Genomic DNA, 72,089 nt, shown 5'->3' with positions numbered 1-72,089 from the left:
GTGCCATCTGCAGAACATGAAACATTTTGAAATATTGTTCTTTTTTAATGGGTGTCAGGACATCTACAAATTGCATACAATTGAGTTTTCCTGTTGACATTGGTACCCGTTTAAAATTATGTGTTTAAATTTTGAGCAAGAAGTGGTCTTTTATTTTGCTGATGTAACTGACCCCCTGTTTTGTTAGGAATATAAATCCATTTTATTATATTATAATCATTGTACTCCTATCAATACATTAGTACAATGGATTGGACTGGATCACCTCCTCAGATTTCTACTTGTGCTATTACATAGATAAAAATAAATATACGTGTAGCTTGCAAATTATCTCCCAGGTGTGCAAATGTGATTTGGCTAGAGCATACGCAACTATCTTTAAAAGTCCCACTGTCTCTGACCTTTACTTAATGATATAACCTGGTCCTACATGGTCTGTCAAGCTCAAGATGGAGTATTTTGCATACCCTTTGCACATCTTTGATTGCTTCATGCTAGTGAGGTCCATCTGTTGCTGTCATTTCACAGCTATCAATTTCCATGTTACTCTGCTTCAAATCATGACTCAATACAATCAGGCTCAGCTTGTGCACAGAGCAGATAATGTGGTATAATGACATAATTTAAGCATTCCTGCTTTTAAAACTCCAAGTCCATTCTTAGATGCAAGACTTTTTCTGCAGCCTATATTCTTTGTAGCATCCAGAGGATTTAGTTTAGTTTCTGCCCTTCCTGTCATCTGCCACCTCCTACCCCATCCTTTGATTTCACTTGTCCAAATAACTTTCTCTCCTTGTAAACAAGCACATAGGTTGTTTATGTCTTCAGAATTTTCCAGATATTCAGTATATCAAAATGAATATCACCCAAAATGACAGCAAGTCTGCATGAAAAGATTTCAGACCTCTCATAGTCTCGGTGCTTGGTGAAAAGTGACTGAGTCTGCCTGACATGCTAGTTGAAAGTTGGTAGTATTTCTGTCCTTAAATTCTATTTTTAAAGGGAAGCTCTTCACTAAATCTCTACTCCACATTCACCCTCCATTAAGGCAGTTAATAATCACGTTTGCCTCAAGTTTCAATTCTACTTTTTAAAGATGATTACTTTTGTGTGTGTGTGTGTGTGTGTGTGTGTGTGTGTGTGTGTGTGTGTTTCTAGTGCTGGGGATCCTGGCCTATTTCATGCTAGGCAAGCTGAACTACATCCCCAGCTCTCATCTTCATATAATTACTAACTGCAACAAATGTGGGGCTCACTGGAAGGACAACTATTTACTAAAATCCTTCTGGGTCCTGATCCCTTTTTGTCCTTCCATGTGCACCCCAGAATATAACATGTTGATATGGGTATCCTGTGACAGAGTTATCCAGACTCTTTACATTGCATTAGTAATCTGACAAGAATTGTGAAGAAAACTCTTCTAAAATGCTTGGCAACCAAAACAGCAATGTCAAAGGAGGCAAAAGTATAAAAGTTTAATATTCTTAATATTTTCCAAAATTGTCAAATACTATGAATTTTACAGTTCTGTTTTGATACTTTATTAGGACTTACAAAATTTAATTAATCAAATCCGTTTCCTCTAGAAAATGCAATACTGTAGTGCTGATATCCCTCCTGTTTGTCCTTGCTAATTAAATATTTGACACTGAAGTTGCAAGAGGGTCCTTTAAATATTGATGGGTAAAATTTTGAAAAAAAGATCACCTTTATCTTAAAATCTCTTTCCAAAAATAGAACAGTTAATGCTTAAAATTTTTTATGTTCTGACTGATTTTGCACGCTTAGATCTGGTAATCTGAGCAACTGATGTGAAGAAACAATAAGCAATGGAACAACCATTGGTGAATTCCTACCATCTTGTCTAGTGAAACTCTGTATTATCTCTAATGTTTTATCTAATAATTATTTTTTATTCTATTTAATGGCTTGAACACCCTTCCATTCTTGCATCTGGTAATCTGAGCAACACAGGTGAAGATAAGAATATGTAATATACCAACCACTTCTAATTCCTATCATTTTTGTCTTAAAACCCTGTATCACTTTTAATGTTCTTGGTTTGATTTGTTTATGTTCGCGATGTTGGTATGCTGCTATTGTTCTTTTTGTTTTCCTTTTACACTTACCACTCTCTTTAAAATAAAAAAAAATCTCTTTCACAAAATAAAAGTAACCACACAAGTCATGTTTCATGAGCCTGTGTCTTTATAGTGCCATTGTAACAAAACAATATGACAGAAAAAGAAAAAATTAATTTTAGCTCCCTTCTGAACACAGATGAAAAAATATTCAATAAGATCTTAGCCAAATAAATTCAAAACATATGAATAATAATACATGAGTAGGTAGGGATTATCCCAGGAATGCTAGAATGATTTACCGATCAACATACAATCAATCTACCTCTTTATAACAATAGGCTAAAGGAGAAAAATAAATTATTTCAACAGAGATAGATAAAGCATTTAACAAAATTTTCTACTTATTTAATGACAAAACAAAAGAAAAACTTGGAATAAATGTGAGATCTTAACTTGTTTTGTGATCTGTTTTTATCAACAGAACACTTCTGATTCAAAATATGTAGTTTTTTTTTTTTTTTTCCTCACACCAAACCATTTTCTGATTCTCCGGACACCAACATGTTCAAATTTCAATTCTATTCAGACACTGATCCAAGGGCTCGTTCCCACCAGACTGCTTCCTACTCCAAACGCTGATTGCAAGTCCCAGGCCTCCTTTACTTTCCACAGATCTAAATAGGGATCTCCTATGTCCCCTTATAATAATCAGTATTGGCTTGTAGGACTTGTAGAATCAACAAGACAGTGGAGTTATACTTCTTGATTTATAACAAAAGACACAACTCCAGAAAAACTAACTGCCTACATAGAGCAAGGCAGGGAGAGAGAAGTCAGACATAGGCTTCATGTCCCCTGTAAGAATTAACCTCTCAACTCTTAAATGTATTCAGCCCCCAAGAAGTTCATGAAATCTTTAGAGATTCTTTTTATTGCCTCAATGTCCAGTCTGCTTTTCCCTTGCTGGAGGTCTATGGGTAGCATTAAAAGTACTAATCCCCTAGTTACTTGAACTTTTTGGTGAACAGGGCCATCTTGAGGCTATTCAGGGTCTCATGAAAGTTACCTCAGTAGCATACTCTCAAGATTTAAAGGATTTCATTACGAGTAATGCAAGACATTTTATCAATCAGGAAACTCCAAGGGCTTCAGAGGGTCCAGGAATCAGGAAGGAAGATGAAATGTGATTTTGTGCTATTGCAGTACACAAAAAGTACTTATTTGAAGAGATTCAGCTTGACAGTGCATAGTAAAGAAATTCTGAACTCCACAAAACATTTATCTTTGATCACCACTACTGTTCAATATATTACTGAAGATTCCGTCCAGCACAATAAAACAAGGAAAATAAATACCAACAAAAAGAACTGAAAAAGCAAATATTTATTATTTATAGATAACAAAATCCACACAGAAAATTCAAAATAATGTATTTAATAAAAATATAAAATTAAGTTGCTAGATATTGTAGCAGAAAATGCATCCCCCCAGCCAGTATACTTCAGTTTGTTAGTTGCCTGCATAACAGTTCCCGTTCCAGTTCCAGTTGTTCCTGTCTCTCAGAAACTGCTGGTCGCTCTGCTTCATAGCTGGTCACTATGATGCACATTGTGTAAACCAGTCCCCAGTTAAAAAGCTATTCTGCTTCTGTACTTCCTGCTTGCTTATCCCATATAAGCCCTAGACTACCAGAAATCAGGGCCTGATACTCTAGTAAAGATCCCAATCAGTGCCTGTCAAAGTAAACAAATCTGCCTTCAAATTCTGGGTGCAATTTCATTGTTTCTACTTGCTGTTTCAATATAGAGGTAAGCTATAAAATACTGCAATCTTTTCCTACAATACTAATATCAAATATGTGTCTCTAAAAGCTAATAATAAATTCTAAATATATAATCCTTATCTGTAAGGAGCAAGATAAATCACTTTATAAGGGTATTATAACCCCAACATTTATTTATTTATTTATTTATAAACTACAATTGTATACTTGCATGCAACTTAGCAAGAGGCTAAAAGCAGGTTTGCCTGGTCTCAAGCCTTTGTTGCATCACTATCTCTGCAAATGTAGACACTTATGTAATCACTCTCTGCTTTAATTTTCTTGTCTGTAAACTGAGAACAACAGTGCTTAACACTTAGGATGTTGTGAGGATAAATGGAATCTATATTTAAAACACAGAAAATCAGTGCCTCATAAATATTAGCTATTATTGTATGTGTAAACTGTGCATTTCTGCAGGATAATACTGAAAAGAGCAATATAGAAAGAAGAAACGTTTGTTTTTGCTCACAATTTTAGAGATTTCAGTCCATAGAGAGGTGGACCTTGGCTTTGGGGCCTGTGATAAAGCAGAATATCATGGGAGGGAGCTAGTGGTGAGGCAGGCTGCTTACATGATGGCAGCTGGGAAGCAAAAAGAGAGAGGAAAAGGGAGACCTTGTCCTAGCAGCTTCTTCAAGGGAACGTTCTCAGTGACTTAAGACCTCACTCCGAGGGGGCTGAGGATATAGCTCGACAGCACAAGCATTTGCCTGGCAAGCACAAGGTCCTGAGTTCCATTCCCAGTACAAAAAAAAAAAAAAAAAAATCCCCGCTCTTAAAGTCTTTACCATCTCTCAATAAGGGCACTAAGCCTTCAAAACATGTGACTTTAGGACACATGTCAAACCTAAGCTCTAGCAATATAAGTTTAGAATTGTAATGAAATTTATATTTATAATGGATCTATATGTTACTATACATACTATATATGTATAGTATAGCAATATATTATACTAATATATTGTGTATACATTACTATATTATATTATTATACATATGATATATGTATAGTATAGTAATATATATATATTTCTGTACTATATAAGAAAGCATTTCCTTAAAATTAAAATAAAATTTAAACTATGAACTTACAAAAGTGCTAATATTTTCCTTTCTTGCTCAATTTTGTGTACATATTTTATATTGTAGCTCAGTGCCTTCCACAGTACAAACTAAAAATACAATAGAAATAATGTGTCACTGAAGTAACGATCCACATTATCAAATAAGTAGGAATTCAGCCAATACTTCAAGCACACTATCTTCACAGAGAAACCTACAAATTTTGTAAAGTTAATCAAGTGGGACCTTAATAAAAGAACACATTAATATTGTAAAGTTATTAATTTTTCCCAAATTTACCTAAAAGTTAAGCATAGTTATAATTAAAATCTCAGCAGAATTTCAGGAGGAACTTGAAATACTGATTCTAAATATGACTTGAAAGTTTAAACACCCATAAAACTAATATAATTTCAAGAAAGATGACTAAAAATGGGGACAGGTGCACATCTTATAGATAGTGAGGCATACTATAGTACCACAGTAATAAAAATAGCATCAAATTGGGACAGGAGCATAAAGACCAGTGAAACAGAAAGAGAACAAACCGACTTGTGTGTAAATGTCAACTTTACATATAGCAATAGTTATGCTGTCTGACAAACCACTTGAAAGTCTAACAATAACCATAGTGTTTCTCACAAATTTACAGTAAGATAAAGAATTCTCATGCATTTCACTAGAGGTAATCAAATGGCTGTGCTGTCAACGGTAAAGTCTACCCTTCTAGGAAGGCATGGCAAAAGTGGGATTAACAAGGCCAGAGTAGGAAGCAAGTGTAAATGGGAACAGTAGTCAACATAATAAACTATGACTTTCATAGACATTCAGAGATCTTTTTTAGAACACTGGGATGACTTTGGATTTAGGAGGAAAGTACAAATCATCACATAAAATATTGATAAATTTGAATAAATCAGAAGAAAAATTATTCAGAATTGAAAATGTGAGCCAATATCTGATGGATTAGAAGAGGAAGTGAGCATTACACAAGGGATTATTTTTCTAGAGTATGACAAGAACTAAAAAAAATGCGTACAATTCGCTAGAGTATAAAACTTAGGATTTTTCTCCTGTCTTGGTCACTATCTTCGCTCCAGTGTGCCGATATGACCCGGAAGTACTTTACTCCTCACTGGGAAGCCTCCGGTATTGTGGATCCCATCTCAAGATTTGTCTCCTGCCCATCCATCCTCTAAAATAATACGGATAAGTTTATTATCGCTGCTGTAGCAAACCAGCACAGATCCTAAGGTCTAAGCAACACAATTTTTTTTTTCTCTATTTTGGAGATCAAATGCCCAAAATCAGACTCATGGGAGTGAAGTCAAAGTGTGAGCAGGGCTGGTTCAGCCCAGAGGTTCTAATCTGTTGCCTTGTCCTACTTGCTAGAGGACAGGAACATTTCTTCCATCATAGCTCCTTCGACCATCGTCAAAGGCATCAGCACAGTGTCTCAGTCACATTCGCTGTCTCTGCTCCTCTCATTACACTACCTTTTTTACTATTGATCCTCCTGATTCCCTTTTGAAATGATGTTTGTCTTCTGGACCCGTCCATATAATACAGGATAATCTCCTCTTCTCAAAATTTTTAATTTAATTATACTTATGGAGTCCTTTTGCATGTAAGGTAATATATTTAGAGGATTCAGGGATTAGGACATAAATACTTGGGGTGGGGAGACAGGGGAATGCTATTTAGCTTACCACACCGCATTTTTGGCTAGATAATCTTTGCTATTGTGGCTTGCCCTGTGCCTCGTGGGATACTTAGCCGCATATGCCTTCTGACCATCAGATGCAAGTAACACATCCCTTTCCCTGAGTTCCCACCAAATGTCACAGGAGGGGTGAAACTGCTCCAAGCTGAGAACTTCCGTCCTATTCTGGTGATCTTTTTAGGAAGCAAATCTAATCATGTTACTTCTGCATAGATTTCTTTATTTTCAAAATGATATCTATATCTCTTAGCATATTAAATTTTTCATTATTTGACTTTGCTTATTTCTTTCAATAATTTCTCTGAATTGCTTATTTCCCTCTTTGTATCTTCTTTTCCTCCAGATATTCTTATGGTTTTTGAGAATGTTAGATTCTCTCATATATCCTGGCTTTGCAAATAGATTTTCTCAATCCACCTAAAAGTTTCTTCTATTCTTCATCTGATGGGCTCTTATTTACTCTTCCTCAAAATCTACCTTAGATGTGTGGGATTATAGGTCCCCTTCCTATACATTTTTTGTTTTTGTTTTTTTGTTTTTCTCCCGTACCGGGAACCAAACTCACGACCTTGCACTTGCCAGGCAGGCGCTTTGCCGCTGAGCTAAATCCCCAGCCCCCTTCCTATACATATTTACAGCACTTTAAGAGCTAGGGCCATTCAAAAGTTAGTGTTTATTTCATCTTTTCTTTGCATCAGTCTATGACCTATTTACTTATTTATTATTATTTATTATTATATTATAACACTGTTATTTATTATTTACTTATCTACATCTATGTGTCTAGTACTCTTCCTGGAACATATCAGCTGTCTATATTTATATCTGCATGACTGAGTAAATGGTAGGATTCATGCATCAACTTGAATATATTCTCTAGTGGTTGAGGCTAACCATCTGGCTCCAAGATATTAACAGAAGGCAACTTGTTTGTCTATTTAAAAATAGAAAAGAAATCAATCCTCCCATCATTTATTATGTAGAGAGATACCCAGAAAGAAATTATTTATGTTGTTTTTTATTTAATAATCATTTAGTGTTATTTGTCCAAAAATGGACTTTCATGCTCAGAAGATACTTTAATTTACTTAACGTTCAAATTTAAATAAGAAAAAATTACTCTCACAAGAATTTTTTTTTAAGAGCTAGAATCAAAACAAACATTGCAATCATAGGTTTGTAACACTCTGAAAGGCTAGAGACGTCAGTGCAGTTTCCTGAATCAGGAAGACACCATTAATTCTGCACTTTGGATTTTGACTTTGCTCGTAGGAAACTGTTATCTGGGGGAATTCCAGGCTTTACGATGTAACAAAACCAACTGATTTGCAAAGCTTCAACATTTGGTATATGTTTCAAGACTAAAAGTGTCACAAATTTTTTCTGTTGCTATGCATTTTATTATTCTTCTGGTAGTCTAACGTTGTAAGTTTCTCTTAATGTTTAGAAGCTGGAGACTCTTTAATAAATACCACTGAAAACACCTGCCCATAACGCTCACTGAGGATGGCTTCCTTTATTTTAAAGCTCAAATTAGGAGGGTTTGAGAGAGAATAATGTTATCTCTGTTCTTGTCAAACACATTCAGGTAATATATGTAAAGCACAAAAGTTAAAGCAATTCCTCCATGATATATTTTTATCATTTCAGCTAAAAATCTGCCCACAGACCTTTTTGAGGACAAAGATATCAACAGTTTCACAATCCAAAATATGTCAAAACATAATATGCTGAAGAAAGAATTTTAGATTGTCTTTAATCCCCGTATAAGGCTGACTGAAAGTTTTGTTTTCCTTTAAACCACAATTTCTTAAATTGTTGTTGAAAATATTTGGGGGAGAGCCAGTAGAACATAATTGATGTTACTGAAAATATTTGGCTCAAACTACAGCTTGTCTCGCTGAATCTCAAGTCTGTAACCTTGAGCAAGTTATTCAGCCTGTTGGGCACACTCCTTTCTTGGTGAAATGAAGGTAACAATAATAGTTCCAACCTCAGAAGATTACTGTGGGCATGAAAAGAGTTCATAATTGCAAAACATTTTGAGTACTGCCAGGCACATGGAAGTATCTGAGATAATTATTAAAGAAAACAAAAAAAAAAATCTGGACTAAGGACTCTTCAAAGCATTGTGAACTCATCCTTGAGCAGGAAACCCTACCCATCTACTATCAGCAACTATCTTTAATGAAGAATAAACAAATAGGAGTCAACATGTCAGCTTGGGTTCTTCTCCAAATGCTGGAGTTCTATATTTTTAGTTTAGTGAATTTAGGAACTATTTATTGAATCTGGTGGGATTTCAGATTTCAGAGTTACTGGTTTGCTGACATAAATTTACTGAGTCTAGATTTCAGATTCATTAAATAAATTCTGTGATTTATGAGTTTGGGATCTCTATATTTACCCCAAATCTTCACTAGCCACCAGTTATCCTAGGGCAATGAATTCTACTTTTCCTTATCCTAGATTTTCTAGTCATTCTGGGGATCTTTCCACTGTTATCTGCCATTATTTCCATGCGTGACAGAACTGAATTAATCATTTTCTCAGGTACAGCACCTAATTTCCTATTTTGGTCTGCTAAGATGTTTCTTAATTGACCTCTTCTACTCCTCTACAGTCCTGACTGCTTAAAGCAGCCTCTTAATTGCCATCTTGTTTCAGAGCATGTTCTAGACTACTCATTCCTTCATTAAATTCCCTTAGTATCTATATTCTTTTTTTGTGTATGAGCTCTCTTTTCCTTTTACTGCTTGAACCTCTAATGGATTATATTTTCTTTGTGTGCAAATGTTCTTCTGTACCATTTTGTATCCCAGAACCTAGCTGTGTGCCTCACAGAGAACGAGCAATTTTTATTAATTAAAATCTGTGGAAGTAAAATTATATTTACTTTTAGTCTTCATCTATCTTCTTTTGGCAAATTCTTACCCACTTTCAATACTGTTTCTAGAGTATTATATACGTATATGTTGTATGTTGGCTACTTGGGCTCCTAAATAAAGCTATTTTTTCCTATACTTTAAACATTTTTATTTCACCAATGCTTACCAGCACTGTTCATAAAAATAATACTGGTCAAGGAGTCAGAAAAACTGGGTTCTCCTTCTATATCTGTGTTGTTCCTGCATCTAATCATAGAAAATGATAACTGGCACATGGTTTATTTGTCTGTGAAACACTCACAAAAATATGTACTCTGAATACCATGCAAGGTTATTGTGAAGACAAATGCATATAACATAATTTGCACAAATGACAAATGCAAAGCTGGTTGGTCCAATTTCCTCAGGAAAGAATCATGGTACCTGGTTTGAATATCTCACAAATTATTCCACGGGGTAATTTATTGACCATTTCTCTCTTTTACAAGAAGATTCTGAAAACATTAAATTTCAGTTCAACTGAATAACATGAATACACACACATGCACACACATATGTAGGTATTTGAGAACAGAAAAATCTAATTATTTTCAAATTTAAATTAATATTTGTTGAATTTTATTATATGTAAAAGAATATGCAGGGGATTGTGGAAAACATAAGAATGAGCAGAACACTCACACTCTCCAATCATTGAGGAACAAGAATCTAGACCAGCAGAAGACCAGTATTTATATAAATAACTCTAATTTATAAAGTTGGTTTCAAAAGTCCTCTGAAGGATCAAGAATGTAACATAAGAGATGAATTCTGACTGCATCTGGATATGGAAAGTTCTGGATACTCATATGACTTCACCTTAAAATATGGGAACTTCCAGTAAGAATGGGATGAAGAGGAGTGTGTTGGTTGGGGGTTTTTGCAAGGGAAAACAATATAATACAGGACACACATTTTATAAGATTATTTATAATGGTCACCCAAAGAATGATATACAAAAGAGTGCATGAAATCTGTCCACATACTAAAGACCAAAGAATCCAGCTGAGGGTCTGGATCCCACACCAGTGTCCTGCATGAGTCCACCTGAAACATAACAATGCCTCCCATGAGTCCAACTGGACATCTAGAGTCCATGACGATGTCTCATGCAGGCCTGTTTCATGGATCTGTGCTGGGAAGGCCCAAAGGTCAGTGGTGGAAACTAGAAAGTTTGTGCCAGTGGGATGAAAGGTCTGTGCCAGCAGGCTGAGGGATCTGCACTGGAGCCAGGAAGCAATACTCAAAGAACCAGGGTTCCCCTGAAAAGTACCACAGCCATCCTCAGCAACAGTGAGGTTCTGAGTTCCTCTGATGATGAGGAAAGCCAAGTTCCATCAGGAAAGCCAATACAACAAGCCTCTCCAGAAGACTGAGCAGTGCACCATCTTCCCCTCCAGAGCCAGGGAATGATGCTCAAAATGAGGACCAGAGCTCCCTAAAGTGAACGGAAGCCACTCTCAGTGACAATAAGGTCCCGAGATCCTTAAATGATGAGAACAGCAGAGTTCACCAGGGAAGCCAGCATGACATGGTCCACCAAGAGAGCCAATAGCTCCTTACAGTTACCAACAGGCTCCCAACAGCTTCTACCAGCTCCCAAAAGCGTCACTTCTTTTCAAGTTCTGCCTCTTATGATGCTGGCAGCAATCCTCAAGGGGGCCTTCCACACTCAGCATCATGCTTACTCAGTTCAGCTGTGTGTTACAAGTTGCTCACCAGGTGTCAATCCACTAGAAGGAGCTTTTGAAAATAGCTAGAATAACACCATAAAGGAAGATACAAAAGGTGCAGATTATAATGTGGGAATAAGAAGTTGAATTTTTCCTGGCTCCTTGAATTTGTAATGTTTTATAGCTTTCAAAGTACTTTCACATATGCTACATTATCTGGGAACAACTCAATTATAAGGAAGTTTGTAGGATAATGTCTTCATCTGTTTTATGTTGCTATAATAAAAAACCCAATGCTGGGAACTTGGTAAAGAAAAAGAACTCTATTTTGGCTAATATTCTGGAGGCTGGATCAAATGACCACATCTTGTGAGAGCCCCGTGCCTAACACAGTGGGTGTCATCACATGGCAGGAACACACACAAAAGTAGTGACTGGTGTGTACTGAGGAGAGATTTGGGGGAGATGCCTGGCTCACTTATTAACAACCAGAGCTCAAGAAATCTAATCTAGTCCCATGAGAGCTAGAACTCCTGCAAGTTGACATGAACCCATTGCATAGAGCTAATGCCCTCTGGTAAAGCCCTCACCACCTCAATGCCATTGTGCCATGCACTAAGCTTCAACCTGAGTGTTGATGGGAACAAACCATGGTCAAATCATCATGTGAAGACATTTTTGGTGTTTTACATAGAAAGAAAATGAGTGTTTTGTTTGCTTGGTTTGAGGTTTTGAGACAGGGTCTTGTTATACAACTCAAGCTGGCCTTGAACTCACTATGTGACCCAGGATGGCCTTGAGTTAGTGGCGATTCACCTGCCTCAGCCTCCTGAATGTTGAAATTACAGGCATGCACAGTCACACCTGGTGAAAATGAGTATCAGAGAATAAAAAAGACTTGTAAAATGTTATGAGTTAGTAAATTGTGCTTAAGAATGACAACCTAGTAATAGTGTGAAAGAGAAAGGGCAAAAGGGAAGACTGTAGATTACTGCCATGGAAATTGTACAAGTCTGCACCAGAGCAGATTTGCTTGCAATGAGGAAGAGATAGTGTTTTTTAAATGGACACTTCATGTGCATAGTGCACATGATTTGCTCTTCATTGCATGTAAGATGGAAGAAACATGCATCAAAAGACTCCAAGATGGGTCACATACAAACAGACTAGTTTGGCCCTGTGGGTCACATCAGTGGAATCTCTTAATGTTTTCCATGTGAGTCCCCAAGTCATAGCTCTCAGGGGAGCCTAATTCTAATTAAATATCACATTTGATCCAAATGTGCACCAGTATAAAATATCTAAGGGACAAACTAGAAATTGTGATGAATCAGATAACAAAGCTTTTAATGGTGTGAAAATATGTCCACAAATTCTTTGATGCTTCTCCTTTATGAAATTAGTTTAATTGCCTTCATTTATATGCTGTACAGAATGACATTCTAATAAATGGAATGAGTAACTATGTTAGATTATATGATGTGGTTTGAATGTTTTTGCATCCTCTAGAATTCATGTGGAAACTGAATCTCCATGCAATAATACTGAGAAGTATTATTGGAATATTGGCTTTTTGAGTGCACGTGGGATTAGGTACCCTTTTGAAAGGGTTTGCCTTTCCACTCTCTGTCATTTGAGAACACAGTATTCCTCTCTTCTGGAGGACATGCAGTGTTCAAGTCTTCATCCTAGAAGCAGAGATTGCACCCTCAGCAGACACAACCTGCTGGCACTGTGTTCTTGGACTTCTCAGCCTCCACAGTGTTGAGAAATAAATTTTTGTTCATTATAAACCCAGTCTCAGGTCTGCTAAGCAGCACCAAAGGGGCTGAGGCTTAGGTAGTAAAAGGCATTGCTGTTGTCATTTTGCCTTCTCTTTAAATCACACACTCTACAATTAGTTAGCTCCCACATCATGAGCACAGCCAGACAGTTGTATGGAAAGAATGTTAAGATGAGAAATTAAGCCTCCTGTTGCCAGCCATGCAAGGGAGCCATCCTGAGATAGTGAGGGACTACCATGGTGGGATGGAAGACTGAAATGACAAAATAAACTCCTGGGTTCCCTTTGTGGCGTGATATGTTTTAATAGACCAGTCACGAGTCCCTGATAAAACCACAAATACAAAATGTTTGCATGAAATGAGAAATTGTTACTAAGGAAAAAAGAAGAAGAAGAAGAAGAAAAACCCTCTATCTTCACATGCTCTTAGTCTTCATAAAGTCTCCAGTTCTGGAGGTGACACAGTTAGGCCGTGCTTTATTTGCTCCTCACCGTCTTTGCCAAACACAGCATCTCTGATGTTCGTGCTATGGTAACAGCTACTCGGGTTGCTTCCAATGGACCTGAAGGCTGCATTTCCTGAGAAAACTGGCTCTTTAGTCTTTTGATGTCTTCATGATGTATGTAGACATATTCATCATTACAGAAATATTTTGCCCAGAACTACAATAAAGGGTTAATTTGGCTTAATCATGGTTGGAGTTTGTGTGTGTATTTTCTACCCAACTTTTGTGCTGTATCAGTAGTTCAAGCATTAAAATTATTTTAGCCCTATCATAAAGCAAGACAATGAAATCAGCTGTTAGAGTAACTCGACAGATCCTCAGCACAGTGGGCCATCTGTTAGTCCACCATGTAGGAGGCCAAGATGTGTCTGCATGGGTTTAGGACACCAGATACACAGAAATTCAGCAGCTTCTAGGACACATTGATCAAGACTACCCAGTGCTCCAAGTCTGTCACAAGAAAAAACATCATTTGAAGCATATCACTGGCAAATGAAAATGACTGGATTTTAGCCAACCCCAACACATCTGCTTTCCTAAGGGTAGCAGCTTTCTTTGTTCTATGAGAAGCAGTTTGGTCACTCAGCCAGTTGCTTCTCTCCTGTCAACCAAAGATCCAGTTTTGCTGAAGCCCTTGTCACTACCACCCACACCACTCCACCCTCCAAAAGCTTTTACTGTACCGGACTGTGTGTGCTTGAAATATTTGGCTGTGTCATTTCTACCACCTCTGGGTCAAAAACATCCCATTCTCTGGTATCAGTCTCAGAAATGGACTTTCCCCTTTCAGTCAGACTTTTCAATGATGACAGCCCTGGCAGGTGTCTCAGCTGTAACCTGAGAAACCCTGAACCAGAACCACTCAACTAGATCACTGCCAAGTTCTGACCAACAGAAACTTTGAAAAACAAACAAGATAATTTGCTAGATAGAAATAAATAATACAAAGGTGAAAGCAAAAAAACTACACTGTATAGGACTTCTAGGTAGAGACTGTAACTGAATTTAAATTGGAGAGAACGGGGCTGGGGATTTAGCTCAGTGGCAAAGAGCCTGCCTGGCAAGCGCAAGGTCATGAGTTCGGTTCCCGGTGCTGGAGAAAAATCAAAAGATAAATAAATAAATAAGTAAATAAATAAATAAATTGGAGAGAACAAGATTCTTTTGTGACTTCTTAATGATGTAAATGAGTAAGTAAAAACTGAACAGAAGAGTAAAATACAAATAATTCTAAATCTGATCTACCTAACTTTGACCACTAATCACTCCCCACTAAGATCCAAGTCACTAACATATTCTCTATAAATTATATAAATACATATAAATAATAATATTAAACATTTTACTCATTTAAGTAGATTGAGTTAACATATTAAAATTCCTATATTTAAGACATTAATATATTTATACCCCATATGCATATTTTTCTGGTTTAAACACAGTACAATGGTATGCTTATAATATCACTTCATAACTTCACATTCTGTTTTAATTTGCTGTATTTCAATTAAAAAAGAGACAAATTCTAATTTTAAAAACTGTAGGGAATCTCTAGCATCATATATGTATGTGTGTATTCCTCTTTGCTTAGGTTTCTGGATAAATTTGAAAAGCTATTCAGGCGTGGTGGTGCACACCTGTAATCCCAGCACGCAAGAGGCTGAGGCAGGAGGATTGCCATGAGTTCCAGGTCAGCCTGGGCTTCAAAGTGAGTGCAAGGCCAGCCTGAACTACATAGGGAAACCCTGTCTCAAAAGGTCACACACGTCTGCGGCCATACCACCCTGAACGCGCCGGATCTCATCAAAGAGACACACACACAGAAGAAAGAAAAGCAAAAAAAAAAGAAAGAAAGAGAAAAGCTTCATGCATTGCCCTCCATTATATAGAGACAGCCCAAGGTACTTTCAGAGATCATCCCCTTCAGTGTATGCTACGGCAAAACAGGCAGTCAGACGCCTAGATTTGCTGCATAGAGCTCACTTAGCTGTTTAAGAATGAAGAGATTTTCAACAGACCCTATTACATAGTTGACCTATAAAGGGGCTTTTGCTAAGGCGTGCTAAACTTAGAAAACAATAATCAAAGCTGTTCGTTCTATGAAACCTCCTCTCTGCAGTTCTCCCCCTCAAGTTCAATTAGGGTACACAAAGAAAGCGCGCCGGGTGAGGACAGTTTTGGACTTGGAGACAGATTGCAAGGGTCAAAACAAAAACTGTGCGTGGACTGACGAGCTGAAACACACAGGCAAAACCCTAAAGCAGAAAAGCTAACTAAGCTTGGAGGTTCTCAAGACTGAATATTCTCTGCTCTAAGAGCTCAGCCATGTTTGGTGGCGCCCAGCCAGGGAGGCTTCTCAGTGGGTCAGTGCGCATGCGCCCCGCGCGGGCGTGGCGGCTTACTGGCCTGAGCGCTGATACAGCGGGACCAGGGCGTGGGCGGGGCGTGGGCGGGGCGCGGGCGGGGCATAGGCAATGGAGGACGCGCGGGAGGTTTGAATTTCCTCTCCTCGGCCTCAGTTCCCGCGCGGAGCTGAGAGAACAAAACAGTTTTCTCGTCCGGCCTTTCAACTAGTGGGCCCCAGTGCCGGCTGGAGAGATGGTGGAAGGACCAGGCTGTACTCTGAACGGAGAGAAAATTCGGGCGCGAGTGCTCCCGGGACAGACGGTGACTGACGTGCGGGGAAGGGCTCTGCACAGCCTGGGGGGCCCGGTGTCGCCGCGCGCAGCCTCGGTGGCTGAGGTCGCTTTCCAGGTGAGCTACTGCTCTAACTGGCCAGGGAGCTCTGCAGGGAAAGGGAGTAAAACCTTATCAGATTCGCAGGATCCATGATGTCATTTATTTGCTCAGGCCCAGTTTACCTGGGACTTTCCCCAGTGTTTTTCTGAACTTGGAGGGAAAATTTGGACCTAACTAGAACACTGAGTTGATGGGATGGAATCCATCGAGGGTTTTTATTCCAAGTCACCTTGCTTAAATTCTCAGTAACTCGGCATAAGAAGGCTTTCTTAGGTCTACAGCTGCATTCTGCACTAATATTAGATATGTGCGACCTCTGGTGCTTCTTTACATTTTTCAGACTGGAAGCTTTTGACATAGAATTCTTGATTGCCAAATATTCTGCCACTGGTAAGTATGTTTCAGGTGATATATACTTATAAAACTACACACAGAACATTTAGCACTGCTCGCTCAATATTGCCATCTAATGAAGGGTCCGTAAAACCCAGTCTGGTTTCCTTCAGAGAATTTATTTCTAAGATAAGTAAACTGTAGCACAGCTTCTTCCCACGCTAGCATTCATTGCAGGTGGTGTGATAGCCACTTGGTAAGACCTTAGAACTTGTACTAAAAATATTCTGATTAAGCCATCATGCTTTTAAAGCCTTTTAGATGTGTGAATGATGTTATTTCGTAGGTACATGCAATATTGTGCCAATTTCTCCTGCAGAGTTTCCTCATAGCCTTTGGTCCTGGAAAGAAAAAGTCGCTTGCTACGAAATTATGCTTTCAAGTGGAAAGAAATAAGTTTCTAAGTTGGGAAACACATTTTCAAACTCTGAAATGGAATTAGCTTTGTAGCTTCCTCCAACTACCCTTTTATTTGACTTGATACATCAGTAATTACTCCGTAATTGTAAAAAAATTGTTTCTCAAAATCATTTCAGGGTACCATAGAGGTGAATTTTAATGCTTCTTTAAGAATATTTATGTTGATGAAAATCACTCCAACAAAAGTTTGAATGACTTCAAAGCACCTGAGGAAAAAGCATGTCCCATTATGGAGCCACTATCTTAATTAGGAAGATGCACAGATATTCATTAAAGAATAGTATAAAGAAATATGAATTGATATTTTCTCTGAAGGAGAGGTGCATGGTTCTGTAAGGACTTACAGAAAGGTCAGAGAAGGCTTCCCTGGGGAAGTAACAAAGCTGATGTATAAAGGGCAAGTTGGAGACTCACAGCACCTAGGCCAAAGCTTGGGCAAAGAACACTTCAGACCAAACAAAAGCAAAGAAATAAAACTCCAAGCATATGACAAACTGAAAGAGAGCTGATGTGGATGGAAAAGAGAATTGATTAGTGGGCAGACAACAGAGAACTTTGTAGACCAGATTAGGGACTTTGTATTTATTGTTAGAGGCTTAAGAGTATTAAAGTGTCCTAGGATTTACTTACGCTTTGAAAAGATCCCTCTACCTTGAAAAGTAAACAGAGACTGGAGGAAAACCAAAGCAGGCACTGTGCCCTCAATGAGGAGACCGCAGCAGGGACCCAGGTGCAGTGAGGGACTCCTGAGTTTGGGTTCAGGCCCTGGTGGTGGGTGGAGATGAAGAGAGGGAAGGCTGTAGGGCCTAGCAATGGGTCTGAGAGCAATATCCTTATAGATATCATAACTTACGTCATTCAGCAATAATATAGTTTGTATTAGGCTTTATGCTATTTCCTGGCGATATCAAGATGAAAACGTCTCTTGCTGCAGGAATCCAATCTGATGTTTTAAATAATTACCTCATGGGTATTTAGACAAAACACTGTGAACATTTCCTTTTAAGTTTGTTGTCATTATCCCTGTGGCAAAGCTGAAGTGCTTTTACATTTCAGTTATGATAAAGAATAACTCTGTAATAAAGGATTAACCTAATTATGCAGATAAGGAATATGAGGTCAGCATAGTAAGGGTTTGAGCCAGGGCTTGAGCTCCCTTCTTTCAGACTCCAAAGCTTACTCTCTTCACTGTGTCCTGTCTCTTCTCAATAATGAAAGAGTCCATAGGAAATTGGCTAAGACAATGGTAGGAACACTAGGATGCTCTGTATGTGGTAGTGATGGTTTATAACTGCAGAAGTGTGACCTTGTTTTTCCACTGTTCTACCTCCAGTTTTACTTTTGTTCAATTTAGTTAATTCTCTAATTAACTCTGATAATTTTTTTCTAATGGCTTCCATTCTCGTTTTCAGATGGCACAAACAAAGTGCATCTTTCAGCCTAACTTTATTAATGGTTGGCATTGATTAATATCACTTAGCAATGATACTCAGTAAACTATATTTCACAAATAAATAAGCCTGTGTTTAAAACTGCTATGTTTGATACATTAGTGGAGGGATTAAAAATTGAAATAGACTTTGTGATTAGGATGAGGAATCTGACGCTGGATTTGCAACTCAATATGGAATTAGTAATTTCCTTGTACCTGTTGGCAAAATGATTCACTTTCTGAGCCTTTGATCTGAATAACAACAATAGTAATAACTTTTGTAAATATGAATAGTCTCAATTTGAGAAGAATGTTATATCTACAGTAAATTTCACTAAAACATAATAGGTTGTTGCAAACTTCTTGGAAGATCATTATTATAATAGATGATCCTGTTTCCTAAGCATATATGCCAGAGAATTAAATGAACTTAAGTGTTTCTGCCACTAGCTTGAAATGATTGATTTTCTTGATACAGCATTTAAAAATAGCTTTATTACTGGATACTATAGCATTACAGCACAGTAAACATGAGAAATTACAAAAGAGAGCTAAAAAATTAATTGGAATGTAAAAGATTTACATTTCAGATAGTCGTTATTCCAAAAACTAAGCCAAAAAAGAAAAGAAGAAGAAAAAACCCCTTATCTCTGTAACTATTGCTATAGAAAACCAGTTACTGTGTCATACAGTGTTCCTCTTTGCTCCAGTTTGAAGTTCACAGAGAACACATTTTAATGCATCTTTTCCTGTGACAATTGATCCTCATTTTGAGGCAGAAAGGCTAGCCATAGAAGAATCCCAGCACCTGCCAGTCATCTCTGCACTGTGTTATTTCTCTGAGTTTTGATCCACTGTCTTGTCAGCATAAAATTATGCAACTGTGTAAGCACATTGTTTAAAACTCTGCTGGAGCTCTGGAATCTCATGGTAAGACACAATATTGGAATGTAAATTCACATATCTGGCTAATGAGCTTTGAAGAGTCAATTCTATGATTTTAAGTGGTAAATGGATATAATATTTTAGTGAAATCAGTGTGTAATCTGCATGTGTTTTCAATCTGTCACAGAACAAGATATGAAACAGTCTAAGATTCAGTTCATTTTAAATGTGATCCTCCACTATAACTAAAAATTTCATACATGTATTTGTGAGTGTCATAGACAGATTAGGCATTTAATAAAAGGTAAATGGAGAAAAGCAAAATTTGTGATTATGGACTTAAAAGTAAGTTCCACTTGAAATTGTTTATTATGAATACATATATATTTTGTTAGTCATGTTATTTGGAAATGCCTGCTTCATAAAAGTCCTATAGTAAGGTTTCCTCCTACCTTCCTACGCTTCAAAATGGGAAACAAAAATCACAGTTCATTGCCATTATTTAAACAAAGGAGCTAATCTACAGAAATTCATTTTCCAGCTAAATGAAGTTCATTCCTGTAAGTATCCAAAGGGGTTCTAAATTTTTGCAGAATATGCTTTATGTACTTCTTGCCTTTTAAGTGCATACTGATAATGATTTCTCCGTAGTGATTTGGGATCTTTATTATCAGCGTCCAGCACTGTGCGGAATCACGGGACAGGGATAGCAGACAGCAGATAGCACGTTATTCTTGCAGACAAGCAAATGAGGAACGATGATTTTTTCATGACCGTTGTAGCTTTTTATCCAACACTGCTCAGTATGCTGTAGAGAAAAGCACTTCTGATCATCTTGATTTTGAATTTCCACTCCTTTGTTACTCCTCATCTGGAGTTGCTTATACTCACAGCTTAGTTTAGTTGGTCAGGGTTCAAGTAGAGGACAAATAAAACCCTTCACATAGTGGGAAACAAAATAAGCAACCTGCTCATTGTCCCTTTTTCTCTGAAATTGGCGCTTTCTCACCAGACACATTTACTTCAGGAACTATTCCCCTGTGAAAAGCTTGTGACACTTGATGCTCTCAAGTAAGGTGCAAGGTTTTTAGGTTCTGGGTAAGTGCTCAGAGGTTCTGCTCTTTAAAAATTATAGACTGTGGCCCTAAAGACTTTTATATATTTTGGAATTTAGAGACCATTTTGAAATAAGGTTCTTTGATGGTTTGGATTAATAGATAAATGTCCTCTAATTAAGAAAAGTGTTACATTAGAGTAAAAAAGCATATGAGGAAAAGAGGACAGAATAAGAAAATAAATATGAGATCTTCTCTGGAGGAAATGTATAACTGCAGTAAAGTTGAAACATTTATCTATGAAAAAGTCTTGTTGTGTTCTGAAAAGTTCATCTTTCTTGTTCACCCGTGGATAGGCAGGATAAATGGTAATCAGCACAATAAATCATGTGCTGTCTCCGAAAATATATGTTGTTTTGAAGATTTCATATTATTAAGCCACTTGAAAATGGGAAGGTGAACCCTACTCAATCATACTTAAAATTGTGGCAAAGGAGATTTTCTTCTCTATTTCAGAAAAAGAAAGATTGAAATGTTCAAATAATACAGTAGCAGGATCATATGGGTCAATATGAGAAAGTCAAGTATATATTGGGCAATTGTGTATAGTTATCACAAAGATAATAGGCTTCTGGAAATTAATTTTTCAATTTGTCTAGGCAGCAGAAGCTTGTAGAAGAAGGTGACAACCCCTGTTCTACAGTAGGGCAAGTGAATATCTTGTAAATCTTAGATTTATTGTGAAAGCCTCATCCAGTTTGTACATAATAGCTTACAGAATAAATGGAACAGACCATCACTGGTATACAGAATTTCCTCATAAAATAGAATTTTAAAGAAACAGTGCAAAGTACATGTAGGGCTTGTGATGGTCAATCATAAATTGAAAATTTTTAATGTTTTTCCCAAGTATTTTTGAAGAGCTGATTATTTTAGAAACCATAGTATCCTAGGAATCAGCCAAGTTGGGTCAGGTGCCTGCATGATGGGTAATTCAATAAAATGATCTCTATGTATCGTTTTTATCCAAGCAAAAATGAAGTATAAGCAGCAATTAAATGCTAAGTCAACTTGTCAAAAAAAGAAAGAGAGGAGAAAAAGAGAGAACAGAGTACTCTGGGACTGGTTGCTGAACACACATCAATCCCTTTCCAAACTTTCCCATAATGCTGTTTTTCTTTTATGGGAAAGTCTGGTAAATGTAATACCTTACTGGCTTTTGGGAGACATGAGAAATCTGTCTTCCTATATTTAAGTCTCACTTGATTGCAGATGAGAAAATAAGGGATTGGTATATTAATAGATTTTTTAAAAGAGATGAAATTTGTTTTTTTGGCCAGGAAATCTTGGACAGGTAAAGCAAATTGGACATGGTAGGTGGGAAGATAGTTATACTATTATTTGAAGCCACAGTCAGTTTTAGGAGAGAAGGTAGAAGGGTTCTATCTATTTAATCCCACAAATGTTTACTAAACCACAGGCATTGTGTAAAGGTCTTGAGGATACTAGCTAAATATATACAGATAAGGGAGAAATACAAGGCACAGACACATAATAATTCAGGATTGTAAGTATCATGACCGTGACTGTGGTTTAGAAAACACTATGCTAAATGTGACAACTAGAAGTCCGCAGGATTATTCAGCTGCTGAGGTAGGGAAAGTAAAGTCAGAATTACAAACTATGGGAGCACTGACGAGGTTATAGCAACATTTCATTTTAATTCCTAAACCCCTCCCCAAGTATTTAAAAAAAAACAAACCCAAAACTTAATGCTTAAACATAGTTAAACCAAGTCACACAGCCTTTGAAACAGGAGGAGTTTCTGCTGTAATGAAGTCAGCTGATAGTTCAGATCAGTATTTTTCTACAAATGAATAGTTCCCCACCTGTGGTCATTATTCCTTTGGCTTTCTACCAGCATCTGTTCTAATAGTTACATTTATTGAGCCATAAACATATTCTCAATATTTGTAGAAATTTCAATTTTTAAGTGTTTCCAGTTTTTGATGTCATATTATATTTTTAATTATGGAGACTAGGATAAAACACCAGTAGAGGAAGTAAGGAATGCTACAACACTCAGGATTTGGTTTGAGGTTCTCTCTGAGGCTCTGTCAGCCAGGACAATAATTCCCTTTCCCCTGGCAGTTGTGTATATAGCACTAAACCTGTTTGGTAGATAGAAAGGTATACAGCAGTCTTATGCATGTTAAGTATATTAACCTTCATGTTTTTTGACTCCTCCTTCTATGCATAACAGGGTTTAAATTGTGAGGGCAGTATAGTCACTTGTCTTATTAATAGTGGCCCAGTAACCATAAAGATTTGAAGAACTGTCTCCTGATACTTTTTTTTAACTAAATGGCCAATTTTTCTGTATTTAGGTATTCCTACAATTTCAGATCACTAAGGAATCTGTAAATACAGAATCTTCTCCAGAACGGCCTTTGATGCATTGATGGACTAATTGTGGAACACAAAACAAAGCTTTTCTGAACCTACCTCTCAGCATTGGCTATAAGGGATATTTCATAATGTCCTCTTCATAAATTAGATTCCAGTGTTTTGATACAGGGCACTACAACCAGGTTGTGCCCCCATCATTTCTCTAAAACTCTGGTCACTAGTTACTAATAAATTGCTAATGCAGTGGTCAAGTCTGAGTCATCATCTTGCATGATTTGTTAGTAGCACTTGCCATGCCCTCTAGGACTTCGTGCTTGTTTGGCGTTGGACATGCCTTGCTCACTGCCTTCTCAATCTGCTTTCTAGTTCCTCCTGCTCTTCTCTCTGACATCATAGCATTTTTCAGTGGTGCTTCCTCTTATTCCCACCAACGTAACACTGGAGTAGCCCAGACTTCAATTCTTGAGCTCTTGTTTATCTAGGCATACTCCCTTGCTCATCTGCTCCGTGTCACAGTTTTAAACACCATTTCTGTACGTATTGTTGAACAGTTTCCTATCTTTGGAGCACACATCTCTCTTGAATCCAGACTTCTATATCCATCTGCTGATTCAAGATATTTCTAATATACATCTCAACCCTAACATGTCTAATACCATGTCTTCTTCCTTTCCCAACATGTTTTATACAAGTCTTTCTCATCTCAGTGGGTGACATTTCTATCTTCCAAACAGGTTTAGAGATCTGACCAATTTTCACTGTCTCCTCCATCTCTGCTGATCCAGATCACCTTCATTTCTTGCCAAGATTTTTGCAGTAGATTTTTAAGTACTTTCCTGGCTTTCCCCACCAACCAGCTCATCCAAAATTCTGTCTGTGCCAAAGAACAATTTAAAATAATAGTGTAGATCACATTTTTTCTCCTACTCTAGTGCTATCAGGAAAAAAGCCAGGCCTTAGATCGAACTTTGTGGACCACATAATCTGATTCCTGCTACATATCATTTCATTTACCTCTAATACTCCATTGTGTGTGCTGTGGCCATACTGACCTGTTTGGACTGCCATTCCTTTTATGTGAATTGTGGGTTACTCTCTCATCTAAAACTTGTTTAAGTATGAATTCCCCTGCTGAGATTATGGCTACCCTTTTAAAATTGTAACCCATTACACACTCCCCCAATTTTGATCTCTTTCTTAGATTGATTTCTTTTCAAAATCTTCTAGCATAAGGTATTCTTAGGTTTATTCTCTAGGCTTTTTCCTTAGTAAAATATGTTTATCCATAAGGACAGGATGGTTGTAATCATTTTGACCGATATATTCCCAGCTTCTAAAACAAAGCCTCATGCATAGTGGAAGTTCAATGAACTTTTCCAAAATGAATTAATTTAATTAAATGGCCATAAATGGCCCATTTTGTCTTTGTAGATAGAATATTTGTGTTGTAGACAAAGTCAAGTGAAAAGATGAACCATTATAGCTGTAGGCTTCTGAATTTTTAAACTAAATTATGTAAATTCTTTTCAAAACAGTTCATTTATCAACACAAGCAGATTTCACATGGAATGATTGGGACTTCTTTACTATTTTATTAATTGTGACTGTACCGTTTACTTCAAGGATATGGATCTGTTTCTTTGCCAGGAGCCATTAAAAAATATGGTAGTCAAAACTGAGTAGAGGAAAGGAGGTTGGGGCGGCAAGCAGACACTTGGTAAGTGAGAATAGCTTAATCCTGTGGTTTCCCATTCCGGAGAAGAGAAGCAGAGCCGTCAGGTATGAGGAAGCTCCACCATGAGAAACTGATATGGCAGCTGACAGAATTTTTAATCAGCCATTCAGATATCTAATTGATGTTGAATTTGTAAAACTTAAAGGGGCTATCAGAAATTAGAACGTAGGGACAGCAGCATTAGCTTTTTCCATTTCAACTAAGAGCCAGGGAGAGTTGCTATATATGAATGTGTGTTGCGCAAATGTGTATTTCTGTGTGTGTCTGATGAGTGTTTGTGTGTGTGCACACCTATATATATTAAATGGGATAAAGTTCTTCACGCAGTGTGGTGGGAGGCCTAACAGAAGCCAGAAGATTTCAGAGAATGTGGTCAAAACCAGTTGGTAAAGAACATTGAGAAATAAGGGATAAGAGACGGTTGATACCGGGATGGTGGAGAAATGAAGCCCTGATCCATTAATGTATAAAGATTTCAGATGATAGTAAGACCTTAACTCTGAGATCCTACACGTATAAAAAGGGCTCTCTAGCTTGCACATAATAGATCTATATCTGATCTGTATATCATCATCTTAATATTGTCCTGGCTAGTATATGGGAATGCTTTACATATTAATCACTTGTCATAGAAACATACCTTGAATCCTGCTATTGTAATCTGTATTGGCTTGAAGTAGATATAAATGGCTTAAAGTCTCTTGTGAGGCAGAGAAGTCTCTTGATGCTTCTCAATTCAGGGCACTAACAGATTTTTTTATAAAAGCAAGGCACATGTGAAAGTATGATTTGTCCCATACTGAGTATTCAACCTGCCTTGCCAATACTTAATAATCATTGCTAAGCCTTCAAATTCATCCAAGAAAGGGACGAGAAAGCAGAGGCAGAAGTTCTGAGGGTATGATGACAGACATACTCTTACTTCCAGATGTTAGAATTTCCAACAGGTTCCTTTTGCCATTAACGTAAAACTGGAAATCTGCCCTTTTCAGGGGGATATATAGGAGATATGAATCTAAGGCCTCAACTGTGCTGAGAGAGTCCTTACCACTAAGCTGTACCCCGGGACCTTTTTAACTTTTATTTTGAGAAAGGATCTTAGTAAGTTGCCCAGACTAGCCTGGAACATGTGATCCTCCTTCTGCAGCTTCCTGAGTAGATGGAATTACAGATGTGCACCACCATATCCAGAATCTGTCCCTTTTAATAATTCCTGTGTCTTAGTTACTTTTCTCATTGATGGAACAAAATACATAACACCTTAAGTTAAAGGAGGAGAGGTTTATTTAGCTCACACTTTATAGAGGTTTCAATCATTGGCTGGCTGTAAAGCAGGATGGCACATGGCAGAGGGGCAGTCATCCATGGTGACAAAAGATACCAAAAGTAACATGAGAGATGAAGATGAGAGACAAGATTCTTTCTGTCCCTTATTTTGCATGCAGGCTACCTGCCCTAGGGCAGGTGTAACACTCACACCCTTAATCCCAGCATTGGATCTTGAATCAATCACAATTCTAGAAGCCCACCCCATGACTGCATGAGGCTTTGAGGGGCATCTAGACACAAAGGATAACAATCAGTTATAGCGAGCGCGTGGCTAATTATCCAGTGCTTATTATGCAAAGTAGGGATGTAAAGTCCTTTAAAGTTCACTGAACTTTAAACATTTGGGAAATTCTAGCATTAACTGTCATCATTACAGCCTAAGTATGTTTAATGGAAGAATACTATGATGGTATCTTTTTGTTTTTTTAAAACAAGGACTAAGTTACTAAAATATAGTGTGGACACACCGTCTTATGCATTTAGAATGGCAAATATTTGTTCACTAAAAATTTTATCATTCTCCTTTATGCTGAAGAAAAGTTGTGACTTTCTTGGAGACTCTGTATCTAAAACTGTTTTGTAATCACCTTCCTGCTATGTTCCCCATCCTAACTGATTTGTCTTCAGGGTGCTTAGGCCCTTCGAGAAAAAGAATAAACAAGTTGAGGCAAGAAGTCACCTTGAGTTAAGTGTAAACATCTGGATATAATTCTACATACCTATTTTATTTTACCTAAGAGTTATGGATTTATAAATTCTAAATTTTTGTTGAGGGGCTGGGGATTTAGCTCAGCGGCAAAAGCGCCTGCCTGGCAAGCGCAAGGTCGTGAGTTCGGTTCCTGGTACCAGAGAAAAACAAAAAAAAAAAACAAAACAAAAAAAAAATAAATAAATTTTTGTTGAATTTTGACTGTAAATTACATAGTGTCTATAAAATATCTAAAAAATTATGATATAAGGAACACCAGCGTACATAATGCTCAGTTTAAGAAAAAGAACTTTACCAGTATCTATGCTAAATGCCAGTCATTTCTTCACAGAACCTATATTTTGTGTCTTGGTAGGTTTATAATATCCTTGGTTTTCTTATCTTAGTCAGTATGTATGTTATAATCCTAATAATCTGTTGTTTGGTTTTGCAAGGCTGACAGGGCAAAGGGAAATGGAGTTTCATTTTGAACATTGTGGTTAGGATGGGGCAGGTCTTTAGTTAGATTCTTTTACTCACAGGATCCCAGGCTTCAAAGCTGATCTACTGTCGCCATCCAAGATGGAGGAAATTGATGCTTTCTCATTCTTTGGGTCTAGTATAGGCTCTTATGGTAAAATTTGGTTTCAGGGTCCTGCTTAGCCTAGCCTTCAAGAGTCTGTCCTACTTTTACTTGGGTTTTGACCTCCTGTTATGCCCTCCTTGCTTAAAAATTCACTGACACAGTTAAAATGATTTTGTTTACATATGTTATCTATCGCTTTCAGTAAACCTGGCTACCCTTCTGGAAATAGAAGACTCTATTCCAGTTGTTAGTTTCATAGCGTTTGCCTTGTTTTCCTGTGCTTTCTTTTCATATGAGCAGAGCTGGAAGAAACTCATTTTGATTGTCTGCCAGTTGCTTTTTTTCACTTAATGTTTTTGGGCTCTTCTTTATGTTAGTGTGTAGTAATTGGATGAAATGTATGTAACCGGCTGATTGTAAGACCTGACTTGTTGGAGCTTCTTCTTCTCACTGGAATGCTCCCAGGCATGAAGTAATACAAACACATTTAAGAATTAAATTATAATTTTGTTTAGAGTTTGCATATACATGAGTGCTTATATGTGTGTTTATTTTCTATTAGGCTGCTGCACTGAAAGATAGTGAAGATTGCAGTGGGAATTTCTTGAGGCTGTTTAACGGATGTGTTTACAGTGGTGTGGAAACTTTGGGGAAAGAGCTGTTTATGTTCTTTGGCCCAAAAGCTTTACGGTAAGATAAACCTGTACAATACATCTTTTCACTCTATGTTTAAAGATGTGGAGAAGACTTTTCTTGCAGTTTGCCAGGTGTCACATTCAATCATGCAAAAAGTACTCTATGTTTACGAGAGCTCTGTATAAGAGGCTGAGGTTCTACCATGGAAAGCAATAACCAGAAAAAGAATAAATTGTGATGTCATCGTTACTTGGAGGGTAGTCAGTTTATTTCACTTACAAAAATTGATAGGCTACCAGGCTTTCAGAAGATGTATTAGAGCGACATATCTCTGTTTTATTGCTCCCCAAAGTCCTTCCACCGTGATCTCTCCTCTTGTTGTCATCAAATGTTCACTGCATTTGGTGACATCAGTTACTTTATATTTATGACAGGCCCTTGTTTGGTTTAAATGCATCGCGAGATTTTTATATTTTTCTGCCTGCGTTGTTCCTCTGAAGCCGTGAACAGAATCTGGGGACTTACTTTCAGAATTCAAAAACTTTCAAAAGAAATAACAAGTTCTCTATTTTTTCATAATACTTAAAGAAATTCATAGCTAACATGTTGGCAAAGAAAGACAAGCAATCTACTACCTTGGTTTACTTCATGATAACAACTGTCAGAATTTATGTAATTGCAATTCATGGTCACCTATTTAATTTTTGCAGGAAAATGAAAAAGGTCTAAGAGTTAATATGCCTATTGAATCTCAGTATGTCTTTTCTGCATTTAACCTGAGCCATTGCAAACTATAAAGATGAGTCCTGCTTCCTTGATTCTTATTAGTGCTCCTTTAAGATATTAGTTATCACCTTTTTCAAAGAAAAGATCTGCTATTGGACCTTGTACTTTTAACTGAGGGTGAATAATGTTCACAAAGAGATAATGTGACTCTGATTGTTATTTCTTGAATTTCATCTACCACCTGTTTAGAGTGCTTCAGGTTTATGTAATTGCTTTTCCTTTGAGGTGTTCTCTCTTCACTGACAGTAGCTGCTGTCCTTGGACAACATTGTTACTTCATGTTTTTCTTAGCCTGGGACTGATAACATCAGATATGCCTACTGGCTCATGCAGTAATGATATATTGCAGGTTACTTTATGCTATAGTAGTTTGATGCGCTTGAAAACTCCTAGCTCTGGACAGAGTAGAACACAATGGAATACATGCACAATAGTTGAAAACATTGATATGTTATTGATTCTCTGGTGTTAGGTGCAGATTTATGTCTGTAGGATGAGAGGGAGGTTTTTATCAGCATTCTCCACCAGACTGATAAGGAGAGAATCATTTCTCTGTGCAGGACTGTCACTAAGTGTTCCATGAAGTTCTAAACAAAGGCAATCAGTTCTTCAAAGTAGATGAACTAGTGTCATCCCTGGAGAGTACCTATCTCGATGTATGGGTAGGAAAAACTGCCCTGGCTTGCTTCTTTTCAATTTTCTGCAGCCTTAGCAACTATTGTATGTAACAATTCAAGGTCAGTGGCAGATCCGTTGTTGGAATCTGAGCTCATCAACCTAAAATCAACTGTATCCCCTTTCACAATGTAACAGAAGTTAAAAAATTGCACTCCTAACCTATGCTTAAGGGGATGGATGACTCTGTTGAAGAAATGTGATCTTTGTGTGAGGCTACATGTCTGGGAGCCCGAGATAGAGATGTTGTCCTCATTTCTGGCTTCAGTTTTCTATCTGCAACACTGGTCTGCATTTAGAGAGGGCATAGTAGGAAACATGCTTAAGGATTTCTTCCAATTTTCCCTTCCTACCCAGTTGTTCATGATCAAAACTGCCAGGGGGTTTTAGTTGTAATATATGTGCACTGCACAAGGCAGTCCAGGAAGCTTCTGGAATTCATTTGTTTCTGAAAATAAAATATAGCCATAGACCTTTCTAAGAACAATGGCTATATAAAAACCCACAGTTCAGAAAAATACAAGAGTGATTATTTCTATTAGTACATGCTGTATCTAAGTGCCCATAATACTGCCATAGAATACTAAAAATTATTTGATATGCATTTTATTCTGTGAGCACAGTTGTGATGTTGTATATGATTAATACCTGAATTACTGCTAATCTTAGCAGTATCTCTTCAGCTAAAACAAGGTAAAAATTGGCTTTAATCTTTGATATAAATGTAAGAAACACTAAGAGTAAACTCAGAAATAATTATTAACTTTGGGTACGTATATTGCCAGTACAGTGTATATGTAGACAATACTATAATCTATTCACCCAAACATATCTACCCTAGAAACTGTCATTGTCAATCAAAATGTGACATACTAGACCAGTACCTTAAAGCTATATTTTTAAATGAATATTTCCTTACAAAACGCTTTGTTGTTTCTAGTTTATGATATGCATGACTGACCATAACTACTGCATGTACTTGGAAACTAGAAACTATCTGAGATATTGAGAGTTTTGTCATTTTAGGAAAGCCTTATATAATTAGTTCTCTAATTTTATTGTTTTTAAGTGATATAAACCTTAATATAATAAAACCATTTTTAATTTGCTAAAATATCTTTGTTGGCTCTATCATAAGTTATTTATAAAAGGTTTTTAAGCTTTGTTATATTTGGTGCAAACGGTCATATAACATGCCAGGAGGAACTGAAGTATGACAAAGATTCTAAAATTAATTAAATATCTGAGGGTAGTAAATGTCTTCTGTTTACCCAACATGCCCACTTGACCTTTCGGGTCACTTAGCACAGTAGTTTTCTGGCCACAGTGTCTACATACATTTTGTATTTTTTTATTATTTATAAATTTTTGTATTTTAAAATTATTTATAAATTTGTGTTTTAAGATATGCAGTTCTTCTGCCTTTTATTGGGTATGTCTTTGTGTGGTTGAGCTGTAAGTATTCTTTACATATTCCAGATGTCAGCATTCTATCAGATACATGTTTTGCAAGCAGTTGCTTCCAATGTGTGGTTTCTTCATCATTTTTTAACCATATCTTTTGAAGATCAAAAACTTGTAACGTTGATGAATTCTAATTTACAAGTTTTTCTTTTATCGTTCATATTTTTTTGTGAACAGTAAAGAGAAACATTTGTTTAATACAAATTCACTAAGATTTTCTCCTTTGTTTTTTTCAGGATTTTTATTGTCTTAGCTCTTGTGTTTAGAATTGTGATACATTTTGAGTTAACTTTTGCATATAGTACAAAGCAAGGTTAAAGTATACTTTTTTGTGCATATCTGATTGTTCTCCCACGATTGTTGAAAAGATTATCCTTTCTGCACTGAATTTCTTTGCAACTTTGTTGAAAATCAGTTCACCATAAATATGGTTCTGTTTCTGAACTCACCTTGTTATTTAATGGATTTATGTGTCTATTGACATGTCTCTTCTTCCACCAGCTGTACACTATCTCAGTTGAAGTAGCTTTAAGCAAATTGAAAGTAAGTATAGTCATCTGGCTTTCTTCTCTCTCTTTCTTTTTTGAAATAACTTTTGCTATTTTAGTTGTTTTGTCTTTCTAAATTTCAGACTTGTTGGTTTCTATAAAATGCTATCTGGGGATTTCTAGAGGTTTGATTGGCATTACATTGAATTTATAAGATTAATTAGGTGATAATTTATAAATGAATAATCCTGTCTTCCTCTCCATTGAAACAGTATTATCTGTGTTTATTTAATTGTGCTTTCATTTCTTAGTATCTTATATTTTTCAGTTTCACACCTTTTATATTTCTAATCAAATTAAGTTTTGGCGCTCGTGATGGGTATGCTTTTTAAGGAATTTCCAGTTGTTCATTCCTAGTATCTCTGAGTTCAATCCCTGGTACCCGCGCCCCCCCCCCCCAAAAAAAGTGTCTGAATCTTGACTAGTATCTGGAACAACACATGGTACAACAGTTTTTGTGTATGTTGACCTTAGATCTTATGCTCTGTTAAACTCAGTTATTCTAGCAGTTGTTGTTTGTTTTTTTGTTTATTTGAGGAGGAGTACATCTTTAGTATTAATACATAGACAATGGTACCATCTGTTAATCAAGGTGGTTTTATTTCTTTCTTGCTAAACTGTATGCCTGTTCTTTTTTTTCCTTTCCTTTCCTTTCCTTTCCTTTCCTTTCCTTTCCTTTCCTTTCCTTTCCTTTCCTTTCCTTTCTTCTTTCTTTTCTTTCTTCTTTCTTTTTCTAATTACACTAAGAATCTCAGTCTGATAAGCAGAAATGGTGAGAACAGATCTCTTTCCCTGTCTCTGATGTTAGCTTTATTTTTTCATGAGTATCTTTTGTTAGATTGAAAAAAGTTTCTCTTTTATTTTTGCTTTGTTGAGACTTTGTATTATGACAGCATATTAAATTTTTCAAATACTTTTCTGTATCTATTGTCATGATACTGCTTTTCTTTCTTAATTTGTTCATATGGTCAATTACACTGATTGGTTTTTGAATTCTGAATGAGCTTTGAATTCCCAGGATACATTCCACTTTGTCATCATGTACTGTCCTTTTTATATATTAGGAGATTGATTTTATTGAAGATTTTTGCATTTGTCTTCTTAAGAGATATTGGCCCATAAGTTTGTTTTCCTCTGAGTTCTTACTGTAATTTTGATATTTGGGTAATGGTGGCCTTCAAATGAGTTGATAATTTCTCTCTCCTATATGATTTTCTGGAAGAGTTTCTATAAATTTACTATGGGCACATTTTTCTGGTCTAATTTATTTGGAGGCTTAAAGAAAGAAGAAAATAAGAACAAAAGACTTTTTTGGAAAAAGTTATGGTCAAGAATTTTATAGAATTAATGGAACTATGGAACAAAGTCAAATGGCCTAACATTCTTGTGTTTTGAGTCCCAGAACAAATAAAGTATAGTGCAGAAGACATTTTTGAAGAGTTAAATGACCAAGAATTTTCTTTATCAAACGTCAGACCCAGAAGTTCAAAGAACTTTAAACAAAAACAAATATCCTTCACACATACCTAGCCAATGTGCTAAAAATCAAACATGAAGAGAAATCCTGGAAACAAACACATAAAAAGAAGTATTACATACAAAGGAATAAAGTGAAAACATACATTGGACTTATGAGAAACACCACAGGGCAGAAGACAGCAGAACAAACTTTTTGAATGCCAAAAGGATAATAAACCTCTTAAGAATTCTAAACCTACCAAAAATATCTATTGAAACTGAAAGTACAACAGAAGACTTTCAAATCAACCAACCAACCAGTCAACCAACACAATGAGAGAATCCTGCACTAGCAAACATACAATGTACAAAAGTTAAAGAAAGTCTGTGTAGCATAAACACCATACAACAGGTGAAACTTTGAATCTACAGGAAAAAAAAAAGAACACTGGAAATGGGAAACATGGGTGTAAATATATTCCTTATATTTCCTGTCTAAAAGCAAACATGAGCCGGGCGTGGTGTTGCATGCCTGTAATCCCAGCACTTGGGAGTCTGAGGCAGGAGGATCATTGCGAGTTCAAGACCAGCCAGGGTTACAAAGTGAGTTCAAGGCCAGCCTGAACTGCATAGTGAGACCTTATCTTTAAGAGATAAAAAAAAAAAAAAGAATAACAGCAAACATGTCTTTTTTTGGTTTGGATAATTTCTATTTATATTCATATTCACTTAGGTTTTCCTCTGCTATGTAGTCTGCTGATCTACTCAGAGAAATAATTCTTTATCTCTGAAATCAGGTTTTATTTTTCTGCTGAAATTTCTCATCTATTCCTACACCTTCATACCACTTCATATTATTAATTAATATAATAATGACTGGTACATAAAATTGACTATAACATTTCAAGTTTTAAATTAATTTAAAATTACTTTTTAGTCACCTATCTCATAGTGCCAACATTGGAGACATCTTTAGGTTTATTTGTTGTTTTCTCTCTTAATATTGGACTTTTAAAATCTGTTTTCGTATTTTATTTACATTTTTTTGAACCCAAAGGTATACACAGAAAAGCAAGAGCTATATCCCAGACATCATTTCTAGACAAACCTGTGCTTAATAATATTTAAGTTCAGAAATGATGATGCTTGTCTGTTTATCAAGTCATTGGTATAGAGAGTCGAGGGAGTCTAATAGTTTTGGTGAGTTATGGTTGCATTCGATATGGTGCTATAGACTTCAAAATCCCAGCTGCCGCTGCTGATTGATATTTACTGTGTGTGTTCTCAGGTGGCTGTCAATGGCTTCTTTGTGTTCCTACTTCACTCTCAACTGACCCTGATATGTGTGTCACAGAGGGAGTCTCCACTCTAGACTTTCCCTGGTGTGGACCACCGTTACTAGTTCCTCAGCCGGATGCTCATGACAGTGAGGGCTCATGGCCTCCTTTAGCCTTGGGTTGCTTCTGTCTGTGTGGAGCTCAGGGTTTCTGCTGCTCGCTTCCCCAGGGCAGCCACACTCTGCCCTGCCATTCTGATGTTCTTGATTGCATCCTTGAGTTCCCTACCTCTCTTCCAATGGAAGCAGATTTCTCTTCTGAATCTCTGTAGACTTGTGTGAGTCATCCCTAGGGATAGATGGCTTTTGCTGCCCTTGCTCTCAACCATAGTGTACTTTTGCCTAGGCCTGGTGTCAGAAGGTACCCTACTGTCGCCCTGTGGCAGCCTACTTAAGTTTGTTGCTCAGTGCAAAGCTTATGGTGAGGACTGAGCGGTTTCTTGATCCACCTTCAGAGACAGACAGCTTTTTGTGTCTACATTTCCTTGAATACAACAGCGGAACACTTCCTAAGTTTTTTATCTTTGTTTTTGCTTTTGATGTTTTGCTTCTTATTAGAGAAACATTCAAGAAACAGACGGTTTCATAAAGACAGGCATCATGCCACAAAACGCAGTCCTAACATCTGTCTTGCCCTCATTCATCTCTCTACGCCCAGCTCACTGAGGGTGTCCATGGGTATGTGCCGCTCTGATTGGGACGGCAGGGATTCTAACTGTAACAGTAGCCCACACATAGTATTAAAAACTTGCTGAGATTTAACTGTTTCCTTCTTACCTTTTTTTTTATGGTAGCCTTCTCTTCCTTCTGAGCCCTCATATGGATGTAAAAATGTGTGCTTTCACTTTTCTTGGAGGGTCTTGTCACTCTTTGAAATTTAATTCAACTAATTACCTTACAACTGAGTGTCTCTGATAGGCTTAAGACAATGAATGATTTTCTAAACAATGCAGCTTTTTCTCTCCTTGGTAGAGAGGAAGCTGTGTCTTTCAGCCTTCTGTATCCTGGTAGTATAGCGCTCTTTTTCCTTCTTAGCATGGTTAAAACCAAATCTTTTTTACAACCTTTTTGAATTCCCAGCATAGGTTTTACAATTACTGTATTCAATTGCTATACATTCTTTATCATTTTCAGGGCACTTCTGGCCACCTCATAACTTTCCTAAGTCATTGCTTTACTTGCAGTGTGCGTTTGTTATTAACACAAAACTGTAACAGTGCAGTTGTTTGTTCTATTTATGCTTGCTTGGAATGTTCACATTATTCTAGTAGTGGTAGCCTGGAACAGAGAGATGCTTAAAATGGGATCAACTCTTATTTATTGATTTGTTTTAGGAACTATTTCTAATTAGAGGAGTTTTCTTATTCAGTTTTAGTTTGGGGCATAATTTTATGGTTTAACATTGATGACAGGTGACAAAAGTATAATTCAAACAAGTTCAGTTATTATAAGAAATCAGGATATCTTGTGAAACCTGAGAATGATACAGATGGGTCAAGGGACAGTGAGAAGACTAAGCTCTTAGGACTCTCTTCATTTCTTTCTTGACTCTGCTGTAGATTTCCTCTCTGAAATCTGCTGTAGATTTCCTCTCTGCATGTAAGCCTTCCTCGGGTTCTCTAGTGCCTTACTGCCCTGTGGAAATATCCCCACGCACAGCTCCTGCATGAGATTTCTCAACACTAACGCAGGACTAATCTATGTCCCAAATCCATGCCTTCATCAGGAGAACTAATGAATCCAGCTTGAATATCGATTATCCTAGTTTAGGATCAGGATCTGTTCCTAAATCATTGGTATCAAAGGCATAGGATCAGAGGAAGAGATAGTGACCAGTCCGGGTTTGGCCTGATGCCCACCTTGGACCAGGTACCTCTAGGTGGCAGGGGAGTTATATCATGCTGAGTAAATGGTCTCAGATAACAATTTTGATTAGAGGTACAAAGAGTTTGAAGAGGATTAAGAGATATAAGTAAGGATCTAATAAAATTTTCCTCAAGTAGATTTAATTATGAAATCTTGAAAAGCAAGCAAAACTCTTAAAATCCCTTTCCTGAGTATAGTATGGCCCTATGTGCTGGTCTGTAAAAATCCCATATGTGGTAACAATAGACACTTGGCTGTAACTTGAAATTTTTCGTGATATTGATATGTTCTTAGTTTGAAGTAAAAAAGTACTCAAACACAATATTTGTTGGTTTACTGAAGCTCACTTATCATAGTACTTACCTAGTAATAAAACAAATAGAAGAGAGAATCGTTATTTTGTGTGCATTTTCTCCTAACTTGTTAAGAGTTATAAGCCAAAGGCGTACTTGCTTTATGTACAGGTAGTTTTGAGGCTACTCCTGCTTTTGATTTGGGTCTTAACCTTTGATATTTTTAATGTGAATGTGATTTCATTATGGAAAGTGATTTAGAATCTATTTTATGAGCCATGCAGCTGAAAAGATTTTAGATATGATGGCTTCTGGGCATGACAGCCGTATACCATTCACTGGGCCTAGACCTCCATAAGCTAAATTATAGAGTACTTACAGGCACACATTTTTCCTGTCAAGAACTATGGGGCATGTAAAATGCATTTCTGATTGATAGTAGGGCACACAGAGTTTAAAACCTACATTTTGAAAGTTAGACTGGTTAACCTTGTATACTACTGGAACGTGGTGCTTTGGAATTAGAAGCCACAGCAGTCACACTTGCTGCCAGAAGAACCATATTTATTAACTCAACAAAGCTATAAGACACAGATTTGAAAGGCAGAGCACCGTGTTTCATCTTGAGAATCATTTTTGGTTTTCATCATCCGAGGTCTCACAAAATCACTTTTTTTTTTTTTTTGCTAGACATGCTAATCAATCCTATACAATCCGAAAGCTTATGAATTTTCCATCACTGCCTTGGGACTTTAAAGCTAACTGTAAATATTTATAAATCTCTTCTTTCCAATGCATATAAAGGTAAAAGAAAATGAAAAGAATTGAAGACAATAGCATTTTGATTTGTTCTCTCTCTTATTCCTTCTTGGCCTTTCTCTTCTCCCTCCCTCTCTCCCTCCCCCCTTTTTTGATCCGTAAGATTTTACAGGAAACTATTTCATTGCTTAGTCCAAAACAATCAATAATGCCTTAGACTGTAGATCTTATTTTGCAATAAGTAAACATTTCTAAATCATTGTGGCTAGAAATCAGGAATTTGAAAGCAGACAGCTTTGAAGAACTTATAAGCACAAAGTATAGGCAGCTGAGGCTTATCTTAAGCCTTCAAATCAAAAAATACTGAGAGATGTTAGACTATTCTGTGAATAAAAGATACTTCATCTTAAAAGGACATAGATATTTTTCCTGTGCTTATTTGTGAGGGTTATTATTTCTCTAGAAGTTATTTGGGGGTTGAAAACTAATTTTCATATTTGTAACTTTATAAAGATACAAAACCATATTGAAAACCATATAGTAATATTAGCTACAGTTTTTTGCCCTTTAAAAATACCTATCCTGACTAACATTTATTTGCTTATAATCCAAAAAATGAAGCCAAGGAAATATTTCAGTATATGATATACTTCTACTGAAAACGGGTTTGACTTTGTTTCAGGATTCATTTTGGAATGAAAGGCTCCATCATGATTAATCCACTTTCATATAAAAGTAAAGGTGAAGTTTCTCCTGTTCTTGAACTGCAGCTCACCAGTGATTTGATTTGTTTCTTTGACTCATCAGTAGAACTCAGGTAAAATAAAATATGCAGAGCTTGAACCTGCAATTTGGTTTGGGACATCACCTGTGTGCCTAAGTAAATAGCCTGTAATTGATGAGACATCAGTATAAAGGAGCCTTCAAATAATGAAATGTGTTAGGGTGTTCATTTACCCATAGAACCCTTACACCATGATTAACATAAAGTTTTTATATTTATATTAAAGCTCATTTCAAATGACACTGAAATTATGAACCAGACTTTATGATTAATGTGTTTTATATTCCTTTCTGCAGAAACTCAGTAGAAATCCAACAGAGAATAAGAATGATGGAAGAATTAGATGTGTGTTCACCTAAATTTAGTTTCTTAAGAGCAGAAAGTGAAGTTAAAAAACAGCAAGGTCGGATGCTCTGCGATGTGCTTTTGGATCAGAAAGTGTTGCCTGGTGTTGGGAACATCATCAAAAATGAAGCTCTCTTTGACAGTGGTCTCCATCCAGCTGTTAAAGTAAATCATACATATTTTTAATTATTCCTCTATAATTAAATAATAGTAAAGGACCAGTGTGGACACTTAAATTTGTGTTTCGAAAAAAAAAAAAAAAAATTGTGTTTCGGTAACACGTTCTGTGCAGGTGTCTTTCAGGTCTTTGCTCATGTGACTTCTCAGTGTGATCCCTGGTGAACACTTTCCCAAAACTGCTGTGTGCATACCCCCTCCCACTTCACATTCCCAGGCTTCCTTAATTTTCTTCACCTTCTGGGTTTTCCATACCATGTATAACTCTCAGACACAACATAGTTAGTTGTTAGATTTGTTGTTTTAGAAATGTGTCTCCTGCTAGCATGCAGTCTCCAAAAAGCACAAATCTGTCCAGTTCAGTGACTAATGCAAACATCTACAGAACAAGGTCTGACATTTGATAGACTTTAAGCAGACATTTGCAGAATGTATGAATGAATGAAGCTCACAACTTTTTTTTTTCTACCTAGCAAATTAAATACATACTCTGCTCATACTTGTGTATTCTTAATACGCATCTACTCCAGCTCACGATGATAACAGAAAATCCTGTCTCAGTGGAATGATAAGATTGGATCAGGCAGCAGAAACTAAGGGACCAGCAATCAACAAGCAAATGGGAACAAAAATTCATGTTTCTGTTGTAATAACTTATATTGATATGAAGCCAAAAACATTAAACTGCAAGGGGGGACAGCAGGAGAAGGAATGGATTTGTGGAGTTTGGGGTTTTTCTCTTGTGTTTCAACTGGAGAAGTCTGAACTTATTTATGTGTTGGTGGGGGAAAAATGGGAGAGAAAGATGTTAAAGTCATAGAAAAGAGAGTGGTGATTCATAGGAGTTGTGAGAAGATCAGAGAGATTGGAAACAATGCAGGAAAAGTACATATATTTTACTTTCCAGTGAAGAATTCGCATCAGAGTTTTTATCCAGATTTGTTACTGTCAACTAAATTATCGTTAACTCAATTAACTAACTATTCCTATGAGTTATTTTTATTAACTAAGCTATAAACTTACTGTTAACTAAATTATTTTTAATGTACATCCAAAGATACCTCTTTGTTTTGTGTGCTTTCTAAATGGTTTTGGTAAAAACCAAATCAGTAAGAATTAAGTGTTAACAGAAATCAGTTTATAATTTTCAAATAGGTTCTCTCTTTTGGAATAATTTAGTTGAATGTGGCAAGAATTAAACAAATTTTTAACAAAAAAGAGGGTTTTTTTTGGTATTCAGTCACTAAATTGCCCAGACTGGGCTTGAATTTGCAATGTTGCCTCAGCCTCTAAGAGTGTTAGGATTTGAGACTTATACCCCCATGCCCGGCTATGAATGAATATTTTAAAATCATTTAGACCTCTGTGGAAAACATTTTTTAAAAATAACCCAAGGTAGTGTTAGTGTTATCTGTAATTAGCTAAAGATTTGCCTTTAATCTGTGCATCCAGCTAACCATTTAACCATAATGTCTGCAGAATTAAAAATCCTGATATTTACTCATTAGCCTCCTTCTATTTTATTTTAAATTTTTTTTACAATCCATCAAGACTTTTCCATTGGCTTGTAGACGTTGCTGGAGTTTTGATGATGTCTGATATGGAATATTAAATAAATACTTGAATTTGGAATTAAAATGTGTAAATAGGAATGATATTTTATCATTATTACTATAAAAATAAAACTAATTAATTACATTAACCATACAAGAAACAGAGTTCTTAAAGATATGCACGTATCTTAAATCTGTGTACAGTTGTCTTCAACAGAACTTGTAAATGGCACTTGTCTACAGTAATAAATTATGAAATTATGCTGTTATTTTTTCCATTTTTAGGTTTTTCAGTTAACAGAGGAACAGACCCATCACCTTGTGAAGATGGTACGTGATTTCAGCATTCTCTTTTACAGGGTAAGAACCAAAATTGTCACCTACTTAGATGTCGGTGGTTTCCCTTTTGATTGCACCAGAAATGTGAAAGCTGAATATAGCCACCTAGTGGTAAGTGCGTAGAGATACAATAAAGAAGAGTGACGTTTTGTGGGCATAATTAACCTCTTGAGAGTCTAGGTCATAGGTCAGCCCAAATTTGTCTAACTATGATTATGTTAAATTATCTTTACACTAAAATGAGGAGAAATTATCTTAGCATTTTCTTTAGATTCTTACTCTATTTTTGGATATATGAAATATTAAAACCATAAAGAAATAAAAATATGTTAGAATAAATAGACTTTAGTTCAAATTTGCCACTTATCAGCGACTTAAATTATTTCGAAATGATTTAAATTTAGTTTCTTCATCTAGACAATTGGATAATATTTACAACAAAAACTGTTCAGAGAATGAAATCAGTATTGCTAACAGGTAGATCTTGAAAGTTGTATATGCGCATATATAGAATTCAATAAACAGTTTATCTTTTAAATAATGTATACTTAATAAGTCTTTTTCCATCACAGTCTGTTTTTTGTATTCAGAATTCTTTTACTGTTTTCAAAAAGGAAGGGAATTTACTCAAGATATGTTAAGCAGAGAAATGGAATATTAAGCAGTATCCATGATTCCATTTCGCATTTTAAAAAGTGAGTTTAAAAAAAGAAGGAAGGTTTTGTAGCATTCTTCATTAATTGACCTAAAGTACCAACAAACAGCTTGGTTTATGTATCTGCCTTGCATAACTGTGGCTATTTTAAAACTATACAGGTTCGTTTATTTTTCTAGAGAAATACTCTGCAGAAAATAGCTCATTTTCTGCCCAAATTAAATTGAATATTTCAGTACTTTGTTTAAATTAATATAAATTGTGTAATTTTCAGCTCATGAATGGTGATTCCTATTTCTCAACTTTTAAATTTTCTCTCTGCTAATGTTAATGTAAAATATCTTCTTGGTAGAAACTTTATGTGAGTAGAATAAAACCGTGACAGAAAATATCAAAATGTCTTTTGAAATAGAACATATACCAAAATGGAACATATCTCTAGTAGGATGTTACATGAATTTTTATTCTCTTTCTAGTGAATCTATAAGGCCATATATGTATGTGTATATATATATATATATATATGTCCTTTTTCAAGTCAACAAAGAAAATAGTCTTGTTAAATTTTGTTCTCTAGAAAATGTTTTTGGCTATTGAAACTGAGTGAGCAGTTTCAGCGTTCTAAAAATAATCAAACTTAAAGCTAATCTAGTCCTTTTCTTATAACCACATAATTATGTCTTTTCAGACAAACATAAAAGGACAAAAGAAATTTTAAAATATAGAACTTTTATATACTATTTAGATAAGATGATAGCATGCAAAGAACAACTTTGAATGCTAATACGTTGTTGTATAATGACTTAATTGTTTCACACAAATCTTATTTGACAGATTACTGAATTTGTCAATACCTTTTGCTCGGATGAAAGAATATTTTATATGGAACTATATGCAAACATACGTAAAGTTTTAACAGGTTGTTTTCAGAGGTGACTTTCAAGATTATATCTGGTTCCTAAGTAATATTTTTTTGTGCATAACTTTTCTTTTTAAGTGCTGTAAAACAGGATCAGCTATCTCTATACACTATAAGGTGTACAAGCGTCCCAGTTGTGGTCAGTGCTGCCACAAAATTACTGTATGTCGCTTAGGGGAGAATAACAGAATGACATATTTCTGTCCTCGCTGTCAAAAAGAAAATCCTCAACACATTGACATATGGTAAGATATCAAATTTAAATTACCTAATTAAAAGTCTAATATCTATTCATAAAGCATCATAATTCAAAGGTATTTGAACCTTTGGAAGGATATGGTTTAAAAAAAATCATCAAAGAACCAAAAGGAGCCAAAGCTGATATGTAGATCACTACTGAATTCAGGTAGTAAACCTCTTCCTCAGGCAATGATATCTACCTTGCAAGGTGTAATCTTTGTAAAATAAATATCAGGACAGTCAATAACTGCAAAAATGCAGCTATCTTCAAAAGGCTTTGCTTCATTTAGAAATAATTTTATAAAACAGCAAGATTTTCTTCCAGAACTTTTGTCTTCTTAATGAAATAGCATACTTCTTATTAAACATATGTATGGTGATTCTGCCAGTTGCTGAGTATATTTCTTTCAATTATGCATTGGAGCACTGGGAAAATAATCATCGAATGGATTTGGGAATCCTCTATAAGATGAACTTGGATTAAAATTCCACTGATCACATGACCTAACTTGTGGGCCATTGCAATAGTTTGGGCCTTTTAGAATTGCTGTTGTTTCAGAGCCAATAATCCTCACAAAATGTAATTCTGCCAATGCACAATCACCCTGGTAAAGGCTAAATGTCCTTTTAAAGGCAGCTAGGAAAAAGATTAACAGTACAAAGTAGGTGCAAAGCAGTATATCAGATTATAAATGAAAATTATCGATGCAGACGTGAAACATAAAATACTACAAGAGTTCAGGAATATTAAAGGAATATGTATGTAGGTTTGAGCATCTTTTGAAGCAAGTGTAATTTGAAATTTACTTTAAGAAATGGAATTTGGGTTAAGTAAATGAGAAAGCTCACATTATTTAATTGGATAAAACAGCATGGCTGTGAATCACTAACAGGCATGGCTGCTGGGGGAGTGAGAGCTGTACTGGCCACATGAAGCATGCTCCATGCTCAGGCTGTGGGACAGTGAAGGCTAGGCTTAAACCTAGGGCGGGATCCATCAGTAGCGATCGTCAGTAGTTTTGGGAATGGTTAATGTCTTGCCTAAGTCAGTAGATTAGGACTTTTCATTGATTATCGCATATACAGTAGTTAACATGGAAATTGAAAACACCAAAATACATGAAGACAGTGCAGCATAATGGTGAGAGACAATTATCAGGCCTAGAATTTCGCACTAGAAATGGTTCCTTAATTCACTTGTTTTAAAAGTCAGAAAGAATTGTGACAGATTGTGGTATGTAAGATAATGCAAAAAATTTAGAGCCAAATCATAAAGTTTCATGATGGGTGAGTGTGGGAAAGTGTGAGTAGAGTTGGGATATGTGAAGTAGCGATGGAGCATCCAGGAGGGGTGTTATGGACCACATTAGAGTGCAGGAGGTGATGGCTGGAGGGTTGTCACCACAGAAACATTCTTAATTCACTGAGAAAGAATAAAGGTGTAAACCAAGGAAAAACACATTACTGTAGAGCAGGAGGAAAGAATAAGCAAAGACAATAAAATGATATAATTAGAAATAGGAAGAGAAAAGGGGAACTTGTTGGCTGTGCAGACGCCCCAAGAAGAAGGTCTGGCCATCGGGCAGTGCGGGGCAAAGCATGGCGATAATGCACAGCGAAGATCTTGGCTCATGACTTTGTCGATATATCGCAAGGTGCTTTTTTAAACATTCTTTTTTCCCTTGTGTTTCTTTGCTCTCAGCCTCTTCATCATTTTACTCTCATAGAGATCTGAATAATTAATTACTTTTATTGCACCATTTTAGAAATTTGTTTTCATGAACAGGAATACATTTCACAGTACTGCACTGCTATACATTTATTGGGCCATATGCAGTTAGCACAGTGTCTGACAGATAGAAGACCTTCAGTGTGTATTTGTCTACTGAATAAATGGTTACTGTCCTGTATTTGTTTTTTATGAATTCATAACTTCTACGATTTAAAAGAAATCTCTACTCTTCCAAGTCATCAAATAAAGCTATTTATCATATAAGTAATTGTTAGTCCCAAAGGTGTTTTTAAACTAGATTTTAAAGGCTGTAGTTTCCCTCAAAGAGACTTAACACACCTCTATGATTTAGGGGAAGCCATGCTATGCTAAAAGTGTTTAGGTCTTCTACCTTCTTTCTCACCTAATCCTGTTATATATATGGTCATTCAGTTAAGACTGCTTGGTAAAACAACTATACACTACAAAATAAATATACATAGTTTAAAAAGTTGGAAACCAAACTATTTCTCTATTTTTAGGTTTTCTACGATTAAATATATTAATTTTTTGAATGAGTATTTTAATGCTTTTCATGTTAACCAAATTTTCTTATATTAAGTTTTTTATCTTAAGTTGAAGTCTAAAACCCAATAATAATGACCTAAATGCCCCTTCAATCACTAGATGCTTAGTGAACTCTATTGTGAATCTTCCCCAGATGTTCTGGTTTTGATTTATTACAGACCACATTTTAAATACCTACATCATTTATTTTTGGCCCTTAATTATATACTGTTAATGGAATATATGTGTGTGGATATTATTTCTTTAGGGCAAACTAAGTTATTTTTCTTTTAGAAGAGTTTTTAAATTATCTAAAATACTTTTTAAAGTATAAGTTGCTTTATTGTCAACTACATGGCAGGTACTGGGAATAGAAGACAAAATAGAACATAGCTCTCAAAGCGCTCAAAGTCTGAAGTGCGAAGTAAATGAGAAAATAGAGGATTAAAACACCAAGATGGATTTGCATAGGTGAATGTTATCTAGTGTCAGTGGAGGCATAGAAGAGGAAACACTTAAATGTATCTGGGAAGAGCAAGGGAATCTTTTTGGAAGAGGAGATATTTGAGCCTAGTGTGAAAGAAAATAGTAATTCATCCAAGACAAGAGGCGTGCGAAAGATTTTTCAGGAAGAGAAAAAGACACATGGCAAGTCCACAGAGACAATCCCTGTTGACTTTGGAGAATTTCAAAAATATGTGGGGGAAGGTCTTTGGTTCCTTTAAAATGATGTACTGTACTGTATTCAGATTTTTAAACTGTCTAGTTTTGAAGTCATGAAAGTTGGTTGCCAGTTATTGAGAGTTTGGTGCCATTTGCAAGCCAATTTTAATGGAGAGGGGGCAGAACAATCATAAGGCACTTTGGAATCTTGACGGAAACCAGGATGAGTTCATCTTGGCACTATAAGCTCGCTTTTGGGAGGAAGTTTACGTAGTTCCCATATTTAGAACATAATTTAAAAGGGAATGCAGCCAAGTAAGTATCATGGTAATTCACTGAACTAGTGGAAAAGCTGTAGGAACCAGAGTCACAGGGACTGGAAGCCAGGAAGTAACCTTGCCTGGATTCTCCACAGATAGAGCAAAGAGAAAGAGGAAATTTTACTTTCTGCTTAAGCCTCTGACCTCAAGCTTTGGGACAATAAATTCCTTTAGTATTGTTAATACATGCTGGTATTTGGGCCAAAAAAAAAAAATTTTAATTGCTTTCCATGCTGGTAACTTCTCTCCCTGAAGAAGTGCAAAGATACCTTAAAGACACTGACATCCTCCACTTGTACTTTGTACCCCTCTTGTTCCCCACTTTGGGGTAATCTGAGATAATAGATGAATCAGTATTTCTAGTCACTGAGCAAACAGGAAGAAGGTCCAGTAGCATCTTCGCACTAGGTTAACTTCAGTAGTCAGAGCAAGAAAAGCAGCTCGTGAAAGACAAAGACGGGAGGGGAAGCCAAGAGGGAAAATAATTGCCATTTAAATTCAGCTGGGTTAGAGGATGAGAACTGGGTAGGCTAATTTATTAGAAAATTTAGGTAACCTTTAACAAAACAGTATTAATAGATAATATGAGTGCAAAACTCATTCATTAAGCCTATATCTATGGAATATTCATATATTACTATATTCCAGTGGGAAGAGATTTTAAGAAAAAAATACATGCATAGGGTATCGGGCAATTTCCTGGAATTGTCACCTATAACATTAGGAGGCCATTTTGTAACCTCCTACAGTATATTAAGTTTGAGGTTTCAGTTCCTTATCAAGTGCAGATTGGAGAGCTTATTGGTGAACTATTAAGAACTGGAAGAGTAAGGAAAGGGCTTCCCACCCTTCTGTATATACCAACACAAATAGCTGTGGACCTGGTTACAGTGGCATACATGTAAAATTTCAGGTACTCAAGAGGCTGAGGCAGGAGGATCACAAGTTCAAGCTCACCTAGGCAACTTAGTGAGACCCTGATTCAAAAATAAAATAATAGGGCTAGGGATTTAGCTCAGCGGCAAAAGCGCCTGCCTGGCAAGCGCAAGGTTGTGAGTTCCGTTCCCGGTACCGGAGAAAAACCAAAAAAAAAAAATAAATAAACAAAAATAAAATAATAATATTTGCCAAGGTGATGATAGAGGGGTTGACTAACATGTATGAGACCCTGGGTTCAATACCTATTGCTAGAAAAAGAAAAATAATGATAAAGCTTATTAGTGACATCACAGAAGAGGAAGAAAATAGTGAAAAGTTGTAGTAAGTTGAAATATGAAGGTCATTTAGGTTGTGTTTATTTAATTCTGAATAAATACAGTATGTTCCCTTTCAGAGTTAGTTAGTAGAGGACAGGAATTAGGTCAGGTAAACAAGTTCTATAGAAGTTCTTCTGTTCCATAGAAATAAGAAATACTGACCTCACTCAAAGTCAAGATAAGTAAAGATAAGAGAATCATAATGAGATGTATCTTACTTTCAGATTTTCTTATGCTATTTGTTGTTTTACCAGACAAACCTGCTTTTTAAAAACTGGCATAATTATATGTAAGGAGTAAAATGTTATGGAAGGCAAGGCTACCTTTGAAAGTCAAAGAACTCATGTTCTGAAATGTAAGGTACATAGCTTTACTTGGAAGAGCTTTTTTCAATATTAATGCTTAGAATCATGAGAGGAATCCTAACATGGCCTTGATTGCTTAATCACATGAAGTGTGCAGCAGGTAGAGAGCAGACTGCATCAGATCTCTAGAAAGGCATTTACATGACATAAGAACTCCACTATGTATATCTGTCGCTGAAGGTCAGGGTTGGTTTATGGTTTGCTTGCTAACCCAATAACTAGATATCTAATAATGATTATAAAATGTGAAATACTTTTATCTTTCATCATTGTAGATCAACTAATTGATAAATGCCTAGTAAGTACCATAAAGAAATGCTAAGGTTTCTAGAATTTTCTTTGCGAGGACATAAAGTAATGTATTTTCAATGCTCTGATTTCTGCATAGAGTTTCTTTTCTTGATTTCATTGATTAATCATGGTTTAGTTTTGCTTTGAAGAGTACTATTTACTTAAAATATCACCTGCAGAAAGCCTCCTACTGGTTATATCAAATACTTTAGGTCTATTTAAAAAAATCTCAGCTCTTTAAGTCAACACTTTTATTTATTTTTAACTTACTAGCAGTCAGCAGGACTCAAGATAAAAGTTATCTAGTAGTTTGTCATGACGTAAGCAATAATAAATAGAATTGGGATATTAATGGCTCTGCAATAGTTTCTAAAATACTCAGAATGTGTAAGAATAAATCAATCATAATGATTAATTTTAAAAATTATTTTCTAGCAAACTGCCCACTAGAAGTACTATAATCCATTGGACATCTAGCAAAAGGGACCCTCTGACTGACTCGGTGAGTCGGAAATCAGAAGAGCAGTGGACGTGTTTGGTCTGTACCCTAATAAACAAGCCTTCCGCTGAGACATGTGATGCTTGCTTCGCCTCAAAGCCTGTTGGTAAGGCTGGGTTTTAATTTTGCATTTATTTCTAAGATGGTTAATTGCACCTAGTCAGGTATATCTGTCATTCCATCTCGATACTTTTTACAAAGTGCTTTCTTTCTCTAATGTGTAAAGGAATTGCTTGCCTTTGCATGCAAACCATGCTGGTATTCTGTTGAAAATATTTTTTAACGGGGAGGGAAAACATGCTTGTGCTAAAACAGTGTGTGTCTTTGTATCTCAAAAAACTGAGATGATCGCATCTGTTCTCTACTGTTTCTAATGAATTATTCAATAAAGCTTTGTTTTATGCAGATTTCAGCAACTTTTGAGTTTGTTATTCAGTCCAAGTGTTTCATAAATTGAAAGGGAGGATTTCTGTAAGAATATCTTTGCAGGTGGAATTGAAAAACGCTGAATTTTTTCTCTTCTTTATCCTTCCTACCCCTTGTTATTAAAATCTTTACCCAGACAATTGTACTGATTTCACTGAAATCCTTCAAAATAACTCTTTAGAGCCCACAATTTCATGCGTTCAGAGAATGCAAAACCTCAGAGGAAACCTGTGATTAAGAAACCATCTCATTGATGCAGCTTCTATTGTGTTCTCAAAGTGTTATTTCTTTCTTCAATTAGAGATGAGAAAGTTCATTCTTGACTTATGGACCCCTCCATTTTGTTCACTGTCACATTGTCTTTTGTTCCAGGGCCTGCAAGGCAGGCATCGCCCTTTGCACAGCTTTTCTAATAGCCAAAGGGACTGCACCTCCTATTTCTTTTCCTTCTTCTTTATGATCATTCAACAGAAAATAACCCTCGGAAAAACACAATCTTCAGTTTCCACATTTATTTCAACATTCTGAAATGTCTTTCCATGTCTCATAAGCTGTTTTGTAGTTACTTTGTCTGAGTATGAAGATCATACATCTTCACTCCAGTTTAAGATACAGTACAGACTCCAGAATTCTAAGATATTTTGTTAAAACATTATACTTAATTAATACTAAGGCTTTGTAATTCCTCTTCACTTCTCTTTGGCCCTTCACTGTGTCTTATTCATGAAAACATCCTTGGTAGTCCATACAGAGTTATATAACTCCTTTATGGGATATCATCTATTAATTACCATCACTTTAATGCTTTGCCTAATATTAACAAAACTGATACCTGCTTAACTTTAAATTCTTAAACATAATCCAAAGCAAACACAAGCTTTGTTAACTTCATCTCTGGGTATGTATAAATTGTCAACCTTTGCATTTTAAGTAATGCTTTACTTCCTAACTAGAAGTTGATTAATTATAACTTGTCCAAGATCACTAACTATACACTGGTAAATAGATATAGATGAAACAGACATAGATATATAGATAACTAAATGTTTTGATCAGATAAAAATGTTTCAAGTAGTTAATATGTTTTTGGGAATATGACAGAATAACTTCTTTCTCCTCCCAGATTCAGTGTTCAAGAATGAAGAAAATTCTGTTGTCTTTCACAACTTAGTGAAGTACCCTTGTAATAGCTTTGGGAAAGCACATACAGAAGTGAAAATCAACAGGAAAAGTGTATTTGGAACTACAACTCTTGTCTTGACTGATTTTAGCAATAAATCCAGTACTTTGAAAAGAAGAGAAAGCCAAACCCAGACACCAGATGGGGAATTTCAAAACTCTCTTCCTACAAACGTTTGTTTTAGTGGTACACGGCACCCCTCCAAGGAGAGAACAAACTATATAACTCAAGTATCTAGCAAAGTAAACACATCTCCTACAGTCTGCTCTCAGTCTGAATTATTTAGTTCGGCACATAAAAAATTGAAAACAACCCACTACTCAACAGCAGATCTCAAAAGCTGCAACACTGGATTTTCTAACAGGTAAGATGCTGCTAACCATGGTACTTAAGGTATTTGCTCTAAGCTTGTGTTAAAGTATTTTTAAGACCTTTAAGGTATTTGTATTGCATAAATTTTAAGAAGGCAGAACATCCATGGCTAAGGAACTTGAATTGATTTTGGTAATATAAATTAAACCCTGAAAACTATTAGTAATTTTCTTTGTCTTCACAAGCTTATTGTATTAGAGACTGGGGAAGAAAATATAAAACAAATTTTTCTGCATCTGTAAAAGGTTATTTTTTGTGACATTAACTATATCCATATTCAATGCATAATACTTAGAAAATACTGACAAGTACAAAGAAAATTTTAAATCACCCATAGTCGTACTTGTTAAAAAACCACCATTAGCATTTTAAACCTATCATAAGTTGAAAATGTCAAAAGTTGAAAAATGCATTTAATACATCTAACCTATTGAACATCATAAGTTAGCACCATAGCATACTATAGAGTATTGATTGTTTCCCCTTGATAATCAAGTAGCTGAGATTCCCTGGCAATACCTAGTATCAAAAGATATGATTGTACTGCTATCACCAGCCAAGGAAAAGATCAAATTTAAAGCTTGAAGTATAGTTTCTAATGAATACCTTACTGTTTTCACAATCATGATAAAGTTAAGGAAGGCTAAATAGAACCATTATAAGTCAAAGACCATTTATAGTTCTTCCAGTGAAAGATGTCATTCTTCTGGAAGTAAAGCTATCATTCAGAAAAGTTTAGTAAGTGTCCTCTTTTTAAAACAAAATCTGAGGGGCTGGGGATTTAGCTCAGCGGCAAAAGCGCCTACCTGGCATGCGCAAGGTCGTGAGTTCGGTTCCCGGTACCGAAAAAAAAAACCAAAAAAAAAAAAAAAATCTGAGATGCCTTTAGTGATATTTCTGTTAGCAAACATGGCTGCATTTCAAACAGCCGTGTGGGATAGTGTTCTTATTTCACCCCAAAAGGCTTAAAAAGCAAGCATCCTATTTTTGTATCTGAAATGAAAAACTTATAATTCCGTTTAATAAACATTATACCAAGCCTGATAGGACTACAAGATTACCGGCTATATATTCACAACACCTCCAGGTGCTGTTAACTGAGATATAGAAATGTTGGCATCTCCTGAAACAATCTGTTAATGCTCCAAAACCCACTTCCTTTCGTCTATTTGTCTGGGCTTCCTACCATCTTAACTCATGTTATGCCTGCCTCAGAAAGATATTTCTCTACGATTTGATTTCTGAAGCTACTTTTTTTTGTCAGATAGCAGGTGTCATATATCCAGCACTTTTAAATGAAGAGTATGTAACGTGAATGAAAGAGCTTATTTGCATTCATGTCTTTTCATGCCAATCAAAGATAGGCAGTTACTTTCAGTGGAATCTAAAGTAATCTCAGGTGTAATTGTGATGAGTAGATTTTTCTCTGATGAGCTATTCCTTTGCTGATGGGCAGTGGGATGAGGGACCCTGCTATTCACTCCTAGACAAAACTCTGAATCCTTCAGAATTTGTTCATAACAATCCTGAGACAGCTTTTCCTCAACATAGGTTTTTGCCCCAATTTTCTGTCCTAGCTAAATTTACCTTCAGTTAGTTCTTATTTTTCAAAATATTTTGTTCATAATTATTTGTGATAACTGATTTAAGTTCTGTCCCTGATACTTCCATTTGGAAGGAGGACCAAACTTTTTTTTTTATTTTAAAGAGAATTTTAAAAAAAGAACAATAGCAAAATGCCAACATAGATAAAAGGAAAACAAAGCAAAAGCAGTAAGAATGATGCAGGGTTCCAGAGCAAAATGATAGGGATTAACAGTGGTTGTTATAGGACATATTTTCATCGAAGTTGGTCAGATTACCAGATATACTGGCTAAATACACTGCCTTTTTACTGTAACCCTAGTTTGTGTCTCATGGTGGAAATTATGAAGACTCTACCGAAGACAGCCTGAGGATGCTGTCCCATAGGAGAAAATCACTTCTGGACAGCTTTCCTGTTTGTGGCACTTAAGTAGAGAGAAGTGGAAATGATCAATTTAAAATATTGTGCTATTTGTACCCATTTGAAATATCTTGGCATATTTTTATTTCCTCAGTGCTTTAAAAAAAAAATCTGACAATTTAACTAATGAATTAGGGATTTAAAAAAACATTAATGTAGCCTTAAATTTAAATGATTTCTTCATAAGCCATTAGTACTGGAATCCTATGATTAATCACAGTGCACAGCGTTACTTAGAAAAGCTGCAGCCGTGTGTACATAGTGAGTGTGAGAACACCAGGACTGAGGCTCCACAATCAATCAAGATCAACTAGCAGAATAAGAGTCAAGTGATGAAATAAATTCACCCAGCAGCCCTTCTGCACCCAGCTACTTTACAAGGAATAAATTGCAAATTACTGTCATTTATTTCATTTTTCTCCTTCTCTGGCAGCTACAGTGTTTATCTTGTAGACAAGACACCAGAAGAAGCTTTCAACATAATACTATTAAAGCAGGTGGTCCACTCAGAATTTATAGCCAGTTTATTTTTTTCTTTAATAATTATGGGGTAATTGACTTTTGTTCTCTTAATTTCTGACCTCATCACCAGACCATACAGGATATATTGATGGAGTAAATTTTTGGATTGGTCTTTAGATGTTCTTAAATGTTATCCATCTGCTGGAAATTAGATAAATGAAGAAACTTTTAAGGACTTAAAAATAACTAGTAAACACAGTTTTAAATCTTAGATCCAATTTTTATAAACACAAAGCAAAATAGTAGTACATTTTTAAAAAGCATATGTTCTAGGTTGGATTTTTCCCTAAACTGATGCAAAAGCTCTTGTAGAAGAGTGAAATGATGCTATGGAAATCACTGGCATTTTCTTACATCTACTGCCATTAGCAGTGTGGAAGGTCTACCTATCTATAATCACTAGTTCCATAAGTGACACCTTGGACTGGTTTTGGGGTCATCCTTTCAGAGTTCTGAATCCCTCAGAATTTCAGAACCACCTGGGGATGTGGAGAATGAGTCATTTAACTTGGTTTGTTTGTTTGTTTTGCTTTAATGCTGGAAATTATCTTGGATGACAAAATCCATATTATGTAACCTTGTTTAACTTAAAAACATTTCAAGTAATATATGTATTATAATGAATTATCCTAATTTCAAACCAGTTAAACCATGATAACCTTATCATTTAAAAATGTAAAAATATCATTCACTTTGGAAATATAAATCTGTACTTAATACAGTCTTTTTGATAGTATTTACTTGACTTGTTTAATTTTCTTTATTAAGAAGCACTTACTGAGAACATATTATGCTTCAAGCATTGTTCTTGATTCTGATGACTTAGAATCAAAACTATAGCCAAAAGGGCCAAATGCAGCCTAACATCTATTTTGTACTTTGATTTCCATTTGTTTGATTATTTTTTATGGCTTCTTGTTGCCAACAACAGAATTAAGTAGTTCCCACAGAGACCTTGAGACCCACAACCTGCAACGCGTGTTACCTGAAATGCTTGCCAACCCTGGATCTGTATATCACCGTGCCACTTAGAATCAGTATTCAAAACGATGATACTAAGCATCACAGTAATTTATTCTCTATACAGAATTTGCGTAAGAAAACACTGCTACATTTTAGAAAGTTTTCAGATAATGATTGAAACAAAGAAGAGCCAAAGTGTTCTCAATGAAGCAGAACATTTAATTCTCCTGGATAATGTTTTCTATCATAAAATTAAGATTACTCGTGTGTGTTTAGAGCTGACGTGATCACCGGTGGCATCATCGCAACTTAAATGGCATGTGAATCACCTGGGAATCTTGTCAACACAGAGAGACTCTTGTTCCGTGGGGATCTGGAGCCAGAGCCAAGCTCTATACGGAAGGAGCTTCGCGCTCACAGAAATGTTTCTGTTTCCTGCAGCGCACTCTGATACCAAGGATTAGAGAGCATGACACGAGGCTTTTCTTTAACCTTACACCAACGTAGAACCAGAACGGAAGACAGAAACGAGACGGAGGGAAGACAACTGGAGTCTTTCCTTCTTCCTTAACCCTACCCTCTACCTTGCCCCTCTCCTCAGAAAACAAACAAACAAACAAACAAACAAAAAGCTTCGGTAGTAAAGAACCTGCACTTCCCTGAAGTACAGAGACCTGCGGATCTCCAGGTTGAAGCAACTGGGTTAGGACATGTGAACTGACTGTTACGACAGCCACCTTTAAAATGCTATAGAAAATGATTTTATATATGTTTAATTTTAATTAGCATCATTTCATTCACTTCTATTAATATTCTTAAACTCCTCCTCCTTTAAATTATCTTTGAACACTTTATGAAACCACTGCAGTTTTGAAATTGCTTTACTTCTCGGCAAGCACCCAGATATTTAACTTCTCAGAGGCAGTTGGAGGCCAGGAGCATTGTGAAAAAAGAACTCTGCTCCTCAGGCTTCCTATTTTGGACTTGGTGTTGCCGGTGACTGTAAAAGATAAGACGCCATCCTCCACCTTGAAAATCTACCAATGAAATAGTTGCTGGTGAAATGTTTAACTTCAAATGATTTGATTAGCAGTTTCTACAGTTGCTTTTATTCAATAAATGACTGCTATCAATAGCTTCAGGAACTGCCCTAAGAATGTTTAATTCCACCCTAACAAACATTTTAAAAATATACGTTTATTTAAACATCTGTTTTATATAAACAACTTTACACCAGTTTCACCACAAAAGATCACATTCTCTAGAGATTTGGATTAGGTATGATCCTCTGAGGCATCATCGAAAAAATATATTCTGAAAAATGTAGGTCAGGAAGGAAGGTAAAATATACTTGATTTTTAAGCATTTAAAAAAAATATGAGTGATGTTTTATTCTCTAGAAATTTCCTCAAACCTGAGAAAGGGTGAACTACTTTATCATCAAACAGTTTAAAAATAGGAATATTAGTGAGAGGGACTTCTGGTTTTGTTAAGGTTTTTGTTTTGTTTTTTTCATTTGAGTTTAGGTGCTGAGGATCCAACCCAGGGTCTTGAGCATGCTAGGTATGTGCCATGGGCTCTACCACTGAGCTACTCCACCAGTCCTTGACTTAATTATTGCAAATATGCCAACTAGGTTATTAAAAATCTGTTACACAAATATTATTGAAACTGCAAAATACATATAATAAGGAAGCTCCATTTCAAAGGGAAAAGTCTTCATATACAGCTAGAGTGCAAGATTATCTCCTGGGCTTTGTTCAGTCTATAGGGAGATGACCTCCAGATGCGCTTGGTTCTAATTGTGCAGGAGATAGAGCTTTTCTACTAGGTTTACAAAATACACAGTTCTGCTCCTCCAGGCAGACTATTTCTTGCTGACAACTGTTTTAGTAGCTTTGATCAAAGAAAAGCATAGAAAATTGTCTTTTAAGTGGACAGTGGAGAGAGTGATCTCCAAGGCCTTGTCAGATCCATTTATGAGAGTTTCTACTCATGAGAAAATAATTAGAGAACATTGTGATTCTAGTTGCTCTATGGGGCAGGAAACAGCTACACTTGACAATATTTTAGAGGTAATAAAAATGACTGCACTGTAACATTAGGTAAAAAAGAACTCAGTATCAGAAAAGAAAGAAGAAAGGGAAATATATATATGTATATGCACACACAATAGCTAAGATAATTGTATTACTAGTTTCTATTGGTTTATTGAAAGGAACAGTTAATGGTTAATTTTTTGATCAATCTTGCATGCCTATATCTGGTAATCTGAGCAACTACTTTGAAGGTAACAATATGTGATACAATAAGCATTGTTAATTTCCTATCCTCTTTTTTTGAAATTCTGTACCATTTGCATTGTTTTTGTGTTGTTTTGTTTGTGTCTTTGTTTTTGTTATTTTATTTGTGGTCTTTTCTCTTTAAGATAAAAATATCAAAAACAAAACAAAAAAGAAATGAAGGTTTAAGAAGATTTGATGTACTGGGTACACAATTCAGTTGTTTCTATTCTTTAGAAATTTAAATTAGGTGCTTTAAGTTTATACATAGCTTTGAATTAAAAGAAAGCATGAAATGACAATAGTTTGTGTAGTTACTTTTTTATATAATTTCTTCCTATCAGTAAACTTCACTTGTACAGAGGTAAGGTGGTGTGAATGATTCCTTTAACACTATTGTGCTAGAATTATTTTGTAACTTGTCATTACAGTGAACTTCAAACTGGTATAACAGATGGTCCTTGTGCCTTAAGTGCCAGCAGTCCTCGATGCAGGAAGCACAACCGCCTCTGTGTTCTCCGGGTTGTGAAGAAGCACGGTGAAAACAAAGGAAGGCGGTTTTATGCTTGTCCACTACCTCGAGAAGCACAATGTGGATTTTTTGAAGTATGTATAAGATTAATCAAGCTTACTGTAGTGTAACTGAATTTTGGTGGTTAAAGCAAATAGCAGTGCCTTTTCAATTTTACTTTTATGTGTTAGGTAGCCATATCAGTATTCAGTCAAAATCTTGAATGTTGAATAACTTAGAATTCCAAAAGTTTTAGCAAAATAATAATTATGGTAAAATATTAGCCATTAGACTCTTAGAGTATATCATATTTGTAATCACAGATAAACGTGTTTGTAAAAATGTTGCCCTTAGGTCATGGAGATAGAAAGGTATGAGCGGCTAACACATACTAGTAGTACTCATGTGGTTAAAAATCTAAGATAAGAACTTTTCATCCTCAGTTCAGTGCTACGTCAAAAGCTTTGGTTTATACACTGGACAGAGGTACATGAGAAAAACACTGTGCATGCCTTGGGTTTACAAAGACCTTAGTGACTCCTACTAATAAGCTTGACCAAATTTAGCTGTAGGAGATTCCTTCTGCCTTTCCAATCTATGGGAGTATTGCTAAAAATAAATCTGATACGGGACACAAGAATCCAGGTCCCTTAGTCAATCTCATTTTCTGCATTTAAGAGTACAAATGTGTCATCAATCTGAGTGTGATTCTAATGTTTAAAATACACATTTTTCCAAGTCACAGTTCATCTGGTATTTAAACAGAAAAGAAAATACTATTCTGTTTTAGGGTTGGAGCAAAATTTTTCACATTGGGCTGAGAGATGAAATATCTTTCTTCATCATGATAATTTTCTTAAGAAATTTCCCAGGGAAGATTTGGTAGTGATTTTAGACCTCTATCCCAAGCAAGATATGACTCTATCTTACTAAATTCACAACTCTTTATAGAAAGAATGAAAGAAATATTATATATTGCTAATAATATAACGGCTTCTTTCATACCTGACTTGAGGCTAAAATTAATAGGAATAAGAACAGTAGAGTAGAATCTGCCTGACTTACCCTGACTGGGTAAGTCCTTGCTGGATTCTTTCTTTCCCTATGAGACTAAGGAAGCTTAGTATTAGAGTTATGACAAATCTTTGATCTTATCATTTTAACTAAAACTTGCAGCAAGGACACTGACGATTGCTGTCTAGCAAGACTCTGGTAGTTTTCCATTGTTCTTAATAAAAGGAAGGAACTTTTATAAATGTGCCTCTAGATAAAGGAAAACTCAGTTATAACACTTCTTTGTGTGATTCAAACAAGTTTGTAAGGGATGCTTATAAGAAAGAAGCTTTTTTAAAGCATAACAACTAATGGCTTGTATCTGTTTTACATTGTCAAATTAATAACAGCAGCAGTGAAGACAGTATGACACCAACGAAACCGGCCTAGGCTTATTCTTCCATCGCTGTAACTTCCATGTAAGGTTTACAATCCTATCTTTTCTTTTCCCCTAGTGGGCAGATTTGTCCTTCCCGTACTGCAACCACGGCAAGCGCTCTGTCATGAGAACAGTGTTGAAGATTGGACCTAATAATGGAAAGAATTTTTTTGTGTGTCCTTTCGAGAAGGAAAAACAGTGCAATTTTTTCCAGTGGGCAGAAAATGGGCCAGGGATAAAAATTATTCCAGGATGCTAGTATTTTCTCTTTCTATAGAATATCTGGCATTTAATCACTTCAAACTGTTCATCCCTCCCTTTTGTAAAATGCAAAGGTTGTAGAATATCTGTGGCACATGTAAATTAAATTACTGCAGGACTTGAGAACTTTATATTTTGGATGTGTCATCTGTCCATTCAATGTCTGTCACTTTTTCTTTTAACCTTAATGAATACGCTTTTCATCCACGTACAGCGTATTCCATTTATAATGTATATTTAATGCATATAGTAATGACAATAAAGGTATTTTAGTATGCTCTTGATCTCTTGTAACTTCTTTGAGGAAGCAGTGATTTTTTTTTTTAAGGAAAGAAGTGACAGCACAATAAAATAATAAGGTACTGTATCTACAATGAATAATTTGCTAAGGCACTACCAATATTCATAATATATAATTGAAAGTATTTTTTATATTCTTGAATAAAAAACTTAAGATATAAAAGTATACTTTATGAAAAGCATTTTATTCTATTTAACAAATGTTAAATTGCTATGAGGTACAAGGGATATGACAAACCTTTGTATAACTTCAAGTGTGTTTTAGTGGAATATTATAGGGATTCAGATTATAAAAGTAATATTTATGAACAGAGGTCACACACATTTTTTTAAAAGAAGGTGATTTGTATTTTTCTAATCTTGATTTTAATATCTAGTAACTTTTAAAAAATAAGTCATTTTCAAACTCTGAATGTATTGCTATAGTTTGTACCTAAAATGTCCCGAAATGACCCATATGTTAGAGAATTGGAGGTGGTTGACGCTTTTGGAGGTAGGGTCTATAGGAGGAAGTTATGGAGGTTATAGAGGTGTGCCCTTAAAGGAGATACTGGGACCCCAGACCATTTCTTACTCTGCTTCCTGGCTGCCATGAAATAAGCAACTTTGCCTCACTTTACACACCCAACATAGTGTTCCGCTTCACCACAGGCCCAAAAGCAGTGGAGCCAACTAACCATGGGTTGAAACTGAGCCAAAATGAACCTTTTCTCCTTCAAAGTTTGTTATCTCAGGTAGTTTGTCACAGTGTTGGAAATCTCACAGACACATGGAGACACACGTATATGTTTTTTTCCAGTTTTATTTTAACCTTCCCCCTTTCTTTCTGAATGTATTCTAGGTAACTATGATTATTTCCAAACAAAAATAAGAACATCAATGTGCAGATATTTCTGCATGTTTGTGGGAAATTTTTTTCAGACCTAGTTCAAAGTATTTTGTGAAAGGTAATAGGAAAGACTGCTTCAATGTCTGTCCTATTCTCCCACTAAATTATCCTTGGGAAGTTATAGAAGTTACTGATATATGACATGACCAGCAAAAAGAGCATATTTCTTAGTCTTATATGTGTTTTAACTGCACTGAAAAGATAAAATCAGATCCAACCTAAGATGAATGGTCTTGACCCAAAAATTTCTCAATAGGGTATCATTTGTAGTACTGAACTGGACAGTTGACAGTCTCAGCTGACCTGACGTGAAGTACACAGATTGTTCATTAAGCAGAAAACTGCAAAAAAAAAAAAAAAAAATCCAAGAAAGAGAAACAAAGCATACTGTAAAAGGGAATTCCAGAAGTCTGATCTCCAAAATTGTACAACTTAATTACAAAGAAATATGATAAACTGAAACATGATAGATTTTAATATGATAAATCTTCATCTTTAATAAAAATTGTACACAATTTATGTGAAAAGAATTTAAGAAACACCAGAAAATCAAGATACACAAAACACTCTTGTTTCTAAACTCTTGTTCTAAACTCTTATTTAGAACAACTGAATGTTTAAAAGATACCATTCTTTAAACTTGAATTTTAACAAAATTTTAAGAGAGTTTTTGCAGTCATTGTGTTCTAGTTACCTTGAACTGAATCCAACCATCTCACAGATAACTTTAGGTTCTCAATTAAATAAAAAATAGTACTAGATAGTGAACTATACCAGGTGGTTTCTTAAAAGTGTAAAATTTGGAAGAAGAAACTAATGTGGATGGTTTCCTGTTTCTTATAACCTTCATCCTGAAAATAGAACAGAAATGCACTTATCGCAGTTGCAGTAGAAACCCCACAAACTTCCTGGTCCTAATAGCCAGCAGTTTTGGAAAGTACAGCTATTGGGTAATCTCAAAAAAGGAGCTATTCAGAAATGGGGAACCCTAAGGTCTATAATTAAATCCTGCCTGTATTGGTCACTGACTCCTCAATCATGCATGAAGCAAGCTAAACAGCAGCTGAAGAGAAAGCAATAGAGTTGCCATTTTATCTACCTACCAAGATAGTTTGAAGTTTAAATCTAACCAAATCATTTGCCTTCTGACACAAAAATATCAACACTTTTTACTGGAATATACCAAAATCCAGAGTCTCCACCACCCAATGACAATATTCAGGATACAGTTTGTTAGATTTTTGATGCAAGGAAAATAGAACAAAATAAAAATGCCTTTATTGTCGGCACAGAAGAGACCACAGCAGGAAAGGGGCATGGAGCTTCTGAGGGCCAGGCTGGGGGAACAAAGGCTACATAGGGCCAGGAAAGGGGCAGGGCTTGGGAGGCAGTCTGCCTGACATGGCAAACTGTAATTGGACAGGGGGTGGGAAAAGGAAACAGGACGTTGTACAGGGAAGTAGGAAATTGTAATCTGACCAGGGAGGAGAAAGGTGAGGCTTGGCACATGGCCTCTAGCAGCCTGCGCCATGTTGGCTTGCTGCCATGGTGATTTAGCAGAATTTTTATTAAGGTGGAAAACCCATCATTCCCATCTTTTGGTTAGAGGGGGCGATGACTCTCTCAGACTGCTTCCTGCTGAATAGGGGCATCCTCACTGTAGGGAGCAAGGGGGTAACTGGCATTGCCTATGTAAAAGCCAGTTTGGTAGTTTTTGCTAGAACAATGAGTTTGTTGGTGGCGATTGTGCGGAGCTTGGATGGAATAAAACTAAAAAATTTTAAAAAGTCCCTATGAGTAAACAGGTCATTATCATAATTAGAGGACCAGAACAGGAAGTAGGAAGGGTGCCCAGGATCCAAATGTGTCATTCCACCATGACCGTGGTGGAAGAGTATTGGACTTTTAGCTCCTGGTGTTTGTGCTCAAGCCAGGTGTGAAGACTGCCTTGTCCATGATGATTCCAGATTCATTTACGAAGTAACAGGAGTCCTCTCCCAGCATAGCACAGGTACCCCTTTGCTCAGCTGTCAGTACTTCCAGTACACAGCGGTTTTGGAGAGTAGCTACTACAAAGCTGTTAATCTGGTTTTGAAGTGAGTGTATGGCAGGTGTTATATCATCTGCTCTTTGGTGTAGTTCCAGGGAGAGTTGATATAATTTTTTGGCTTGAATGCCCATGCCTATTTCTCCTGCCCCAAGGTCTACCCCCAGAACCACAAAGATCCTTGCTGCCATAAGGACTGGGATATGCCCAGCTCTAGTCTTGCTGTTTAGATGAATGACCTAAGCTTGGCATAGAAGAGACATTTCTATAGCATCTTGATAATTTATTGTTAGGGCCCAGACTAGGAGGACTAATGTGCATGATCCTGTCCATCTAGGAGGGAGACAGGTATATGCTCCCTTTTTGTGTCCTATAAACCATCCCTTGGGTGGACAATGGCCTTGTCTTGTGTGTGTGTGATGTCATAAGCACCATGGGGCAAGTCTTCTAACTGTAAAGAGGTGTTTTTGACTTGGGAGATTAGGCAGGTAAGATTGGCTGACCACTGTTGAGAGTGATGGATCAATAAAGGTCCTACTATGGCCAGGTTGTGTGAAAAAGACAGGTGAGAGGTATTCCAGTGTGTGGGAGCTATCACAGTTCACAGTTACACAAACACAATGAAGCAAAATGATATATTTTGAAGTAAAACAACAAAGACCTACTCCAAGGTGATCTAGATATTTAAATTATCAAGCAAAGAGTTAAACAGCTATCATAACTATGCTTATTGATGAAAAAGCTAAAGGAAAATGATACTGGATGGAAATCTAAATTTTCAAAAGGTAATACAAAAAATTTGAAATGGCACACCACTAGTGGTTCTCACAGCAATAGAACTGGGATAGAGCCGCTAAACACTAGAGAAAACTTGTATTTGTTAATCTTTGAGTTTAACCACTGGTAAATGCTGTGTAATTTGCCTGTATTCAGTGTTCTGAGGTTTGTTTCCTGATGTTTAAAACTAATATCATAAAATCTAAAGTATATTCATAACAAAACAAAAAAGTGAGAGACAGAAGGTAATATAAATAAGTTAATGATTTCCAGGAGCCTTACCTAGAATAGCAGTTTGATCCAACACTTTCCATAGATTATTTCATTTAATCCTCTTGCCCATCCTGTGAAATAATGTTGTCATCTTCATCTCTAATTTTCCATTCAAAGAAACTTATGTCAGGTAAGTAGGAAATATATCTATGTCTCACAGACCACAGTCAGAATGAACTTTGCCAAGTGCTAAAGCCCATACTATAAAGAAGATATTCTCTTTGTTACACATTACAGAAAAGTAGCTATGCATGCACAAAACTGCCTGCCTTTATACACAGAGTAAATTTCAGACCTTGGAAAAATAAAAAGGAAAATAAAACTAATTGTGACTAGATGATATTTGGGTAATTTTTTCTTTAAAGTCTATGATAAAATTATAATGTTAAATTTTGTGTAAATTTATTTTAAATTTCCACTACCTTGATTTTCATTATATTTTTAAAACCATTTTTCACATACTTTTCTAAAGATACAACAATATTAAAGGTGCTAAAAATTATTCAAAGATATGTTTAAGCAAGATGCAGAACACTTAATTCAGGGCCTTTACAATAGGAATAGAGACCACTGTAACAGGGTCCTGCAGTTTGGGAGAGAGATTGGGCTCAACTCCAAATAGAACATGGGCAAGTGGTAATTGTTAGCTACAGAGGACTGTAGGGATCAATGGATGAAAAATTACTAAGAGGAAACATGAGGAGTAAGAAGGATTCTGGCTAAACCATCTTAACAGAACTGTTTCTGAAGATAGGCCAGGATAACATATACCTGGGTGATAGCAAAGGATGAGGAAATTTTTACTAAACTAACTTAGCAATGATACTTTCTGCTGAAAATAGGATTTCATAAGGAAATGCAAAGATGAGACTAGCAGAAGATTCAGAAGCCTGACTAAAATTTGGCCAAGTAATGAATCTTTTAATCAGTACTAGCAAAATTGGTATGGAAAATAAAAAACAAATATTCTAATGAGTTTTGCAAAATATGAAATGTCTTTTTCATTTGACTATGTTTGCAATGTCTTATATCCTGTCTGAGGCTTATACCATGGTCCTCTTCAATATACTAGTTGTTCTGTCTGCACTTATTTTTTCCTGCAGTGCTGGCAACTGAATCTAGACCCTCAAGCATTCTAGCAAGCACCCTACCACTGAGCTACATCTCCAGCCTAATTGCATTCTGTAATGTTCCCTTCCTGAAGGAATTGTATATAACACTTATTCTTCTCAAAATCTTAACAAATATTTTCTTACACACTGTGGAAACATGGTAAACATTTATTGAACTTAATAGTAGATGAAGGTTTAATATAATGTCAGTCTATTGAACTCTTTAACTTGGTTAGCTACTATTCAAATATGAATGCATTTAAACACCATTGAAAAGTGTTGCTGGTTTGTTATAAGGGAGAATGACAATGCTTGATATCTAAAAGCTGTTAAATTGTTCTATTAATTTAAATAAAAATATCATTTTTTGGCATTTTAAAGAAGTTTGCCTATAAATGGATAGAGCAAAATGGATCAGAATGAAAGATACACATTCACTGAGAAGGAAAGAAGATATGAAATTAGTGCTGCCATAAATCCATGCTGTATTTAACAGCATAGAGAGGAGAATAACTGTAATTATTTGACCTCTTCATTTTGTAGAAAACAAGCAAACTGACTTAAACAATTTAATTTTAATTCAATTAATCTCTTGAGCACCTGCTATGTGAAAAATTCAGAGGCAGTTCTTCTTAAAGATCTCACAAATGCATAGGTGAGGTTGAACTAATAAGGGACAATGGCAGTATAAACAAAATGCTGAAAGATACAAGAGGAAAAGATCTCATCTAATTCATAAACTAGAGCTTTAGGAAAGACAGCAGTTAGAATCTCACCTTGGCGGGGATTTGCATACATAGAAGAGCATTTCAGGCAAAAGGCACAGCTTAAGCAAAGACATCTAAGAAGAGCAGCACCAGGGATGTATGAAAAATAGCAAATAGTCCTGTACCTATATCATGGGTATGTGATGGAATATACAGGGAGATAAATGGGTAAGGAAAGAATCAATTCCCATTTCATGGCTATAAATGGAATTCCTAAGATGGACCATTTCTGTGCTCTGAGGCTATAAAAATAAGTCACTCTTTCCCCTTAAGCAGTACTACTAGTACTATCCGATACAACTATTCTCATGGAATGTCCATATCAATGGTAATTACCTTAAAGAAAGACTGGAGGCAGAGCACGGTGTCAGGAGGATTCACAAAATTGAGCCCAGTCTGCTGGCATCTTAGTGAGACCCTGTCTCAGAATAGCAAATGTAAGAGGTCTTGCGAAAAAAAATAGACTTGAATTTCATGAAAGAAGAAACTAATGGGGAAGCAGGATGAAAGTGTGGAAGCACAAGGAAGGATCTGTTGTGTTTGTGAAGCAGAATCCCAGCTTTTGAAGGAGGGGATCAGGAAGAAGATACTCTATTATCTTGTATAGCTCTGGTCAACTATCAAAAATTGAAACATTAAAACCAATAAAAAGCCTTAATTTATGAAACATCAAGAGAAGCACCACTTTAATGTAGGAATATGCTGCATTCTAGATATAAATCAAATATCAGAACAGTGAGTATAAATCATAATCCATTCAAGCATCCTAATCCTATTCTCTCCCTATTTACTTGACTGCATCTTATGGTTTTATGTTCATGGGTAAAACACTAATGAGCAAGTTGTAGGATCAAACCACACGACATCACACAGAGAGATGGACTCAAGCAGACCCACAGGGTCCTGCTAACTCAAACCTGTTCACAAAAGGAGTGGATCCAATGTTAAAAGAAATGGAGCAGGGCCTGCCGGGGGAATGATAGAGTATGACAGAACCCTGTCATTCTTAGAAGCTGCAGAGAGAAAGCCAAGGGGATTTGGGTTGCATTACCTATTTATCGTCAAATCCTATGACTTCTCTAAGTAGTAAGGGAAGAAAGAGGTGATGTTAAAAAGAGATGAAGGAATGAAGTGACGATCTAACAAAAATAGATCTCAAAAACAGAAAAGAAAGGATAAAGAGGCGTACCTGAAACATTTATAGTTGTGCTCTGCATTTATTTTTGTAATCAGAAAAACGTTTGTTTTACAGAATCAACAAAAGAACAGCCTTCTAAATTTTTTAAACTACATACGAGCATTTCAGAATCCACGCTATCATAAAATGCACAACTACAAAAAATTAATGGTCTCATAGCAACAATCCCGCATCTACCTTCCATATTAACATTTTGATGTTACTCCTGATCACTAGCACGGGCATCTTGGCTTACATATTAATAAATACTTGTCTGGTTTTTAACATGCACTTATTTTTCTCATTATTATGCTATTGCATTCAGCTTGTTTGGCACCATTTAAAAGAATTTTTGCTACCAGTGGCAGGAAAACGAACAGAGCAGGAAAAACGTTGAATCTATGTATTTGAGTAGGTTGTTGACTCATTAGTTTAATAACTCGTTTTCTCAAACTTGAATAATTTAAATGCATTAGAAATGATACAGCATTAAAAAGAGCATTCTTAAAGCTCAGAATTAGGATATGAGTTTATAGTTATTACTTATTTAAAATAAACAAGCAAATTCCATTGAGATATGGTCTCATTTTCAGGAATAGTCTATTAGCAGGCAGCAGTGAGCACAACAATTAACCATATCAGCACATTAAAGCCTAATGTGTAAACTCAACATAGCAGCAAACACATCCTACCATGGCCTATTAAGTAATCAGAAATGATTGCAGATAATTAGCTCATGAACAGCTGCATAAACTCAACTATTCCATTTTTTCTTTGTCAGACATGGATTCTTGAAGTGGAGGGGAGGTTTATTAGCTGTGTCTTGAACTGGGTGGGAGTGTCACCATGAAATAAAATTAGGGACAGACTCTAATGTTTGAGTGTACATTATTGCCATTTGAAATTTTGCTCTGCTAATGCTTGTAATGTTCACCCAAATATAGTTCTGTAAGTAAAAAATATGAAAACAAAATATTATCAGGTACACAAAAAAAACTCTTCTAAAATTGGAAATTGAAATAAGATAATGTTATGGTTTGTGTTTAAATGTCCCCCCTAAAGCCTCATGCACTTTTAGGTGGGGCTTTTTCAGAGGTAGCTGAATCAAGAGTTTGTGACTGATTCATGATCTAATGTTGGGATTAGGGGTGTGAGTGCCACACCTGCCCTAGGGCAGGTAGCCTGCATCGTCACTTGGGCAGCACACTTATTTGCATACTGACTATCCTGAGTATGGCTTGGGCAGGTGTTATTTCAACCAATTGATTCTTGTATTGAAAAATTATATAAAATTGTCATTCTTATATTTCCTGTTGTTTTGTTAAAGTTAACAAAACTGCAAGTTTTGGTCATCCTGTTTTTAAATAATTGGACTGGTAAATGGTTAAAGGAGAAAAAAATTTACTTTACTTCAGTTTGCAGAGGTTTCAGTCCATAGTCAGCTGGTTCCAAGACAGGGTGGCTTGAAAGAGGGGCATGGCAGAGGAGAAACAGTCCATGGTATGGCAGGCAGGAGGCAATGAGACTTCCTTCTTCTTTCTCTATTTATTCCATCCAGGCTTCAAGCCTATTGGTTCATGCTGCCCACACTCAGGGTGGATCTTCCCTCTTCAGTAAATCCATCAACCACTACCAGAATTAGGCCAACCCATAATTCTGGACTAACCCAGTATCACACACCCATGATCCAGTATGATCCAGTATCACACACCCATTGTCCACTTACTTCCCAAAAGCCTCTGCTATGAGTGCTTCAGGCTTTGGGAGGAAACAGCTAGATATAAACCATAACACTCAGATTCTATCAAGGATTCCTTCCCATTTTATGATCCTAGGAATTAAAACTAAAGAATGTGACTCAGTAATGACTGAATGTGAGCTGGTGGCTCTAAACCTTTTTGTATGGCAATTTCTGAACACTTGTATGGAACACTTTGTATCATGGATTTACACATTTATCATTTTCTCATAGAAAGTTAGTTTCATTTTATTTGTAGCTCTAACAAGATTAAAATGGGGATAGATAGATTGATTAATTAATCAATAGATAGATGATAGAGAGCAGACAGAGTTATGTACGTGTACCACCTCCCCATAAGGAGTGAAATCATTGTGTACTGAAAACATGTATCAACAAAAATAAAACTTTAATATAAAATAGCAACTAGATAGACAAAAAAATAAAAACTTTGATGGCAAGCTGAAGGACACTGGGAAAGCTTCACAAAGGAGGTAACAGTGGAGAAATGGGTCACTTTGCTGGCTGCAAGCAGGTGGAGTTTAGCAGGTGGAGTTCTCTGTCAACACAGAAAGGAATGCGTAAAGGACTGCTGGGCATGGCAGTAGTTAGAGCTAAAGTCAATACAGTAAGTCCCTGGCTTATGAACATTTGAGCTGCAAACTTTCACAGGTGTACTATAAAAGACTCACTTTGTTGGATTACAAAGGAATCCAATTTTCCAGTGTTCTCTCAAAATGGAACTCTTTCCTAAGTCAGAGACTTACTGTAATGATAATTCAGTTCATGCGGTTTATTCATTGCTAATTATTAACTGCTCTCACCCAACTAAGATTGGGCTGACTATAACTACTCCCTGTTTTCTAGAGGAGTGGTAGTAAATATGTGAATAAGAAGGTGCTAGGTAACAACAGTGTCACCTTAGAGATTGCTGGACTCTCAGGGACCAAAGGCCAGGAGTGCTGGAATAATTGTTGACCCTCCAGAATATCCCTATATAAGCTCACATTTGAGTATTCCAGAGCAGAGTATTTGCATATGTTTTAGAGAACATTTTAACATATTATATTAGAATAGACATGTAACACTTAGTTTTTGAAATGTGTTGTAATACTTAGGCATTCATTTAAAATGGAATAGGGGCCAGATGTGGTGGTGCAAGCTTGTAATCCCAGTACTCTGGAGGCTGAGGCAGAAGGATCCCACAAGTTTGATGCCAATCTGGGATATATAGTGCTTTCAAGGCCACCCTGAACTACATAGGGAAACTTGTCTCAAAAAAAAAAAAAAAAAGGAGTAGGAATAGAAATAGGAATGTGAAGTTGAGTAGAAACAGTGAATTGATTAGAAGTCAGGCAACTTGATTTTTTATTCCAGCTCTACCATTAAATTTTTATAAGATTAATAATAATAATAATAATAATAATGGCTACTATATAACAAGTATCTCTCCAAAGATACTGACCTTCTCAGGGACCATAGACTCCTCAACTATCAAACAAGGAGACTGCATTTACAAACGCAAAAGACTTATACAATCTGAAGAGAAGCCAGAGTATGAGACCGCATTAAAAGACCACAAAACCATTTTCCAACCTAAAATGCTGTGGTTCTCAGCAGGTTTTAACCTTAATCATTTCCATAATTAAATAATACAGTTATCCACGGTCTCCTCTTGGATTACCTTCAGTTTCAGCTTCTTGTGCTTTATCAAAGCCATGTTATGCTCACTCTGTCTTTTCTTTCACATTTAAACCAGCTTTTCTTTCTTCCCTCTTTCCGACCAATGGTTAGTTCATTACACGGTTCTTCAAAATGTGCTGTTCTTACTTCTGCACATGTTATCTCCCATGGAGTCTCCTTGATTAAATTTCCCCAATAGACTTTTAGAAGGAAACAAAAGGAATAGCACTCATCTCAGTGTGTGAAACATCCTGTCTTGAATGTCAATTGAACAGTTCACAGGGGCTGAGAAGCAAGAAAAAAACAAAAAACCAATATTTCACTGAAGTGAAGACAAGGGAGAGAAGATTAGAGAAACAGAAATGCAGGGAAAAAATAGAACCTTTCTGTTTATGCACAATGCATTCGAATTTTCCTTTCCCTTCTTTCCTTCTCTTTCTTTTTCCCCATTGATTTGTGCTGATTTTCTATCTGTTGGATTGCTGTCTCACCAAATTTTGCATATGCAAAGCATAAAATTCCCAAAGGCAATATTTATTAACACCTGTAACATTTTAGCATAGCACTCCAAATAATTTCTGAATAAAAATTTAAAGACTACGGGCTTAAAGAATAAATGCACAAAGCTTTACTGTCCTGGCCACAGTCTATTCATTAGTTTTATTTACAATCATTGAGTTTTTTCCCAAAGTATTTTCTCTCTCTCTTTTTTTTTTTTTACAAGGAGGTACGCTTGTCTTTTACCTATTCGTTGCTTTATCTGGTCCGACTTCTTTTCCGTGTGACCTGTGACTGGGGACCTAGCATATGCTGGCGTTCTCCTAATACCTTACACACTGCGGTGTTTTAGCACTCCATATTTTGCATCCTGGCAAGATGACTCCTAACAGGTTCCGAGGTAATGCAGCTTCTGCCTGAGTGCCCTTGAGACCCACTTAGAGCATGTGCATAGTTGCTCTAAAACTTTTCAATAACCCTTCTCTGCCTAGGATCAAAAATTACAGGAGAATGCTCCATTTCAGCATCACTTCGCAATCACTCTAACTTTATGCCTTATGATCTTGCATTCTCAAATTGGTCTTATCAGCTGTAGCTGATTGTCCGATACTTTACAATGGGGCTGGAACCGTGGCACATTTCCGGCACCCTCATTTTGTTTCAGGAGTGAGCATAGATAATTTTGATCCGTGGTCAACTCCAGCGGTACAAAATCTTCAAAGCTGTTATCTGTTCTAAAAATATCACACAAGTAGTTCATTTCTAAATAGCACATCATGTTTGGAATGTGGATTACTGTGTAAGCCTTTCTTGCTGCCATTCTTAAAAGGACATTAGTGTTAGTCTTTCTAAATAGTTTCTCAGCAAATAAAGTTTCATCACAGATCACTTTGAGCTTCTTGTCACCCATTTTATTCACATTGTCAGACTAATTTTCCTCCCTTGACATGAATCTATTCTTGCTGTTCCATTTCTTTCTCTTTTTAAGATATGTGTAAATCCATCAAAACAATACTCCACAAACCTGTCTGTAAATCTCAGATCAGTTCAGAGGCCCCTATGATTTTTTTCAGTTCAGGTGAGTCCAATACATTTTTTTCCTAGAAATCTTATCGCTGTAATAAAATAATTTAATATGTAATTATTACATATTTGTCTTCTGGTTTTTAAAATGAGTGCTCCTAAAGGGCATGGATTTTCTTATTCAACTGAATCTTCAGCTCCTAGGCTAGTGGCTTGAGCATTATAGTAAGCATTTCATAAATGGTTATTGGATGAATATGAGTCCTACTCTTTTACTAATTTTATCAGCTGCTCTTTGACTGTTATTATAATTCTAAAAATGAGATTCTTTGGCCTCAAAACTGATAAGGCCCTTTTTTTTTCTTACTGAGAAGTATACTCTCTCCATGTAGACAAATCTACATGTAAATAAAGCTTTTGAAATCCAAATTTCTATGGAAACAGCCCTTGGTTTTCCCAGCCTGTGAAGTGGAGCACTGTAGTTGCACATCTTACACTGGAGGGAGCTGGTGGTACAGACAAACTCTGGCTTCCTGGGGGTCCCCACTTCCTTATAGATATCTCCCTTTGTTAGTCTATGCTTTCTTCAGGTGGCTTATGGTACAATTGATTGTGATTAGAGTACTTAATCTATTCGCTATAACTGATTAAGTTACTGCTTGATTGTGTTACAGGTTCATCCATTTACTGTGATTAGATTGTTGCTGGAAATATATGGATACAATCAAGCTTCTACTATTGTTGAATTCCTGAGGGTGCTTCTAAATTTCTCCATATAATCTTTTTGGCTGTTCCTTAGGGTATGTCATTTCTGCAGATAACTAATCTCATCTATTATGTTTGAATCTTCCTGATTTTATTCTTGGAGGGCAACTTTATCTCACACTCCTGCAGTGACTTTCCTGCCCGCCCCAGTACTTCCCATTTCCTGCAAATAAAGGGGGACTTAGAAAGACTGCAAACCGGGCCCCTGTTCCTTTTCCTATCCTACTGCCTGTTCCTTGTCTCAGCAGAGTGGTGGCAGAAATGTATTCATATATAACTCCTAAAAAGGTAAGGGAGATTTTGCGAATATTTCATCAGAGGCCTGAAATGTTAAGCTGATATCAATCACTTCAACTTATTAGAGGGGCAGAGTAGGCAGAAAGACAGTTATAAACAATAATTAAAACTTTCTGGCTGCTCAAAAACACACTTCAAGAGCCTACACATAACTTAGTTTATAATCAACCAATGTCAGCCTCATTTTTTCCAGTGAGAGGCTAGGTCAGCTGATCGCTCCAAATCTGCCTGCCTTCAGTGTTCTTGGTCAGGGCCACAAGAATCCTGAGATAAAGAGAGACTCAACGGCATCACAAATTCAAGGCCACTTGGTTGACTATGTTTGTTTTTTTCCAGATGTCATCAAAACAACTGGGTAGGTTGTGTTTGATGGTTTGACTTTACAGTGTCTCATCTTGTGGATGAGCAAGCATGGTCTTGTGTCACTAAAACCAAATATCAGAGATTTCCCTGTGCCACTCTAAGAATATTAGAGCACAGCTAGATATTGTCTAAATATTTCTCCCTAAAGACTCGGGAGTATATAGATCTTATGATAAATATTAATTAGCAATTGAAATGCTCTCAGTCTGCGAATAATGACTGTGTCAGCATTATGTTCCCTTGTACTCTATTAAATTATTTTAAAGATTGAGAGTCCTAGCTTTCTAGGATTTCTTATATCGCTGCCATTCACACAGATCAGTTCTTTCCCTCCTTCTAGTTGCTTCAGAACTACATCTAGTTGCTTTTAAAAAGAAAGAAAAAGAAGTGAAAGTGTACAAAGTTAAATACATATGAAACATTTTTAAAAATTTCCTCAACTACAGAAATGTAATCACTTAACACAACCTAAGGAACTTTACTAAACATGGGAAAAAAAACCAGATGTACATATAATTCTTTATATATTTAGCTTCAAAAGTAGCTTTTCAGATACATAGAACATTGGCATTCCTAAAAAAGTTTTACCATTCTTTTTGTCCACATGAGTGGCTATAGTGCATGTATATAGAGACAAAGTGAAAATTTTAACACATCTTGAGATGCC

At 36.1% G+C, this 72,089-nt stretch overlaps 1 protein-coding gene across 2 annotated transcripts; it reads left to right on the top strand.

Moving 5' to 3' along the window:
* Nucleotides 1-16,058: 16,058 nt before the first annotated feature.
* Neil3 (nei-like DNA glycosylase 3) lies at nucleotides 16,059-58,037 on the top strand. Of its 2 annotated transcripts, none has more exons than XM_013515218.1 (10): nucleotides 16,059-16,337; nucleotides 27,817-27,944; nucleotides 37,758-37,892; nucleotides 38,156-38,369; nucleotides 40,220-40,264; nucleotides 41,926-42,092; nucleotides 47,696-47,865; nucleotides 49,309-49,729; nucleotides 55,941-56,115; nucleotides 57,529-58,037. In XM_013515218.1, exons 1-10 carry the CDS (start codon nucleotides 16,182-16,184, stop codon nucleotides 57,709-57,711), a joined length of 1,794 nt encoding a protein of 597 aa, XP_013370672.1. In that variant the 5' UTR covers nucleotides 16,059-16,181; the 3' UTR covers nucleotides 57,712-58,037. The 2 variants fall into 2 exon arrangements, with proteins under 2 accessions (XP_013370672.1, XP_005373570.1); XM_005373513.2 differs by having other exon boundaries at nucleotides 40,220-40,294.
* The last annotated feature ends 14,052 nt before the right edge of the window (nucleotides 58,038-72,089 follow it).

Source organism: Chinchilla lanigera, unplaced genomic scaffold (assembly GCF_000276665.1).
Source record: "Chinchilla lanigera isolate Chin_1 unplaced genomic scaffold, ChiLan1.0 scaffold00002, whole genome shotgun sequence".
Lineage (NCBI taxonomy): Eukaryota > Metazoa > Chordata > Mammalia > Rodentia > Chinchillidae > Chinchilla > Chinchilla lanigera.
This window is presented reverse-complemented; position numbering and strand designations above follow the sequence as displayed.

Bases quoted from the DNA above. Each gene is read 5' to 3' on its own strand.
- Neil3 (XM_005373513.2), top strand. From the start codon at position 16,182: ATGGTGGAAGGACCAGGCTGTACTCTGAACGGAGAGAAAATTCGGGCG. The intron at 38,370-40,219 runs GTAAATCATACA...TTCCATTTTTAG, and splicing joins GTCTCCATCCAGCTGTTAAA to GTTTTTCAGTTAACAGAGGA. The intron at 47,866-49,308 runs GTAAGGCTGGGT...TTCTCCTCCCAG, and splicing joins CTTCGCCTCAAAGCCTGTTG to ATTCAGTGTTCAAGAATGAA.